The sequence below is a fragment of the Strongylocentrotus purpuratus genome, unplaced genomic scaffold (genome assembly GCF_000002235.5).
Source record: "Strongylocentrotus purpuratus isolate Spur 01 unplaced genomic scaffold, Spur_5.0 spur5_scaffold_5, whole genome shotgun sequence".
Taxonomy (NCBI): Eukaryota; Metazoa; Echinodermata; class Echinoidea; order Camarodonta; family Strongylocentrotidae; genus Strongylocentrotus; species Strongylocentrotus purpuratus.
The window spans coordinates 12,958,819-13,022,306 of NW_022145611.1; the positions used below are offsets into that span (position 1 = coordinate 12,958,819).

A 63,488-nucleotide genomic window follows, 5' to 3' on the forward strand; every position below is an offset into this window, starting at 1 on the left:
TGATAAAAAATTTGCCGGGAAACCGCCTACTAATTCATATATTTGGTAAATTTGTTTCTCTCATGGTCTGTGAGAGATATAGGGTAGTCCCATATACATCTTTCTGTGTATAGTGCTTGTAACTTTACGAAGAATGGGCCAAATTTCTTATCATTTTGATGATTCCAGAACCTTGCAGATGCTATATGCTGGATGATCAACCTTTTCTGATCGATTCCACAACGTTTCTTTCACAATGCAATCGCATGACCATTACTGGTCTTTACCTTTAATGCATGACTGTGCACATTGTAGCATTTCATCAGTATCTGAAATGATGATTTTGTTTGCCTGTTTGTGTTTAAATGCAACCTTTGACTACAGTTGACCAGTTTGCGATACTATTGTTGGAAAAATGCACTTATTGCTAAATATTGCATGATTTTGTTACATTGTTTTGAATAAAACTATTAAAATGCCAACTTACAACATGAAATTCCGTGTAATTGCTTGATTGTATTTCATTGATACTTTGTTTGTCTAATCCAAAAGATAACATTTTCCTATGTCGTTAAATGGTTTTCTAGCTTTTCTCTTAAATCGATTTTGTCTTTACAACCATAGATGACAAAATTAATCGATATCTGTTTATTTCCCTTTTCTTTCCCCCTTATCCTTTACATTTCGGCACCTTTCGCCTTTTAATAAAAGAGCACATGCATATGCCAAATATCAAGGCTTTCGGATATTGTGACGTGACTCAGTGATCAAAGCTTCAATCGTAATGTACGAGTGAATTGAATTATATTAGGTGTATGTGGGTGGATGATATGTGAGTGTGCATGTGTGTGATGGTGTATGGATGTATGCATCTCCACCCAATCAAGTACCGTAGTGTGTGTAATACGTAGTACAAAAGTAATTTGCGTGTTCTGCGCTTACGAATCTGATCGACCATTCACAATGATCGCAATACTGTATCAATTAACAAGTCTGATATAATTACGACACCACTTTACAAATTGTGTTCATGGCAACAAAACACCCCCACATAATATGAATGCAAACCATTTATAAACACATCATAAATTATATAAATGTGTGAGTGTGTATATATATATATATATATATATAAATTATCTAAATGTGTAAGTTTATATATATTTATATATATAAATTATCTAAATGGGTGAGGGTGTATATATATATATATATATATATATATATAAATTATCTAAATGTGTGAGTGTATTATACACTCACACATTTAGATAATGTATATATATATTTACACTCACACATTAAGGTAATTTATATATATATATATATATATATATATACACTGTGTATATATATTTATATATATAAATTATCTAAATGGGTAAGTGTACATATATATACATTATCTAAATGTGTGAGTGTATATATATATATATATATATAAACTATCTAAATGTGTGAGTGTATATATATATATATATATGTATTTTTATATATATAATGCGAGAGGAAATGAGAGAATAATGATTAAGTAGCTTATATCAGTGTTCCCCAGTCAACTATCCTGATACTATTTGAATACATACTACATATTTACTAAATAGTTATACAAATATGTGTTCACTTTTCAACAATTATCCCCACTTGTAATGTCAAACAATTAATTCTGAAGATATCGAAATAATTAATATCTCAATGATATTATGCTATTAAAAATATGTTGATCATCAGTCGGGCATTCTTATCTTATTCTATCCTTTAATAAATCATATGATATAAAGATGAGAAAACCCCAAATAATATATCTTAAAAGTGCATAGAAACTAGTCATTCCAACACATTTCATGTTGCTTTTCTATATCGTTGTTTAATCTCATCTGAACATAGAAAATAATAGCAGTCTCTATAGTCTCATTAGTGAGGTTAAATATAATCATATCACGGTTAAGAGAAGAGTGGACAGGTTTCTATTTTGATCACTTGCCGGGATCTAAATTTATCAGTCCATCCCACGCTGTGATTGCATACATTCATCATAATGCAGAACGAAGGACTATCAGTAATATGAAAAGAAGCAATTCTGCCACAAATAATCAAGGAAAGCATTCTCTCTGAATTATATTTGGATTATGCTGAAAAATATACCCGACAGTCAAGGGGAAATATGATTAAAAGGCTAGACTCGGGAGTACTTAACCCAGCACATAGCGGATTGTATATGTCTTGTTACCTTATCTTCCTGATGAAACTGGAGGTTACTTTTTTATAATTGCACTGACAAGTCTGAAGGTCATACAGAATCTCTTAGAATCTTCTGGTTAAATTTATGAGTAATCCATTGGAGTATTACATAAAGGTAAGAAATACGATTTAAAGTTTACAATACAGTTGCTGCTGTTAGAGAACTCTAGAAGCTTCTGAAAATTGGTCATGATATGACCACGCAATAGGATAGCATCGTAAACAATCTTCACTTTCTGCGTTTGATAACTTTGATTATAAGATAATTGTAAAAATTATATGGATAGCTGAGACTTCTAGAGAATATTATTTAATGCGAGATATATTCTCTTTTTCTTTCCCTTCGTACATTTGTACTCTCATTCTTTTTCATTTTTTGTTGTATAGTTATTATGTATATATACATTGAAGAATAGCAACGATCGAGTAAATCGCAAGAATTAATTAAAAGCCAAAATCGGAAATTTAATACAGAAGCGTTATACAAACACACACACAAACACACCCACACAATGATATACATATAATATATATATATATATATATATATATATACATAATTATACAATAAAGTCATTTCTATATATATATATATATATAAAGAAGTGAGGAAATAACATTAACAACAGCTTTGACAATATATATGTGAGTGAATGCGTGCGTGACTGTGAATGTGTGTGTGTATATGTGAGTGTGTGTGTGATGAACAGACTGGAGAAAAGATGGAATGAGTGTTGTGCAGGCATACCGAGCAGAAGAGGAGAAGAGCAGGGAAACTTGACACCAAACGATGATTTATAATGGTTCATGTTAACCTGGACAGCTTCCGAGCGAGAGGAATATTATCATATTTGCACAATTGTCATGTATGTAGTTTTTCAATAGGCAACACACGTACTGCACTTTTGTACCCTACTGATGTGTGAATTCGTTGCTTTATTTATTCGGTTTATAGTTCAGTCGCATACATCATGTAACAGCTAATTATGGCTCAGATGGTTCCCTGGGGCGTGTAAGTGTGTCAAATGCTTCGTTTAGTGATACAATTCTAACGCAAAATGTAGTAATGATGTTGTCGCTCTTTTTATAAGGGGGAGCATCTGTGGCATCTGAGAAACTTGGTCAGCAAGCTAACCATCACTGGTGAAAAATCGAGAGAACTATTTTTTTCTCTAAATTGCACTTTGTTAGGATTCGTGAAATTCATCTCCTGGTACATGTTAGCGAACCCACCACAAACTAACAGTATAGAGGAGGTATTTTCTTTCCTCTTGATACTATACTCTTGCCTGAAACATTCCAATTCGTCAACCAAGTAAAATTATAGCACAATTTATACATTTCCTATCCCTCTAACTTTTAAACACTGACTTTAAACCTTTAATATCAGAACGCTTTCTGAAATTATCTGTCAGATTAAAAAAAAGATTGTTTTGTGATTCTTCTGATAATTGTGGATTGTTGCGGGGTTTGTACTTTTAGTTGTGGCACATTTTTCATATTTGGTGCAACATCAGTGCATGGGCAAAAAGATTAGATTTACGAAATCATATATTGTTAATGCACGTAATAAGAGTAAAAATAAGATGATGATACTTCTACCTCTATGATTAGATGCACTTACCCCCCCCCCCCCCTCCAACCATACCAACTACTTGTAAACGAGATCATGACACAAATATACAAAACTAGGAATACATAATAATTATGTGATAATGAAAACGGGAATAATGAATATTGAGAATGGGAGACTTCAAGACGAGCATAATCTTGATTCATGATGGTTTCTTTTTGCGGGGGTTGAGGCTTTCACCGTGAATGAAAGACCGCAATATGTCCTAATTGTCTCTCTCCAACTATAGTTTTTATTCACGCCATATTTTCCTCGTTATCTTTGCCACACACTGCCGACGCTGTACTGTAGACGCATGAATTGTTTATGACGAAAAGTCGTAAAAATTCAAAATAGGCGCCGCCAGATCAGAGCGTGCCCAAAACGCATTTGGAAGAATTGCTATCCATGAACTGTCGATTAGGCACAACATTAATGGTCTCAGATGGTATCAAATCACACTGTTCATATGAAAAACCGTGCCAAGGATGAGGCCAATGATACATAGTTAGAAATACGAATAAGTCTTAAAATCACCTTATACCAAAATGTGTGTGAAAACTAGTTTTCTTGTGTTAAAAACTTTAGCCAAATAGCTGAAAGGGAATAAAACCTTATAGAATAAATGAAATTCATTATTTATTTATTTATTCATTTATTTATTTATTTATTTATTTACCACTTGTGGGATGGAACTCCATGAACAGAGTGCTGTTTTTCATAGGGATTTACTCTTCTTTACAATATCATTTCCATTTTTACATAACGTAATTTATGTACAATATTATGTTTATAGATATTTACGTTTTGTTTATTGATATTGATATCTATGTTTACATAATTATATATATATTTATATACAGGGTGAGTCAGAAAAAATGTCCCACTTTTTAAAAGTTGTATTGTTTGAAGTATGAATATCTAATTATGGGTTTCATGATATGTCTTGATAGAGTTATCCTCCAAGTACATTTAGGTACCATTTTCATTTGAATCCCTTCATGCATGACTGAACATCAGACAATCTTTACAAGACTGCCATATTTCACTTGCGCCAACTTACTGGGTGAGGAATAAAACAGTGCATTGAACAAAGACAGTCAGAGAGACAGACACACGCACACCCACGCACACACACATACACATACACGCGCGAACACACACACACACGCACACGCGCACGTGCACACACACGCACACGCACATAGGCACACACTCACACACAAATACCGCAAACGTCGGTGAATGAAAACACAAATAATTTTCGTATTTGTTGAGGTATTTTATTGTGGTACAACAATGAATCGTTTCCCCAAAGTTCTCCATCCTCGATCCATACTCAATCCTCGACGTGGCCGCCATTCCTCCTGATGCACAGTTGTGCACGGTGAAGCATTCCTTGAAAAGCTCGCCGGATCATGTCCCCATCTTGGCGTACCACGTCTGTCTCGTCAAAGATTCTCCTCTGAGCTGCTGAAGATCCTTGACTTCAAGTGCCCCCACAAGAAGAAGTCGAGAGGATTCATGTGCACTTCATGATGTGATGATGATGATGATGATGATGATGATGATTACAATTAAGATGATGACAATGATGACGATATGATGGTGGTAGTGAATGTGTACTAAAGGGAAAGATTGTCCGGGAAATGCCACTTAAATATTCAGGGATCTTTATAAAAATCAATGCTTAATCAGAAAAGAAAACATTATCAGCCAATTTAACCCTGTGCGTGTGTGGCTGTGTGTTTGGTGTGTTTGTTTGCGTGTGTATTTGTGTATGTGTGGGTGTTTGTGTATGTGTATGTGTATGTGTGTGTGTGTGTGTCTGTCTGACTGTCTTCGTTCAATGCACTGTTTTATTCCTCACCCAGTAAGTTGGCGCACGTGAAATATGGCAGTCTTGTAAAGATTGTCTAATGTTTAGTCATGCGTGAAGGGATTCAAATGAAAATGGTACCTAAATATACTTGGATGAAAACTCTATCAAGACATATCATGAAACCCATATTGCATAATTAAATATTCATACTTCAAACAATACAACTTTTAAAAATTGGAACATTTTTTCTGACTCACCCTGTATATTGTGTGTAGATATTTGTATTTGCAAATTTTTCTTTTAAATAGAATAATGTAAAGGACGGTTTTGACGACAACGGTCAAGATATTTTTTTGTATCAGCCCCGCAACAAAAATATCGTTAGTTTAGAGGAATAACAGAAAGTCTACATTCCAAACAATTGATTATGAATCGTATTTATATTTGCTTGCCATCTCTAGGGAAGAGTAATTCTCTCCCTTTCGTATACTAAGAGGATGACAGTGAAGGCCACGGGCGTCGCTCTGGGGATTGTCGGAATAGGTCTCCTCGAAACGTCTTTGGATTAATCAATGATGTTTGCTGGTAAATTTGAAATTGGGTCACCTTAATCATCCCTGTTAATTACTTTTTATATTTGGTGACCTTTATTAATGACTATGATCATAATTATCATGATCCTTATGTTGTAGTAAGCGACGAAAGCGTTCATGCGCATTCCACCAGTACCACTATCACTGGGTCTACGATTCTGTATTTCATAGTGCACATTCTCCACTCCACCAGGGAGCATTCTAACCAAACACCGGGGTAACCATTTAACAGCAATGGAGGAGAGAGGTAATGTTAAAAACATGTCTACCCTGCCTGTCGCTCAGTGCATCTTTTCCTCTTCTGTCGGCTAACATAATTACAATTATAGAGGTCAGTATATACCGCCCCCTGCCCCCTTTTGAAAATGTTCCCGAGATACCGTAATGCGGTAAACTGCTTCGCTGCATTGCTATTTTATTTTATCAAATCCATTGGGACATCAACTACTTTTTATCATGCCTGGCTGAACGGCCCCTTGATTAATCAACGGTATTATTTGAGTGCTTCTCTGCGAACCTAGCTACTGAAAGACCTACCGAGAGACCTGGAGAGATGTAATGAAATCATTCATACATCCATTTACAGACGCAACAAGACACATTAATCAGCAGAGTAATGCATGTCTATTCGATCCATTCATTTCACAGGCGCATCTTTACCTCTCCACCCTTCCAATCTTACTGTAACCTAATTTTTTTTTTTGCTCCCGTCAACTACAATTTTCGAGATCTTTTAGATGATACAGAGGAACTTTCGCTTACGAGAGCTTGTATATAAAACTGGTTTACAAAGCTTTTTTTTTTTATAAGAATCATACTCATACACATGCATCATCAGCCTATTTCTCTCGCATGTTTAAAATCTGTAGGCCTGTATATTTCATTTCATTTTTATTTCATTTCATTTCGTTTATTTCCATTTCCAACAAAATAAATAAAGTACATGGGATTGCATTGTACATAGTAAAACAATGAAACTTAAAAATATATTTGTAATTGGTCCACAGTGTACAATAGGCATATAAAACAGGTTGGTCATGGAGGGGACTGCTGAAAAGCTGGGCTTGTAGATTGCAGCCCCCTATAACTTATAGTTGCAAAAATAGTATATCAATAATAAAGGAACGTACAAATACATAAACCAATTAAACATAACATAGGAGTGAAAGGGACAGGGAAAGAAGGGAGACAACGAGAGAGGGCTGAAACACACTTTCCGCATTAACTGAGAGTGTAAATCTATGATTTTCATCTCATGTTTATTCATTCATATTTTGAGAGGTAATAACTATATTTTTATATTCTCTTGCTATTATTTTGAAGAAATTTCCACGAAATTCAAGTTGTTTGTATTTACTAGACAAGGGCAATGACGCTGTATATACCTGCAATCGTGAAATGACTCGAATTTTTTTGCGAAGGGTCAACAAAAGTATGATATCAACTCGTACGATGGAACTGTAACAAAGTTGTTTGCGAAAGAAAGTCTGGCGGACTGAATAATTTAGAATGGATTAATACAAAATAAGAGTTAAATCAGCAAAACTTCAATGAAGTCTCTTATTTTAGATGGCAGATGGCTATGCCCATGTATAATTTCAATTTCCAGGCCCTTTGTGTTATTGATTGCTTTCTATTATCATGCTTTTTATAAACCGGTTCCCCTTTTTCTAAATGTCATTGCAGCCCCGAAGTAAATGGTACTACTGTAGTCACCGAGGCCAATAGTTTTAACCAGTACCTCGAAAAGAAGGCATGGTATTTTTTAACATTTTTTTTTAATAATGTATAACATTTTCCCATTTTTACAATCTTGATAAAATTTTGAAGGTAAAACAAAAATTATCATACAAATTTCAAATCCAAAATAGTTCTCCCAAATAGTACTTTTTCAGAGCAACCTTAACATTTTTTAAATATTTCTAGTTGCGTGAAGAGCTCTCAACCAATCAAAATACAATATATTTTTGATGCAGGATATAATATACTTTATGGTTGTGTCTGTTGCGCGCACTCGATTCTTATTTATAAGTAAAAAAAAGCGGCTAATTTTGAAAGCGGTTTACCGCACTTTTCTTAACCGCCCTTTTTTAGTATGTTATGCAATGGTCTCGTTTCAGAGACATAACAATTAATTTCTCACCTGCCAATGTATTTCAACGCATTTGTGGCTTACTTTACTTTGAGTTTGTGACTCAGTTTCGGATAGTAACTGTGAACTACACAGAATTGTGTGCGTTAAGTAGAGAATTCCCCGAGACTGGGCTATATAAGGAACTAACAATGGCTTTAAAATAGCATTTTCAAACTGTTATGTTTTGTAAAAATACATCTTCTATTAAAGCATACACCAAATCTAGTGTTTCATTTGAAAAGTGACGGCCATTTCGACGTGTTGTACAACTTGTATCTTTTAAAAGGCAATCAATCACGCTCACAGTTTCATTTTTCACCGTCTGACTCTTTCATCGGGTAACTTTTCCATCCCCATGGTGTTTCGAGGGTTTCTCTTACCGTTCTCTCACAAAACTCCCACCTCTAATTTAGTGATAAACAGGTAGATAAACAGGTGCAAACATCACTTCTTGATTTCCTTCAATTCTGCCAGGACGCGGTGTTGATTCTTGAACCGCTGTGGCAGGTGCAAAGCTATGGTTGCTATGGTAACAGCATCATCGCGACGAGGCAGCCAAGGGGTTCTCTATTCTCCGACTCCTACATTTCTTTGGTATTGGTTGCATAGAATTGTGAAATGAGTTTTTATATTTCCTCTCTTTCTCCCCCTAACGATGGTGTATGTCAGATAAAGGAGCTGCTGCACATAATTATATATGGCCAGGAGATATTAAGTACATGCTTTAGCTATATAATGTCTGGGTTCTTTCCAACAAAACTATATATTTAATTGTAGATACCCAAGGATAAACAACTGATAAATCTAAAGATATTTAGAGAAATGCTAGAGAATTTGGTCAAAAGAGGGACCGAATTATTCCCCCCACCCCATTTTTTCATTTTCCTTGACCTCAAATTTGAATACAGTAAACTAAACTCAATATTTTTTAGGAGACGATATTTTACTTCTGGATGATTGGCTGTGTAATGAGAAACATTAGAGAGTTGTGTTAAAAGCCCCTGTAAAGTGTTGGGAGCCCCCAATTCGCCAAAAGATTTGATGACGAAATTTCGCCTAAATTGTATCCGAAATAGTATGTCATTTTAGTCACACCCCTGCAAAGATTTCCCCCTTAAATGTGAAGACAAATATTGATAACAGAATACAAAATTTGGGTTTTCTGTTGTACGCAGAAAACCTAAATTTAGCATTCTTTCATCAATATTCGACTACAAACACATTTGTTTTGAAAATTTGTGCAGAAGTATGATTGAAATGACATTCTCTTTTACATTATGATACAGTTTAAGTAAAATTTTGCCATCAAATTATTAGGGCTCCAAACGCTCTTTAGAGGGGGCTTTAAGGGTATACAGTTGGAAACCAGCAAGAATAATGATTGAAATAGGGGATGAACAGCGTTGTCAAACACATAAATAAAGTTCTTCTTTATGAATGAAAGTCTACTGAGGGTAAACATCATAGACTCGGGTAGGGAGAAGGGGGGGGGCAATTTGATATGTTTGTATATCACAGGGGCGTACAATATAATTATTATTTGTAATATTTTGTACTTTATTTATACATGTTTATGTTTATATCATATTTTTGTGGTATTTCCATGGAAGTCTAATTGTTTTGTTCTTTTCTTTTCTCTTTAATAATTTCCTTTCTTTCATGTTTGACGTCTGGGAAGTACAGAGCCATCACATTAATGACTCTTAACTAATTAGAGCAATCCAGCCGCAGTAGAATCCTCTTTTAAAAAGTGTAATTCAACCGCTACTATAGAAAAGATTCAAATCCTAATGAAGTGATCCCTAATTAATTTGACTCATTGAAAAAAAAAGATTTCCTCTCATATACATTAAGAGGCAGATGGCAGTGATGTCTTTTGGCAAGACATTGATATGCATTTGCCACACTCCACCCAGGTGAGGTAACTGGGTACCCGGTATATATATATATATATATATATAGGAAGAAATTCCTTGAATACTTGACCGCCTTTTCATGGCAGCTCGGCTAAAGGCGAGGTAATACTTTAATTGCAGGGCCCTCGAGGAATACAGTATTAATACTGATGAGGCTACCCTGGGTATACAGGTAAACGAGAAATTTCACTTCTGGATGGTTATCAGTTAACACTGGGGGAGCGTTACCAACCATTATTTATTGTCCTTGTTGGTTGTTTTCAATCAAATTAGCACTTAAGGTGACCCTCGTTTTAATTGCTTTGGGTTCTATGGATCGGTTTTAATCCCAAATCATATAGTGTTTACGTTGTGACCTTAGTTACACATTCAAACCGACTTCATACTAGTCCAAACCGACCGTTTCTTGGCCATTTGAGGTAATGTTATTGTTTAAGCCCTCTGCAAAAGGTCAAGGGTCATTCTCGTTGGTGTGATTGGGTTATAAGAAAAGATGCAATATTCATATTGGTTTGGTTTGGTTTTATTTTCCGTATAAAAATTCAAATACATACAAGATTACAGTTTACAAATATAATACAAATCAAGAATTAAAAACGGCTGGAATGCTCTATTCAGAGCCATTATTATAATGGCTATGTTCTTCCTAGAGGTTCTGAGATATGGGAACTAATGGAATTTCTATTTAATGGGAGACTCGAGTAAACCTCAATGCACAAATCAACTTTAATATTAGAAGTTTTTTAGTTGAAGATACATGGTTTAGAATAAATTGCAGAGATGAAGCAGCGGCGTATATAACCAAGACTTCCATCTTCTGTATTTTATTTCCAAACCTCGATGACCTTTATAGATGCAAAGAAATATATTAATAAAATGATGTTCTTATGGTAACTTGCACAACGTTCTTAGCGTCCCCAAGACAACTTTTCTATTGCAGGCGTTCGCTTCATTTTATTTTATAAACTTTTATTGTATTCGGTTTTTTCGGGGGAGGGTAGGTGGCATAATGGGTCATCGCTTTACTTTTCTTGAAAACCTTGGAAGTTCAAAATGCAAAATGAGCACGATCAAATGCCCCGAGTAATTGCTTTACATAATACTCTCAGCTGCTTTTGTGCCGCCATTTTAATGAGGAAATATTGTTCCCTAGGACACACTGTCCTGACTCAAACAGCACGAATAAGCCATAAAAGCCGGTCGAAAAAGGGGGCAATCCATCGGACAAACGCGCCGAGATTTTTCTTAATGCATCCACTGTCAAGTTTTATTAACTGTATCTTCATTTGTTTGTCATTGATCTATAGTGCAACATTACCGGGCGATAAACATGAAAGGAAACGAGCCATTTGATTAATATTAATGATAGATAAGACATAATTATATGAAGCTCTTAAAATATTAACAGGAGGCGCTATTATATAGTGTTGTGACATTGAATAGCCATTATCATATATTATGGGATAATGATGATGATGGTGATGATGGCGATGGCTGTGATGATTATGATGATGATTGTAATAAAAGTATGGTACCGTTTATTATGCTCGTTGTAACTATTTTTGCTGTCGATGTTTTCTTACATTTCCCTTATTGGTAGCATTTCAAATGGAATAAGTCCATTTGACGCTCATTTTGTTTGGTCATTATTACGTTTTTGCATTATGAACACGATTGCTAGTTCTGTTACGTCTACGTCTTCTAGTAATGATCGGTTTATTACGATGTTTCTTGTACATTTAGTTGTTTTTTGTACTTCTGTTTTCTAGAAAACATTTCATATTACATAGCATATTGGTAACATGTTATAGATGCAAAGATGCCTTAATATTTGGGAATATAGAAGAGTCCACTTCCCCCCTCTCGAATTCGTGGATGCCTATAACATGTAAAAGCAAACTTATTTGATGTTTAATGTACAGAATGTAAAAGACCTACCAAAGAAAAGCGATAAACATAAATCAATATATTATGAGGAGGCTTACAAGTAAGCATCAGTGCGAAGTGATTGTGCGTGTGTGTGTGTGTGTGTGTGTGTGCGCGTGCGTGCGAGTGTAAAAAGAAACCTGATCTAGGGACCATCCGGAAAACGCGACTAAGTTTTGATCCGGGGTTCTTTAGTATCGGTTTTGTAGGCGGAGATAGAGAGCTGGCCACTCGACCAACCCATTTCCCCGTGTGGTGGAATATTCTTTTATATAGATGACGAAAAGGGAAAAAATAAGGTACCCTGCATCATCCTAATAAATCCGCCAATTTTGGTGTGATTTACAAGAGCTGTTAACCGAGCCTTCGTTTCGGCCCCTGGCTATTTTGCCTGTGCTACAAACATTTCCATTAGCTTTTTTTAGAGCCATGATTAAAATATACTACCCCTTCAAATCATTCTCTAAGCAGCTGTAATTTATTTATTGCGATCAACTTTGTGTGAACTGTCAGCTCAGACGTTTCGTTTCTTATAAAGAGAAGAAAATGGCTGGACAAGTCATAAATATTCCTAACGATTTATTATGTAGTCTAAAAATTTAATTATTTGAGCCGCTCTAATTTAATCGGATCTATATCCGTTGCTGATGCACGAACACTGATAAAACGTGGTTTGGTTTTAAATAAGAATAAGAGGGTTAACAATCATCATGACTGATTTTCTTTGGTGAAATACACAACGACTAAGTATGTCGGTTGCTGACGATTTGCAAATGACAATCAACTGAAAAACGTCTGTAATGATTCTGAACCAATGTCAAATATCCATGTAGATAATTATGTTTTGTTTGCATGGATTTATGAAAAGACATGGAAATGAGATTCACATATACAAATTATAATTTTGGTAACATATCATATACTGCATTGTAAATGTATAGAGATAATTTTTCGTCTGTATGCAATGCAATTTACATTATTATTATTTCATTTCGGACAAAAATTATTTAGATTAAAATCATTCTAACAGTATATCTATCAATCGCAAAATATACATTTTGGAGTAGGAAAATGTTGGAAAAGCCTGTCTATTGATGACATTGAATAACAAATTGATTGTTACAGTTTGTATCTAGTAGAGCTACTGCATTTTCGAAAGAAAATGAGCGAAATATTTTTAGGAAGTTTGGAATCAGCATCGTTTTTATTACAATATTAAAAACTTATGCTAAATTCCAGATGTACTTTTACGAGCATTTTACACAAATGTGATAATATTGGGTTTAAGTAGGAAAAGCGTGTTGAAAGCCTGACCCTTCACCATCTTCATGACATCGATAACACAATTATTAATTGTTATCAGCATCGTTTTATTACAACATTAAAAATTCCAACTGAATTCCAGAAGTACTTAAGAGCACTAAACACATATGTGATAATATTGGGCTTATATTACAGAGAAGTGGAAAAAGTACTCGGTCCAAGAAGGACTAACGTGTTATTTAATGTACAATTGCAAACTTTCTCATGTTCCTCGTTTTAAATTAAAAAAAGAAAGAAGGAATGCTAAAGAAAGGAATTAAAGAGATTGATATATCCCCCTATTGATAAAGGTATACATGCACAGAACTTAAACAAACCGTTTTGAAAACAGTAAGAATAAGAATAGAAGGGCTCAATTTTGGGTAAATAGAATACATAATACGGATCGACTCGCTTTAATCTTCTATTCAGGATCTTTTTCCTTACCCAATGTTTTCTTTCTTGATAACAGTGCAACTATACAGTGCGTCACAGAAAAAACGAAACCGAGAAGTATCGATGTTCTATCATAAAATAATCACAACTATAATTAATGAATGATACATATTTGGAAAGCTTAGAGTCTCCTCTTTCATTTGATGCTACTCAGATGATGCTTATGTCACGCATGAGTGATTAAAAGCAATTTGAAGAGAGGAAACCAAAAAGACATTTGGCGGGCGGTATCTGAATTTCGAAGAAAAATTCACATTTCTAGAAAGTTGAGTTTCTGCCCTTTCATATGACACCTCAATCAGGAAAAATGAGCAAGGAAAGTGCTTGCATTTCCATAATTTTATAAAACGAATTCGTTTTCAATGGCTGCCTGCCGTATCAATAAAAGAAATTAACGAAAGACTTAACTCCGTTTCGTTGACAATCAGCCGTAGACGAGAGTCTTCATGCTACGGCAGGCACCCAGTGAAAACGAATTCGTTTGTTAAAATTATGAAAATGTAAGGGCTACTTTAAACAAACAGAACTTTGTTATTCCTGGCTCATTTTTCTTGATTGAGGTGTCATATGAAAGGGCACAAAATGAACTTTCTAGAAATATGAATTTTTCTTTGAAATTCAGATACCGCCCGCTAAATTACTTTTTGGTTTCCTTCCTTCAAATTGCTTTTAATCACTTATGCGTGAAGAATGCATCACGTGAGTAGCATCAACTGAAAGAGGAGACTCTAACCTTTCCAAATATGTATCATTCATTAATTATGGTTGTGATTAAGTTATGATAAAACATCGATACTTCTCGGTTTCGTTTTTTCTGGGACGCACTGTAGTGTACCGATTTTCTTTTGTTTTTCTACCCGAAGGCATTTTAACATTGATCTATATTTGTCATGCGATACGGCGCTGAACCATATTTAGCTTTATTCATTATCTATCCTCCTCATAAAGTACTATACCCCGGGTGATAAAATGTTTGGTTTGAGATTATAGAGGCGATATTAAATTTCAGGGCGCAATATTTACACGTTGCGACTTATCTCATAAAGAATGGAGAAAGGGAGGGAGAAAATTGGAGAGCGATGCAAGGATCTAGCACGCCGCAGCAGTTGAATAAATAGAAAATAAATTTCGATTTCTCTCAGCACTGTTTTATTTTCATAATAAAATTCCAGTATATATACCTAACGATAACTTTGATTTCCAATTCGTCTAATTTGATTATTTTGTAGGCCTGTATATAAAGCGCTTTGTTCTTGATAGTTATTGTACAAAACCCTTAATAATATAAAACGCTTTAAAAAGTCCAGTTGAGGCACTAACATAAATCCATGTTCTCTAACAAAATAATTAGGCCGTGACACGCTTTATTTTTGTTAAAGGCCCACTGCACTACTTGTAGCTACTTGCGCCCTCTATATAACAAACAATGCCTAATCGGTGACCATTGGTCCCCCATGATCCTCTTTTCCTTATGTTAACTGAGAGCTGAGTTGATGAGATAACCACCTGTCCAGTGACCTTGCAGGGCGGTCTAATCCCTCCTGTAAACTATGGCAGATTAGCAAATCGTCCCAATTCGCAAGTATAGTGAATTTAGATCATGTAATTAATAAGGGCTGTTCTCTTCTGATGTGATACACTACTCATGTAAGTTTATAGAAGTCAGTGCACGGTAGGGCAATTCGCATTTCCTCGATTGCAGTAGATTGCTTTCAGTATATATTATAGAGAGTTGACTATTTTAGTTTTAAAAAATGCCCTCAGACTCCCCATTTTTTGGTGGGTGTGGATATACATGTATAATATAGTCAAAGATTGTAAACTATTTCTAGCCATATAAAATATAAGAACATTTCAAAAGCAAGATCCTTTTCATAACAAATTCTACTGTGATATTTTTCAAAATTTGGAATGACAGAAAGGTTTGTAAGCTCAATTTTTCACTTTTACCATAAGTCAACTTTCTCTTTAAAAAAAAAGAAGAAAGGAAACTTATTCTATCATACGTATGTAATGAAGAACTACTTTGCCTCCATGCGTGTACAAGCAGTGTCAGTGCCTTTTTGTAACATCATGACATCAACTTTCACCTACAATGCTGCTCTCCGTGGTGAAATGATTTCTTTTTTTTTAAAGGGGGGGGGGGGAGAGCAAAGTAGGAAAAAGATGATACAGAAAACAGGAGTGGACGAAAGCTAAGCCCACAAAATTCAAGGTTGATGGAAGCTTCAAAATGACATTATAGGAAAAGGATATTTCATCAAAAAGCCCCATTGAATGCACTCTCTTGTTGCCTGGTATCATAACAACCACTTCGTATGATTTCCGTGCACCTGTCTCCTACATCCCGATGTGATACCTTAGATACGTGACGCTTAGACCATAGCAACAGGCTCCGGATGGGTTGCGTTCGTAACTGCTTGTACCGACTGGTTTTTGTTCTTATAATAGCCAATGATATAATATCAACCTGCCATTGCTTTGTATAGTGTATATGACCCCATGGTTATTCTAGTGTACAGTGCAGAGAAAGTAAGTCAGTTTTTGACCCGGTAGTCGTAAATTCTGGCGTGATAATTAACGTTACTGTTGCAATAACTATTGATATTTCATCATAAAGATATACACCAATGATGAAAATAGATAGCTGCCATGCGTTAAGAAAAGTGCATGTATCAAGTTGCTATAAACTCCACAGACTTGATGGAAACCATCGTGAAGATAAAAAAGCAGTCCATCCTACATATAAAAAGTATTATATATATAAATAGGCCTATCCTTCACCGAATTATGTTTTAGAATGACCCTCTTTTTGTGCAATGCTATCATTGGTATAATCACAGTTCCGAGGTTTCCGAATCCTAAAAGGACAGAAAAATCATCAGGGCTCATATCATTAAAACTCATGATATTATTTGATTGCCATTGAAGAGAGAGAGAGAGAGAGAGAGAGAGAGAGAGAGAGAGAGAGGAGAGAGAGAAAAGAAGGAAAGAGGAGGGGAGCGGTGAATGACAGACAGAAAGAAAGAGAGAGATAGATAGAGAGAGAGAGAGAGAGAGAGAGAGAGAAGGGGGAATGGAAAATAATTCGTTTGCTGCTGCTCAAATGATTTTTTAAAGTTATTAACAAAGAAGAGAAATTGTTAGTATAGTATAAGAATCACAATTCATGCATGCCCCCAAGGGTATTAGTAAAACTCGCCAAATAGGAACTATTACAGCTTCACTTTCATCGGAGAAAGGCCCGTTCTCCTCCTAACCATGCTAAGAAAACCAGTTGCGAACCTACTATACCTGTTAGCTTATTATGATCTGCTTTCAGTCACAGACCATCATCGAAGATCCAAATTAAAACCATTTTCAATTAAAACATCACTTGGTTTGATCTCGAATGTGCGGAAAGGAGCTAGAGACACTCCTCAAAATGAAACCCTATCCCCAGACACACTTCAACCGTTGGCCCGAGCAACTAAGCATCGCACCCTACATACAGGTTTGCTCATTCTGGCAGTGATTTGAAGAAATCGATAAACTGTTTTCAAAACACACTAGCATGCGTGTGTTATTAACTTTGATTCTGAGCCACTGGATTTCCGTTTGTTTGATTTAATTATGCCAATGCTAATCAATAAGTGAATTTGGCTACTGAATTAATTCTGTTTGCCTTTTCAACTGCAAGATAAGTCACAGTACATACTCGTTTCTAAAGATAGCTTTCGTCTCTTCAAGTGATCAGGACAAAACTTTGCGAACTATCCAATGACCTTTGAGGTGTGATACCGCTTACTAATTAATGACTTGTCTACCCGATAGTTCTCTTACAACCGTGCCTGGGAGATTGTGACTATCATGTTCGCCTTTAAGTATTTTATCATAATATATGGCTCATGTCTTCAAAAGGTTAGTGCTCGAGTCCCACCTCGGCTCTTATATCTGTTGACAAGGCATTCATCTAGATTTGCCACTCTCCATCCAGGTGCTGTAAATGGGTTTCTGGTAGGAATTTATTCCTTTAATGCTTCCAGCGCCTGAGGGCAGCGGGGCTAAAGCCAGGGTAATGATTAGTCCTTTGTAGGCCCCTTGAGCATCCCATGGGAAGGATTATGTTCGCAATATAAATCTAGCTATTATATTATTGTTATCATCGTTATTATTATTGTTATTATAATCATTATTATTATTATCGTATTATTATCATATTTATTATTATTATCATTATCATTAATGTAAGTAGTGGTGAGTGTAGCAGCAGCAGCAGCAGCAGCAGCAGCAGCAGCAGCAGTAGTAGTAGTAGTAGTAGTAGTAGTAGTAGTAGTAGTAGTAGTAGTAGTAGTAGTAGTAGTATAATTATAAACATAATGATAATCATCACCATCGTCAATAAAATCTATCCCGCATTTCGCCGTGATAGGTGCATTTGATGTTGTGACATACAAGTATATTACATGTGAGGAACTGAGAGCAGCTAAAGTAAATATGCTGACATAATAAACATTAATAATAGTATAGGCTCATATTTGCCGAGAGTATGAGGTAACAATTTAATTTAATTTTCCTTTTTATGGTGTGCGTTTTCATTATCTTTGGTTCGTTCTGACAATCTTTGTTTTCCAGGGGTGTTCTTCTCCGTCCCTTACTCCCTAGCTCCAGGTCTTCTAAATATTTTACCTCCATTTTGCTTCGTGGTGATATTTTGTATTGGATTGTCCTATTCTGAGTTTGTAATTTACTTTCTCTGCAGAATCATTATAAGAACCTTATTTTGGACCGCTGTGTATTTGAATGTGCGAGTTCAAATGATTCTCGGAGATGTCTTTAAAACATCAAATATCTAATAGACAATAACAGTTGGCAATCTGTACTCGAGATGCGCGTGAAAACCTAATTGGCATACCGACGTACAGGTCAAGTTTCTTCAATGCATACAGGACCTCTACGCTAACTAGATTTAGCAATCAGGTAACAAAGTAAGCTAGCAATTCTTTTAAAAATTAGATATCGTAAGAGATGAGGAGTATTAAAGAGATGGATAAAATGAGAAAGGGGTTGAGAGAGAGAGAGAGAGAGAGAGAGAGATAGAGAGATATAAAGAAAAAGAATGAAGATAGAGAGAGAGAGCCTGATGGGACGACAACATAGAGAGATATAGTTAAAAATATATAGGTAGCTAGAGTGAAATAGAGAGGGAGAGAGAGAGAGAGAGAGGGAGGGAGGGAGGGAGAGAGAGAGAGAGAGAGGGGGGCACAGTCATGCTTGTATCCATTGGTCACGCAGAGCAACAAACTTTCTTGTTAACTCGAGCCTTTCAACAGTTTTGGCTTAGTGCCACGTACATATTTATTCGAATTAAATCAAAATAAATAACAATCCACAGGCTTACTTTAAATTCTGAATATTTATAGGCCTAGAGAATAAATTCAAGATGACGTCTCATCCAGAATTGAATTAATGTCAGAGGAAAGAACTCAATCGTTACAAATAAAATCAAGTATAAAATCAAATATAATATATATTTCATATACATGCCCATGATTGTTCTGATGACGTAACAGAGATGTCGCCCCACAAAAGCCAGTTCTCGCGGCAGTTGCATCTACATCATTTGTCTCTCTTTTTTTGGGGGGGGGGGGTGGAATAAAATATAACAAATAACAAAACAATATTGAATAAAAAGGAAGAAAAAAAAACTAATCAGATTTTAAAAGTTGTTAACAGTGGATGAAAACAATTCCCATCACAGATATAAATTGATTGCCGACAGAAAAAACAAAATAGAGTCAAAATGGGGCGTCACACCCCTAATATTATTATCTTCTTGTTATATCTAAAGCCCACCGCCGACGACACGATCCACCTGCTATTCGATTTTCGAAGAAATGGCAAATTTATTAGATTTATTTTTTTATCATCTTCCCGATATAGGTTCTAAATAACAATAAGAATACTATACAACCGGAATTTTAGTGCACCTAAGTCTTCTCATCAGAAAAACAGCCGATTCGGTGTCAAATCGTAGGTGAGAATGATATTATAGCAACCAATTCCATTTCGTGATCATTTGAATAGTCAACGCATTATCCGTCACAAGAGTGCACTGGGTGATAAGAGTAATCTATTATTCATTTTTTTTTTTATTTGTTGTTCAATAATTGCTTTTTATTATTAATGCTTTTGAAAGGGCGTTACCATTAGCAACATTTATCAATTATACGTGATAGCAGATCTACGACTCATTTATTATACATACAGGTTTTATAGCATTTCTAAAAACTAATACTCTATCACCCTGGTTTTAGCTTCTTTTTTTTTAATACGGATAGTACCATTACTTTCTATTCTATTCTATTATATTAAAAAAAAAATATATTGGCAATGATGTTATTGCTGCCGCTGCTATGATTAGTACTATAGTTCTACTACTATCATGTCTTTATCAGATTGACCGGATAAATAAACGAATCGAGTATGTTTTCCGTAATACAAGGCAACAAGAATTACATCAAAACTCAAGAAAAATAAAAAATAAACAGATCGCAAAGACTTCCATTAAAATCAACTCCAAACAATTGGTAATACTGGAAAATTCCGGTACCATATTGTATATTCCATAGAACATGAAATCATGTTCTGATTACAAAATAAGTCAATGTAGTGTTCGCACATTTCATTATAGGTGATCATGTTTATTGTATATGTTGCAATTTTCTAGCAAGTTTGACGCCCACACCCACAAAGAAACCTTCCCTGTTTCGCCGACTATCAAAATCTCGTTTATGTCTCTGGTACTCTTTATCCGAAATCAGCGGTCTGAAATTGTACAGATCTTTCCTTAACTTTCCAAAAGATCAACCCTACATCATGGCTCAAAATTTCAAATATTACTTTCTAATCCAAATTGCTATGTCTTTCCAGGATCAGCCATTCGGGGAGTGACGCACATCTCAAACATTACGAACGAATATCTGCCGTATATACACATGTACATAATTCATAGTTGAGGCGCTTGGAGATGGGAAATTTCGTCCCTGCATGCATGGTAACTTATGATGCAGACGATTACACAGATGCATCATAAATTATTGTTTGAAATCTTTCCCGAGGGACCAAGCTATTAAGCTCACATATCAGTCACCTAGCAAGGGTGTCACCATAGCACTATATGAAATATTCACAGAGCATCTCCATGCAGAGGAAAATACAATGCAAATGAATGACGTAAAGTATTCATTCGAAAGAGGAATTAACCCTCCACTGAAGGTTAGCTTAAATGGAAGTAGATTATCTGAGAAATAGAAAAGTGAAAGTTTCAAAAAATATCAGACAAGTAAAAAGGTATAATCAATTTGATTTTGATACACACGGCATAAAAAACAATAGATTTCGCAAAGGAACCAAGAGGGATCGTTTCTCTAGATTATAATAAACATTGTACATTCATTTACATTTTTGTGAACCCCCCCCCCCCCTTCCAAATTTATCTGTACCGCCCCCAAGCAACGCTAATTCGGCAGAAAAACCTGCCATTGTACGTTAATTCCATCCTGTTTTCATTGCAAAGTTATCCTAACAACCACTGTATAACAGGGTTTGTTTGTTATTAATAATTCAAAAAGTCTATCTGCTGCTGGCTCGAGGAGAGTTGCAAATTAATGAGTAAACCACAAAACCATGTGTCTTTGTTATTTATAAGAAGAGAGAAAAGAGGCTCGCGTCAACCATCTCCACCTGATGTTTGTATTCTAATTTAAAGAATTTAATTTGATTAATTCAGGTAGATTGAATGAATCGTTTTCTCTTCGACTCTTTTCGTCTCATTGATTGTTGCAATATACGCATAATTATGATGCCGGTGTCATAATATTGGCCTGACAAGCTCATAGTTACTGCATGCATAGCTTAGGTGGATGTGGATAGGGAGGCGGCCGGGAGGTCCCTCACATGACTTAATTTTTCAAGATTTGTTGGCACTTGAACATCACTCTATCAACGAAATATAAGCTGGAGCTTATTATTCACTGTAAGTGTTCAATGTTTGGCATTATTCGCCCCCCTCCCCACCCGAGCATGAAAAAGAGGGGTTATTTTTTATTCGCAGCGAACACCCTAAAATCAGTGGGGCGTCCAAAAAAGCGGCCCTTTTGACGAAAAATAGTAATTTGTCAATGATATTTCAAGGAACCCCTGACCCACCTTGAGTATGGTTTCAATTATGAAAGAAAATTAACCCTATCTACATTTTTATACCAATTTTGATGGAATTGGGAGTAATTAACATCGCAATTTGGGTAAAAACACGATTTGTTGTGATTTGTTTTCTCTTCCATGGAAAAACATGGAAATAGTAATTGAGGCGAAGAGATAACATTTAAATTTCATAATTTTGGCGGATTTCGGGTAAGGATAAACAGAGAGCTGTTTCTTTCTATATGCTGACACAGTGACACTTCCGAAATACAAATTCCAATTCATCAAATTTAGGGAAACAAATTTTAGATTTGGTGGTTCGCCATCCAAGTTGCACGAAGTTAAATGCATGTTCACCAAAATAAACAAGGGGCCTACAATATATCAAGAAAACAAAAAGTGCCGTCATGTTTTAGATGAGTGCTGTCCACTAATTTTTAAAAAAAAATAGATTTGTGTATTTTTTCAGCAAAATTGCTTCTCTATGACAACTGGAAAATATAATGATCACCTCGCTGTACCATTCTTATGACGTGGTAATATTGACAACGTGTATTGTTGTCATGACCATTCAGGTTTTCACTCGATCAAATTGGTTATGACGCCTTTCCGTTTATCATAGCTATGTTCGAGTTGACTGATCACAGAAAACAATTTGTGTGATTGGATGTAAATTAACGCATGCACGGACCGGTGAGCAACCGTGCGCATGATCAGAAAAGTGTGGAGTACATTTGTGTCTGAAAATTTTATTTTAGAAAGCTATGTATTAAAGCTGAAAAAAAATCATGATCCTTGAATCCTCAGGCCTGATAAAAACCCGATTTAAATCGGTTTCCCGATTTTTTTGATTTTTCCCGATTTTTTCCCGATTTTTTTTTTCTTCCCGATTTAAATTTTTTTTTTTTTTTTTTTTTTTTTTTTTTTTTTTTTTTTTTTTTTTTACCAGATTTTTTTTTCTTCCCTTTTTTATCCTGATTTTCCTGATTCCCCCCTTATTTTCTCTATTCTTCCCTATTTTGCCCCATTTTTTTCTCCCAATTTTCTTACTCGAAAGGGGGGAATGTTGTTAGAAGCCGTTTTTTCCCCGCGAATCGCCTTTTTTTTTTTTTACTCAAGGGGGGCGTGGTTGAGGGGAAAACAAAAAACCTATTTTTTTTTTAGTGCTCACTATCACCCCTGAATCCTGCATTTAGTGATTAATTGTTTAGAAAGATCACTGTATTTTTGTTGTTTCCTTGACCCGTATAGCCATAAGCCGCCTGTCTATAGTAACATTTTATAAATCTGATTTTATACGTCAGTTCTAACTGTACAATATTAACTTGTAGGTAGGATATTCTTAAAAATAATTCTTCGTATACAAAACAGTCATCCGAAATGCTGCATGCGTTTGAAATCATAGAACTGCCCATTTTGTGTTCGATCGCCCAGTGACAACTTATCAAATTCATTTTACTAATTCATTCCTTGTTTTCATAATTGCATAGAAACCAAATTTATATCAAAATGGACCGTAGACCTTCAATAGACCGTGAATACAGCGTCACTTTTTTGAGCAGCCATGCGATTTTTGCGCCATGAACCGTGACAAGGGCTACTTTGTTGACGTCAGGAAATATTCAGACTTCCATAATAATTCATTTCGACTAATGGACGCCCATTGTATTTTCCGTAATGAAAACTGCCTAGCGGGCAGTCAAATTCCATTTCTTAATTATACACATCAATGCGCTTAAGGCTTTTTATGATAATCTTCTGGTGTTTTTGTATTGAGACGGTAATATGATTTTAGTCTCATCAGACATTTGTAATGTTGTTCCTCGATATCATATAGAAATAGAAGAGAATCGAATGACTTGAAAGACCTCAGGCCCCGTTTCATAAAACATCTAATCACTAGCTAACAAATACTGAAACTCTATGACAAAATTCCTCTGTCAATCAATTGCAACGATTTCAGTAGCTTATAACAATGGTCGTATCTTGTTATTGAAAACAAGTTTTATGGAACAGCTCGGACTCTGTTAACCGTTAGCTGTCATTTTGCATCTAGGAACCGTTTGCTCTGCTTTCTTAATCCTCACACCACTCCCCCCGCCCCTTCTCCTGTTTCAAATGATTGTTTTCCTCGGTCTCTCTCTCTCTCTCTCTCTACCCCTCTCTCTTTCTGTCTCTGTCTTGGAAAACTTGAGTACCGGGAGAGGGGGGTATATGGAATGACAGAGCATATAGCAGTTACTAGATGAATTATTCATTTGGGTCAATTGCTTATTTGAATTCATTTATTATGTCTGAAGCCACTGCTTATTTATAGCTTATTTTCACATCTCTTATGTTCGATTTAGTTTGCCTTGTGATATTATGTGTTTGCCGAGACCACTAGAGTTGTGATACAGGTGAAAAAGTGCATTTGTTAGCTTATTCGCTCATTTTAAGTCAGTTTGGTAGATTATCACAAAGGTAATGTTTCCTGTAAAAAATTGCTTTATTATTATTATTATCGTTGTTATTATTATTATTAATATTATCGTCTTTAATATTTATGTTGCTTTTGTTATATTATCCCATTATCATCATCATTACAAATTTTATTTTATTATTATGATAATGGCAGTGGTTGTACAAATGATTTTAACGTACAAACATGAAAAACTTGATCCCAGTGAAAACATGTAACATGGGGGCGCTGTGGAAGAATTCGTTTCTAACAAAACTTGATTTGAACAACCGAGGATTTAGTGCATACTCGTCATTTATGCATTCTAGTCACAGAGATAGCCTATAAGCGATTCAGCGGTGACGTCACACGTCGGTCATGTCATGAATTTGATTCCCTTCTGTCTTTAACAGTATGTGTCCAAGTCTCCCCCCCCCCCCCACTCTCACTAAAAAGGAAGGAATAATGATAGTGAAATTAAAAAGTAAATGTAGCAAAAGTAGGACGGAACAAAATTTCAGTAGCATTTCCTCTCGTGGCAAAATTGAAACGAAATGGAAACAAAAATTTGTTTAACAAATTGTACATGGGAAAAAAAAAGACCATACAAACACAAGATTGACAACCTTTCTGTTGCTATAGCCGAGTATTTCTGCGACGGAACAGATATTTTTGTCTAGTTGAACTAGCAAATGTTATCATCTCTGGTTTTGTTCTTTGTTGTGGCATCGTTCTTTGATATAAAATCAATACAAATTTGAAGAAAAAAATAATCATAGAGCATGTACCACTTCTTATTTTTATCACAAGAAATAAAATCCCGATTGATAAAAGGGACATACGGTTGGCTATAAAATGTACACTGTAATAGAAAAAAAGATAGACTCAGAGAACTGCTAAGAACATTTGTCTCATTTTCTGGTTCTTTCTCATTTAATCATGAAATATGCCATATCATAATTCTATTTACAAAATGTAATGTTTTTCACCTATAAATGGTATGTTTGAATATAGAGAACTGCACCACTTTTCTTTTGTTTATGCGATGACAGATGTTAATGTATAAATAATACATCAAATGACATTCTTTGCCAATTCTTATGTAATATTTGAACAAATGATACCCAAATATGTGATGAAAAAGTGAATTTCTTTCTTAATCAAGCATGATCATTTTCTAAAAATCTTGCACAGGTTTCCAAGCATCAAATATGTTAACAATACTTGAAAATTATATTTACTCTACAAATCTACAGCCTATCTTGAATAACTGTGCAGATAACTTTGTTTCAAATCTTGATTATAGACTAGTAATAATGTGGATGCCCTGCACACAAAAACCATTAACTGCAAAAAGCTGTTTCATACAGTGTCACTTTTGATTTAAAATTCAAAAATCAAACCTAATAATCTAATACATGTAGACTGCATTATGATTTTTGTTTAAAGTGTTAAAACAAGTATTCCATGCATTGCCTACATATAATGCTAGCACAACTTACTCTTTTCTTAGTCCTAAACAAGAAAAAAAGATGAAAGCATAGCAATATGTACAACATTGACTTGTCAAGTACCTTGATAGTGCAAAATTGTACAATAAAGCATACAACCCATAATAGGCTATAAGAAAAGCGATCATGGAAACAAGCATATCTGTACATGTTTTTTGTATTTTACACTGTACATGTACCAGAGAAAATCTTTCCTGTATCGTAGATTATTTGTCAAATTTCAAGCTAAGCATATCTATTTCTTTACAACTTTTTTGACTTTTGTCTCATGACAAATCAAATCGAAATAGTTTGCTACATACACGCAGTAATGAATGGTACTAGACTATTATATACAATGTTCATTCATAAAAACATTGATAAAAAACAAACATTAAAAGCAAATCAAGCAAATCAATTGTAAAAGAAGCAAAATACAACCTCCGATACCTGAATCTCCTGACCAATCTTCTGATCAGGGATCACAATTCCTACGTAGGAATTTTGTTGGCCTACTTCACTTGTATTTTGGTTGATCAAAAAATAAGAGTACCAGTATACATACCATGTGTAGTCACATTTTTGTTATACATGGTTACTGGTACAGTCAACATATTATAAATCATCAATTCCATACAGACTGATTGTCACTTGTTTATATATTGAAATTGAAAATCTAAATCTGTAGTGATTTTAATTCATGGCTTGACAATGTTGAATGACGTGTAGAAGGAACAAAACTGCTGACCAAAACTAATATACCACTCTTTCCCCGAAAAAATACTAGGAGTAACAAAAGTTACATTTATATAGTGCATATATCTATCCCAGGAGATGCTCAAAGTGCCTACAAAGTACTCTTAATACCTTAGCTTTGGCCCAGCTGCCCTAGGGCACTAAAAGTGTACAAGGAATCTATTTTTACCACATACTCATTTGCTTCACCTGGGAGGAGTGGCAAATATAGATCAATGTCTTGCCAAAGGATATTAGTGCTGCAACAGGACTCGGACCTTAAACCACATGATCCACAGTCTGGTGATGTATTCACTATGTGTGTAGACTAAGACACCTCTTAAAAGTCTGTAAATTCCATGTTCCTTGTTTAAACCAAAGTTTAACCAACTTTGTGCTTTCAACACCACACAATCACAGTTCAAAAATCTGAAGCAAATGGACGTATGTTATACTTTTACAAAAGAACCATACTTCAACATTGAAGTACCACATTTCTTTTAAAGTTATTAAATTTAACATCCAAGAGTCAAATGTTCATAGTCATATCTACTCCTCTTATGTGATATACCATCTTAATTATCACTTGAATTGTGAAGCTCATTGCTCACTACCATAAAAAAAAATCTGCCCACCTTTTTTGGGCAGAAGGAGATTAAATTGAACATCCACGTGACGAATGTATTTTAATAATCATTTCTAATCCTCTTTTGTGGTATACCATCTTAATAATCCCTTGATTTGTGAAGCTCATTGCCTACTACCATAACAAAATTCTGCCCACCTTTTTGGGGCAGAAGGAGATTAAATTAAACATTGATGTGACAATGTATGTTAATAATCATGTCTACTCCTCTATTGTGATATACATGTACAATCATAATAATCACTTGATTTGTGATGCTTATTGTTCACTTCCATATCTGCCCATCTTCTTTGGGCAAAAGAAGTAGATTCAATTAAACACCCATGTGACAAATGAAGGTTAAAAATAATTTGTACTCCTCTTTTGTGATATACCATCTTAATAATCACTTGATGTGTGAGGCTCATTGCTCACTACCATAAACAAATCTGCCCATCTTCTTTGGGCATAAGAAGGAGATCGAATTAAACATCCATGTGACAAATGTATGTTAATACTCATTTTTACGATATACAATCTTAATTATCACTTGATTTGTGATGCACATTGCTCAATACCATTACAAAATCTGCCCCTCTTTTTGGGGTAGAAGGAGATAAAATTGAACATCCATGTAACAAATATATTTTTCTAATCATTTTTACTCCTCTTTTGTGATATACAATCTTGATAAACACTTGATTTGTGATGCTCATAGCTTACTACCATAAACCATAACAAATATCTGCCCACATTTTTAGGGCAAAAGAAGGAGATTGAATTAAACATCAAGCATTTTTACTCCTCTTTTCTGATATACAATCTTAATTATCACTCCATTTGTGATGCTCATTGAGTCCATACCATAAAAAATATCTGCCCACCTTTTTGGGCAAAAGAATTACAAATTAATCTTACTCTCCAGCCAATCTTGCTAGACCCAGGCTCGATCAATCTGAACTAAATTGGTAACTACACACATGGACAAATAATACTACTTAGGTGGATAGTGTTTAATTTCATAGCATGCATGATAATCATTCAGTAAAATAATGAAGATCTATATTTACATATATACACTTAGCAAAAACTACATTATGTGATTTCTTTGCCATCCCCTATTTCCTTTCAGGTTATGCAAGACTGGCACCATTACCAACATAATACACCTACAATGTACACCATATTATTATATGTATAAAAGCATTAGCAAAAAAAGAAAACAAATGTTCAATGCAGTTTTTCAAATCTGTTCCTTTTCACATACAATACTGCTACAACAGATGTTTTAACATCTCATATAATAATGCCAATGCATCGGATGACGCTACATTTTAAGGAACTCAGAATGTGTCATCATTCATGAATATTCCAAATCACAGTACAGCTTGTGCTGTGTACTCAGTCAATGTCCCCGTTCACACTGCAGTTTCCAATGTTCATCCCTTTCACACATAAAAAGAGGACTGCTTATATCACATCACATATAACTGTACTGTGTAAGCGAACACAGCTGATAACTGTTTAGAAAGGAAAGTTCTCACGTCACCTGACATGGATCACATTAGACATTTAGTTACTGTAGATGGTTTCATGCACAGTCATTCCACCGTCAGCTCGAACATATCAATATCGTCAAACTCTGTGCTCATTTTCATGGTCCAGGCATCTTCTTCCTTCTGCAAAATGAAAAGAAAAACATTTTTCTTTTTAAAATCATATTACACAGGCAAAGAGATGGGTTAAAGCCTGTCTGTACAAGTTTGGGCAGGGGGGGGGGGGATAAGACCACCCTGCAAGGGAACTGGCAGGTGGCTGTCTCATCAACTCAGCTCTCAATTTTCATAAGAAAAACTAGATGGAATTTTGACTGCGCGCAGTCGAAAATGATGCCTCCGCCATAGAGCAATTTAAACAAGTTTGGAGTTTAAATCTCCAGTGGTTCTTGAGATATCATGATAACAATCTCAATGTATGGAATTTCATAAGTTGACCTCTGTGACCCTTGACCTTTGACCTACGTGCCCCAAAATCTAATCAGATTGTCTTCCTATGGTGATACACACTATCATTAAGTTTGAAGTTTAAATCTCCAGTGGTTCTTGAGATATTATGATATGGTGATACATACTATCATTAAGTTTGAAGTGAAAATTCTCCAGTGGTTCTTGAGATATCGCGATAACGATCTCAATGTATGGAATTTCATAAGTTGACCTCTGTGACCCTTGACCTTTGACCTACGTGCTCCAAAATCTAATCAGATTGTCTTCCTATGGTGATACACACTATCATTAAGTTTGAAGTTTAAATCTCCAGTGGTTCTTGAGATATTATGATAACAATCTCAATGTATGGAATTTCATAACTTGACCTCTGTGACCCTTGACCTTTGACCTACGTGCTCCAAAATCTAATCAGATCGTCTTCCTATGGTGATACATACTATCCTTAAGTTTGAAGTTTTTACATCTCCAGTGGTTCTTGAGATATCATGATAACAATCTCAATGTATGGAATTTCATAAGTTGACCTCTATGACCCTTGACCTTTGACCTACGTGCTCCAAAATGTAATCAGACTGTTTTCCTATAGTGATACACACTATCACTAAGTTTGAAGTTTAAATCTCCAGTGGTTCTTGAGATATCAAGATAACAATCTCAATGTATGGAATTTCATAAGTTGACCTCTGTGACCCTTGACCTTTGACATACGTGCTCCAAAATCTAATCAGATCGTCTTCCTATGGTGATACATACTATCCTTAAGTTTGAAGTTTAAATCTCAAATGGTTCTTGAGATATCGCGCTAACAAACTCCATACAAGGAATTTCATAAGTTGACCTCTGTGACCTGTGACCTTTGACCTACGTACTCCAAAATCTAATCAGATCGTCTTTCTATGGTGATAAATACTATTCCCGAGTCTTAAGTTTAAATCTTAAATGGTTCTTGAGATATTGTGATAACGGTCAAACGGGACGGACGTACTGTACGGACGGACAACCCGAAAACATGATGCCTCCGGCACCACCTTCGGTGGCGGAGGCATAAAAAGAGGATCATGGGGGACCAACAGGCACCGCTTAGGCATTGTTTTCTATATAGAGGGAGCAAGTAGCTACAAGTAGTACAGTGGGGCTTTAAATAAGAATGCAAAGTAACATTATGAGCTTTTTATGGGACAGAAATGGATCATGGATTCTTAGCAGCATAACTTTTCAAATAGAGTGTACAAATGTTACCTGAATGATCTCATTAGTAAGAACTATCACTCATAGTATTCAGTACTTTTGGATAATCAATGTACAATGTTGGTATCAGGAGTAAAACAAGATTTAAAATTTGCTGATTGCCTGTTTCACCAACAAAAAGGGATGAGGGTTGAACACAACTGTTAAAAGATTACCCTGGGATATCTGCATTCCCCCATTGAATGTTAAGTGTTGAAATAGGGATGAAATCGTTTCTGAATTTCTTTTGTCAAGTCTCTCTCTCTATCGGGCACAACACGATTATATGTGTTCACATTTAACATACAGTGTAGAAGCATCAAAACTGAAAGGTAAAGACCAGTATTGGAAATGCCCCAATTTCAAAAAATGAAATGGAAGCTCTTATTACCAATCATGTGAAAGAATATGTTTTGACTAATATATGATGATAACAATTTTGCCGGGAAACCGCCTACTAATTGATATATTTGGTAAATTAGTTTATCTACATGGTCTGTGAGAGATAAACGCATGTGTCGCGCACCTGTGCGTATAGTCCCATATACATCTTTCTATGTACAGTGCTTGTAACTTTACGAAGACTGGGCCAAATTTCTTATCATTTTGATGATTCCAGAACCTTGCAGTATACACACCAATACTTGTATGCTAGATGATCAACCTTTTCTGATCGATTCCACATTTCTTTCACAATGCAATCACATGACCATAACTGGTCTTTACCTTTAAGTAATGTATGGTGACTTCATTAGAAAAAAAAGCTATATCCTTAATTACCTTCTTCTGTGTTTTTCTTCTTTTCACTGTTTTCTTTGGAGGAGCTTTCTCGTCTTCTTTGTGGATAAGACCCATGAGCTTGACATCCACCTTCCTCTTCTGACTGCCCCTTGATGTTGTGTATGACTTAGAGTCCATAGAGGAGTACATTGATGATGACTCTGGTACGGCACGCTGGGGTGACGGAGACAACCTCAAGACCAGATTGTCCGATGGTGATGGGGAAGGGGGTGTGTCCTGTACATCCTCCTCCTCCTCCACCTCTTTCCGATGGCCCCCTAAGGGAGGAGACGAGGCAAGACTGTCCGCCACGTAGGACAGGGACTCAGGAAGGACGGGTGAGATTGGCAACTGCTGGGGTGGTGAAAGGAGTACCTCAAACCCAAAGCAAGAATCGTTTGCTTCGCTCTTGGAGTCGACCCCGCCCGACAGTGGGGTTGAACTGTCCGACCCGTTGGGGAGGGAGAACATCATCTCAGGGGACTTCAGCAGGGAGGAGGAGGCCATGGAGCTGTACCGTGATGGTCCGCCGGAGGAGTCTGTGCTGCGCGTTTTCCTTCTGCTCTGCCTTCTTCCTTGTGTTTGTATGCTCTGCTGACTTTGGGAGGATCTGCTAGACCTGATGCTATTCCGCGTCGGTGCCTGTCGACTCTGTCTCATAACCACTTGCTTCTGCAGACTCCCTGAGATGACAGAAAAATAAACTTAGAGATAAACCATCTAATAATCAAAGATTTAAACAAATTTGTTAACAAAATTGATATTAGTAAACTATGCATTTTCACTACACCCCAGCCCAACTAAGACTTAGTATTCAAAATGTTCATGTGTTCCCACATAGATTCCTAGATTCCCCTGAGGAAGTGACTTATTTTGAGCATGATGCTTCTTGCATTAAACTGAGCAACAAAATCCAAACTGACAAGATATTATTTGCACTTTACAATTTTACTACACAGCACAATGAATGAAGTACATGTATTGCAGATTTCATAATGAAAACAACTCTATTCCAACCTTATCAAACAGAGTAGTTTAACCATTCTTGAGATATCCCCAAAATGGGGGCAATGAGACCTATGACTTAGTTAACCTGAAATATAATCACTTTATCTCCTTATGCGATACATACCCTACATGAAATGATTCTGGAGAGAATGTTATGCTAACAAAAGAGTACAAAAAAAGGTTTGGGTGGATTGATGTTCAAACAAGGCCAAAACATATTGTCTGGCAAAAACTTCTCTCTCTGGGGGGGGGGGGGGGGGGGGGGGGCATAAATATTCTTTAATTCTTCATTATTGAGCACTAAATTTTTACCTTGAATGTTCCCCTTCCGTTTGCCTGATGATCCCTGGCTGGGTGATAGTACACCTCTGAAGGAATCGGAAGGTTTGCTGGGTTGGGTCTGGCAATCCATATCACTTCCTGCTGATGTGGTGTCAAACTCACTGGTCTCAAAATCAGCATCGTAGCCATCTCCTCCCTGTGACCAAGCGGGCATTTATAAATACAGTCAAACCTGCTTTAGTGACCACCAGTCTACAAATACCAAATTTTTAATTTCCCTTGAAAATGGTTTCTCATTGAAACATGTACTAAAGGAACCTGTCAGCAAAGACTACTTGTCTACAAAAGCCACTTTTTGTGTTTCCCTTGGACGGTCGCTACAGACAGGTCAGACTGTTCATGTGTACAGAAAGTGCCCCTGGTAATTTTTTTAAATTCTTTTTCTGAATCTCCCACATGTGTTATTAGCACTTAAAGTGTTATATACACTAGTTAAAACCCTACTCAGTACACATAGTAATGTGCATTAAATGTCAAGCTACCCCTGTACAGCTAATCCTAGACTAATTCGATTTTTGAGAAATGAATTCAAGGCATGTCCAAGCTATTTTGTCCCCTACAATATATAACCAACTTCATGTACATTTAAAATTTTAGTATACCTGATTACCATATCAAGCCAATTCCCCTTCTCAAGCTTAATCATGTCCATGATTCTATACATGTAATTTGATTCCTCGATACTTGGTAACACTAACATGGGACATATACCGGAATGTTAGACTTGCCCTGAAATGAAAACATGTCAATTAGTTTTTTGTCTCACCAGTCTTTTGCCATGGTTCTCCTTCTCGACTTCTGTGTCTGTACTGGATTTCTACATAGTCAAACGCAAAGAAAGACAAATGTATTATAGTCATAATGTCTCTATATTCTATGCACATGGTAGAAAAACTAGCACATCTTCCTAAAACATGTTGTTTTAACAATGTGAATCTTATTTGATAGTAACATTTCTTTCTGTCTTTTTTAAAGCAATAATGCAATATAAACATACGTCACCAAGAGCAGATAATAATCCTTCATAACTTTATTGGCTACAATGTCTGATTCTGAAGGCTTTTCCTCTTGAATGTTAGAGCCTTCAATCAGCAAGGAAATCTAACCTTTCCATAATATGATCAATTAGATGACTCAATAACAATAATTAAGCACTGGAAGCATAAAAATAACAATACTTCCCACTATTTAAATGTACATGTATTGTCTCTATAGGCAATAGAAAAAACATGCTACATCATGTATATGTAACTTTTTGTTATATAAGTGTTCATGTGGATTTTAAATGTAAAGGAAGAACAATTTTGAAATTGACTTACCAGTTGCTTCTTGGCCAACCTGTTTGTAATTTCATTTAATTGGTCCTGTGAATCCATATCTTCTGATGACAAGTCTAGAAATCAAAGGGAAAACATTTGCAAATGATTACTCTAAGAAGCTCAGAAGAATAGAAAAATAATCAGTCAACCTAATCCAGGATGTTATTTTGAAAAAAATATTATCTTTTGTTAGTAAAACAATTTCATCATCATCTAATGGAGGCGAGTTGGCTCAGTTGGTAAAGCGTCTGCCTTTCGAACCAAAGATCCCGGGTTCGACTCCCACCCAGGCGGATGACTGAAGCCTGCGTTGTGTGTTAACGTGCCCCTTCCCTTGGTCATAGATGCAGGTTTTGTCAATCGGAAAACACTCTGTCCCTCCGATAGGACATTAAATGGAAGCCTCGTGTACAGGAGAGTCACCAACCTTGCACGTTAAGAACCCATTGCACTATTTATATAAGAGTAGGGAGAAATCCCTGTGTAATGGTCCACCTCCATACCCCAACCAGGCCGAGTATACGGCATCTGCAAGAATCTTCAGTATTGAAGGAGGCAGATTTTCTTAAAGAAGAAGAAGATCATGTATGATGTAACCTACATGTAAGGCTTAATCAGTTAATGTGATGCAAAAGAGACTGCTTGAATAAAGTTAAAGGAGATTCCTGTGCAGACACTAGGTCTGATGGCCATAATATTGAGTTAATTTCATATTATTTCAGTTTGTAATGACAATTAACTTTGTTTTCCTAACACACTGTGGTACATGTAATCATTGTAGTGTAATCATTGTAATAATAAGAGTGTATTTTTCATTGTATTAATTTATGCTCTGACTTGACTCTTGGCGCTACACAATTAACATACAACATGTAGTTTTCAGAATACTGCCCCAGTTCTTCAATTATGCTGAATATGCAAGAGGTTGAGAAGGGCTTTGTCTCTTCGCTTCAAGGATATTCAGCAATTTTGAGTGAACGGCCCTCTATCATCTCTATGATATGAATATTCATATTTTCTGCGCCGCTACTGCGCATGCGTACTGTCTCTTCATCATGTTAAATCGATGATAAAATGGATGAATTATCGGGTTAGGTCGAAGAATCACCCTTTTCCCCATCAAAAACTTCTTCAAATTATAATTTCAAGTGGGTGGAAAGATGCCCAGAGGAGTCGACAAACATTGCAAGTCAAATTAGTAATTATTACCTCTTTACATTGCAAAAAAAAATGTGACCCAACCAGCTGTTTGAACAAAATGTCTTGCCATCTACAGTTCTCCAACACATGATGAGAGTCGACTTTCAATTTTTAGGCGTCAAGCCTCAAGGCCAAATCATTAATTGTTCATTGACTTTGTAAAACAAAATGATTTTAAAAAAACAAAATGTTAATGTTATTCATCTGTTCATTATTTATTTGTTTACATGCAGTAAAACAGCCAAAGAATAATACTGTATGATGTATCATTATGATTCGATAATATATTCTTAGTGTGTCGTAAACCCGGACTCATTCAGCTACTGCCAACATGCCATGAATCTATCCAACTCAGCTCACCTTTGGCACGGGTGCCCTTCGCCCGCACCTTATTACCCCGCTGTCGCCGTTTGGCTGGCATTGCATTGTTCGCTGCAAGCCTGCAGTGAAGAAATGCAGTTCAGAACTAATCCAACTCACTGTTCAGCCACTCAAAGTCGATATTCTAACCGTTAAATAAAACAAACGTTCCTCGATGATACAGCGAGCCACACAGATCGCCTTATTATTATTTACGTGTATTTATCAAGGCAGTGGCTTCGTTCAAGATCGATCGTCGATAGAGAAAATACACGAGTTTTTGAATACTGGATCCATTGCGAAAATGCATTTTGCATTCAATTTGCATTGCATTTGCTACCGGTATTATAGTATTGCGATTTTCAACACTGCCGCGCTTTGTGCTACGTGCAATTCATCTATTCACCGCAGAGGGCAGCAATCGACAGACGGAACAGAGTGAGACTCATCGATATAAATCACATGTGGTCTATTGTGATATGAATTAGTTGACAGAAGTTTATTTGAAAATAATAATATTAACCGCAATATATTTGAAAAACCTGTCTATCCGAACATGGAAACATTGTTCACAATTTGTGACAACTGGTCACAGTTCGTGTCTACTTTAGAATTGAGATGAAATGATTTTTAATTTGTAGGCCTATATCTTTATTTACAATAAAATTGCGTTTAAATGCTAATCATTATTGTACGTAATACGTCTGTCATGTTTATTGACATTTGAAACAGTGCTGTGACAACAATGCTTATTTTAATCTGGTACTTATAAACAGACATTTAGAGGAATTATAGTATTCCTCATAATCAAAACCTGCAGTGCTACTTTCACGGTGCTACTGATTTCCAAACTTATTTAGGGGACCGTACTGAAATGCAAGGTAATGAAAAACTTCTGTTTAAGTTAGGTTTGACTATATATAGCCCCTAAATCTTGACTGGACTAAGAATGGTATCCCCTTGCATGATTATATGGAGTCATGAAAAACATGGGCACGTTACATCGCAAGAACATTTAGAAATGAAGGTGGGGGCCGGAGAGGGGCGCGGAACCAGATACCTTTATGACAATTTTCTTGAGAGGAACACGAAATTTGCCAACGAGTAAGAAAAGGGGTTTCCGTATTAAAAAAAAAAAGAACAATCTATACGTTTGAATTTGCTTTCATAAACTTTGAACGAAAGTCCTAATCATATAGACCTATATTTTTAACGTTATTTCTATCCTCAAAACATAAGACGTGGATAGAGATTGTAGGCCTACCAGAATTTGATGAAAGTAGAATGTCTTAAAACATTTCCACACTAGCCCTCTGACATTTTCGCAGATGTAGACTGAATTCAGAGAATACCAGCGGCGCATTCAGGTTTATCTAGGTTGACAACCCCTCTTATATTCCCCTCCACTCACCGCATACTGACACATGGCAGGCGCGGGTCCATGGGCCGATTTTAGCGGTCCGGGCCCGCCCCTAGACCCCCCAAACGGTAATTTAAAAAATAAGATAGTAACGTAAATTTTACCTTTTTTAAATACAAAAAAACAAAAGCGGCCCCCTGATCCCCCCTAAAAATATGTGTATATATATGTATAGGCGAACGGGCCCCTTTATATTTGGCAACCCAGTGTCATTGTCCCCCCCCTCATCTCATTAAGTCCGGCGCGTGTCAGGAAAATTACCTTCTAGACAATTACCCTTCCGGAAAAGTACGCCCCAAGAACAATTATCTCCCTGACGATTACCCCAGGGAAATTTACCCCTAGGACAATTAACCCCTTAGAACAATTACCCCTCCCCCCAGGACAACCAAGAACAATCAACCCCGGGGAAATTACCCCCAGAAAATTACTCCCCCAGGACAATTACCCCCCCCCCCCCCCCGTGGACAAATACCCCGACCCCTAAAATTAACCCCCTAGAACAATGACCCCCCCCCCCCCTCCCCCCTTCCCCGAAAATATCACCTCTGGTAATGAAAGGGATCGATGTCCACCCTGATAATAAGTTGGTTTTAATCAAAGCATTCTTTTTTCGGGGGGTTATTGTCCACGGGGGATTGTCCTCGGTTTTTTTTCTCCGGGGGATTGTCCTCAGAGGGGGGGGGGGGGGGGGGGGGGCTATTGTCCCGCTGGCAGTTTGTCTTGAACCGAGTCCGACGATATTCCACCCAAGTTTTAAAAGAAGATTCTAGATACGCCACTAACCCCTAACACGTCAGTCTCTTAAAAAGCCCCTGTGAAATACAGTTTCATACAGTTTCCTAGCTGAATACTATGATCCCCCAAAATGCAGTTTTTCACCCCCCCCCCCCCCCCCCCCCCGCGACACGCCGGACTCCTTCGGACCCAAAGTCTATAGGGTAGGGAAGGCACAGTAAATCTTTGATGAAACGCGACGAGCAGGAGAACGTGCAAAAAGTCACTGCTAAATATAAACTTAAGGGTCGTTATATCACGCACAAATAAAGTTGTTAACTGCAAGGAGTGACGAGTTAATATCGAGAGCGAGCATGTTATGTTGGCGCTATTGTTTGCTTTGATTGTTTGAATTACGTATCGCACTCAACTACTAGAGATCCGTTTGCGATTAACAGCCAGCTTGTACAACACTGTCGAACTTTGGAGCATGACATTCTGTTAGGGTGATCAAGACAGAGAGCCTGTTTCGAGAGCGTCAAGTGAGCAGTGGAATGTGAAATTGATAAAAACGTCACTCCAGGTTGTAAATATTATTATTGTATGGACCGAAAATGGCGCGATTTACTGAGATAGTCTGCCGGACGAGTGTCATACTTTTCAGCCTTATATCGCTCGGTTTAACACTCCCAATTATTGAAAGAAAAATGCGAGGACATGGATCTACAGACGCGTTTTACCAGCAGGTTCAAACCGCTGGAAAAACAGTGAGAGAACATGTACCGGTTGAACATCTAATCCACCACAAACAAGACCATCTGAATTTTACGGCTTCGTCGTTCCAGGATGACATTTATAAAAAGCTCAGCGACTTGCAAGCGAAGTTTGAAGAACTCTCTGACCAAAATGAGGCGTTGAGACGGAGATTGGATAAGAAGGTTAACCTGAATCAGAATATAGATGCACTTGTCGGAAAGCTGGGGAGAATACTGGGAGAGAAGTATGTTGGGGATGCCTTAGGCAAGCTTGCCGACGGTGCTCGTGAAGAATTCGGTGGTGATGATGGTCGAATGGAGGAGCAGATCAACAAGGTGTCTGAATACCTCGGTAACAGGTGAGATATAATTAAATAGCATATATTTTGGTAATTTGTCGATTTAGCATTTCCTTTTGAAAACTGGTTAATACACTAAGGCGTACTAAAGGCATAATATAGACAACAATAAATGTGTCCATATAAAACAAAGGCGTCATTTTTTGGGGGGAGGGACTTTTGGCCCCACTGGTTACAAAATAAATCAGCTGTGTATCATATTAGTGTGTGCCCCCCTCTCCCCTCAAGATTGTTTACTAACCACACCATTACAAATACAAAATATGTATGGTAACCTAGATTTTCCCCAAGTATTATCTCGCATGATATTTCAACGAAACAACACGACTTTATGTAAAACTTCAGTCAAGAAAAAGGATGACGTGATAACATGACTATTAAAAAGAGAATTCTATCAAAATTGAAGGAAAATGGGTTTTTCATGGCTCACAAACCGTCATGAATGATGTTAATCTCTGCCCCTGGTTTTGCCACAATGGTTGCTTGACATCCTTTCAAAACGACGTGGTCGTGCGGGACGTAGGGCATAGTAAATGTGAAAAATACACAAAAATCTTAACAAAGAACGGATTTATATTTAGAAAGGCACAGAAGCTGATTTTGTATGGAATCGGCAGTATTTGAGGAAAGAGTTTATATTCTGAATGAAGCGAATTTACATGGAATAAGTTAACCTTTGCAACAATTCGAAAGAAAAATTGTAAAAATTACATATCAGTAATTGTGCCCTGCCATTTGTCGTTAGTCTCGATTCTTTGATATATAGTGTACGAATAGGTTTAAATTACACGTGGTGTACACTTAACACAAATAAATAAATTGATATTCATACATTTGCAGCTGTGAAACAATCTGGGATCATCAGTAATAATAGGGTACTGTCCTAGTGACTGCCAAAAGAAGAAAAGAAGAAGAAGCAGAAGAAGGAAAAGAAGAATATGGGTAAAAGTTGCCTTAAATGATTGTAATTATGTTTCCGACCATGCGTTTGCCACTCGATCGCGTGATTTTTCCTCAATTTTGGTCAATAAGGAGTTCATGATTTGGCAAAATAAGTCGGGCAAATGTTACCTTAGTTAGGCAAACATTAACGCAAACAGGAAACAGATTTGCTCAAATATGGTAAGACACACAATTGCCCTCATGTTGGGTATCACTGATGCGAATATCTGTGCCAGGAATGGTTCGTTGAGTCACAATGTAGTCAACCTTGATCATGAATCTAAAAGTATATTGCTAAATATTCTTACACCCGCATCTTTATAATTTATGCAAGTACTTGATGATTAATTTCACAGGGAGGCGGAATTGGCTAGCTACGTCCGTAACCGATCGCCGTCTTCAAGTATTCCGTTCTTAGTAAATCAACTTCGGCAGGATCCTGCATCAAATGACACTAGAGCTGTGATTGACTTCATTGCCAAATATCTAATTCAGCTCGGCAACTTTGCAGAATCAAACACCGACGATTCAAAGAATCAGGTAAAGACAATAGGAAGAGACATGACAGGAAGAGAGGGGATGGGGAGAGGAGGGGTTAGGAGAAGGAGGAGAAGAAAAAGAGGAAGAAGAAAGAAAAAAGACGAAGAAGGAGAAGAGTAGAATGATAATGTGAAGAATAAGGAAGGAGATGAAGCAATAGAATGATGAAAGTAAGAAGAAACAGAAGATGTACGGAAGAAGCAGACAAAGTATAGATCAAGAAGAAGCAAAAACAGTAGTAGCGATTCATCAGGAGACAACACAAATACCAAAAGAATGAAAGAAGTGAAAGAAAGATGAAGAGGCTGAAAAAGAACCGGAAGAAGGAGGAAAAATGGAAAACGAAGTAGGTGGAGAAGGAAATCGTTGATCATTAAATCATTAAAGACGCGTCATCTTCATTTCAAACGATACTACATAACACTTCTGGGTCAAGTTCGTTGGGGGGGGGGGAGGATGAGGTTAGGGTAATCACATGATTAATAATTTTTCTTTTCTTTATAATGTTAAGTGAATAATTGCTAACGCTACCTGATATCATACTGGTACCATGGTAATAGGTTCATTACTGAAACGAAAGTGCGGTTGCTTACACGGATATGATTTTTCCCTGAATTTTGGTTCAAGTTAAGCAAATTTACTGGCAGTTTTCTGAAAATATACTTACTGAATGCCTTTATCTTCCTCATTACACTACACTTGTGTAATAATTACTGTTTTTTTTTTCTTCTCTATTTAAAAAAATAGACATTGCATATCTTGAGCTTAGAGATACGCTGTAGATGGGAAAGGGGATACATCTCCCAATTTTGAATAATTGAATAAATATTTTGTTCCCACACTGTGACCACAAATTTAGTTAGGCTTCATACCCAAGACGCCCCCCCCCCCCCCCCACGCCCCTTCCGAGAGAAAGCTGTTTTCACCGACGCATGATATCACAGTTTCCAAGTATGTGATGAGAATAGAAATATGGGCATTCCATAACAAGATATTTTTGTCAGCAAACGACATATTCTGCACGTTTTCATGGCCTTACCCCTCAAGCCACTGATCAGCTATTAAATTCCATGCCCTTTCCTCCTTCTATCCTGCCTCCTTGCTTCTACCAATACCACCATCACGCAGGTCTCACCAGGTGCCTCAAAGAAGGAAGAATTCCTCAACGGATCAGCGAATGTCATCAGAGAAACTGAACTTCAGCCAGTCAGGGTATCCCGCGCAGAATTGGCTTCACATTCGCCAAACACCGACAGAGGTGATTATTTCTCCATAATTTCTTTCATTTAAGTTCCTCTAAAGCGGTTTAACAACCATTCTTTGTTAAGCTTGAACCCGGCCTATTAAAGGTCATGATGATAAACCCAACGCATTTCGATCAGTACACAGAGCAATAAAAGAAGGAGAGTGAGCTCAGTGTCACGTCCGATGCCATATCTTTCCCGATGGCAAAGTAATGACGCATAGAGCTGTAAAAGCATTCTTCTACTTTAAAGGAACAGTAGCGTACGAAACAGGGAGTAGGGGCACGTAGCTCCCGATAATTTTGGCAAACAAAAAAGGCGAACAGACATCAAGAAAGGAGAGAAAATATAATAGAGTTGTCAAGGACGAGAAAGGAAAAAAAATAAGGAATACCTTCCGCACCTTCCTCCTAATCGGTACCCCCCCCCCCCCAATCCCCCATAATGGCACTGCCCATAAATAGCTCCCAGGCTACAGGTCCTTTGTTGTTGAGTATTATGAGCTATTTTATCAAGGAGAATACTTAGTATCAAAGTATCATTGTGCTACATGTCTTTTTTCATGTATAGTGCAAGCTCGATAGGCATATCAAGGGAGAAAAAAAAGGAGGGGGGGGGGGGCGGGGTGCAATGGCCCCCTTAAAAAGATTTTCAGAGGAGTTAAAACCGCATACATTGACAACTTCCCTCTCCTCCTAATGCATAGGCCTAAGCTAGGGTGGAGTGGTCTGACAAGATATCCAAATCACAATCCAGGCAAAAAAAAATTAGTCATGTCAGAAAATTGGTCTGTAGCTGATTTTTCTTCTTCCTTTTTTATGCCTCCCCCCCCCCCCACCCACATTTTCTGAAAAGTCCGAGATAGATATACCGTCAAAGCTCTTTTACAATTATGTAATTATTTCGCTGTTATTCAAAATAATTTATGTAACAAAAAAAAAAAGAGAAGGTTATTGTATGTCCAATGGAATTTTATTAACGTTCGGTTGCGTGGGGGGGGGGGGGGGTCATGCCCCAAATCGAACGAATGACGAAAAAAAAAGATGAAAGGTAAAAAGGTGACAGGACGATGATATGAATCCTTACCACACCTTAATTTGTAGATTTGTCCATTCACATCCTTCTTGTGAGACTGCTTCCCCACTGCTGTATTCAGTGGGTTTAAAAATAACAATCTATTACGTTTATACCATTCTCATCGCATTATCTTGTAAACCGATTACAGGAATCCACCTAGAGTCCACCTGCAATAGGCCTTTGGTGTAAGGAACATGGATTTATAACAAGGAAACAGTACCTGGCTGGAAATTTGTTGAAACACGGGCTTAATCATGACTGAGGGATGGGGTAGGAAGGGGGATCTCCCCTATATTTTAAAGGCGATGGAAATAATATCAAATGCTTCTCCCCTCGCGTTTTATCAAGCAGTGAAATGACTTTTTTTTGCGCTGACGTAATGCCAGAGGACTTTTTAATTTCCTTTTTCTCTCGGATTGAGAAGAGGAAGTAGGGGAACAAAAGGAACCTTACCATCCCCACCAGGGTCTACAGGAGGCCTGTGGACTTTTCGAAAATGATATTCCGGATAGAGAATAAAATCCCCCCTAAAAAAAATCCGTCGTTGCGCCCCCTTTCTCATAAACTTGGATCCACCCCTTTATTCCCATTCCACACCCTCTCCATTGTATCGCTGCCAATGTAATTGATTGAGTAGACATGCTACGAATCTTGACAGCAGAAGCTTTCGCCAGCATATTGGGAAAATATATACAGTGTACTCTTGTAATGTCATCTCGTATTTCAGTGATTACTCTCCGACTAACCAAATTATGCACCAATCTCACATTCTATGACCGTCTAATACGTAAATCTGTTCTGTGTTTTGAGGGCGTTTGCGAGAAGAAAAAAAGTTGGATCGTTTTAAAAAAAAGTACAACAATATATATATTACCTTTATGTTGAAAAGATATTAAGAGGGCTGCATAAACGTGGACATTATGTCAATGAATATCTGCTATACTGATATATTTTTTGATATAAATGGAGACGCTCTGTGTAACGCATTTTAGAAAGCAGATTTTTTTCAAACAAGTATAGTTGTATAAATCTATCCATTTAATATGTCCATTGGTATGAGATATGTTAAAACGTTAATGCATGCAATGATCGTATACTTAGCTGCATATAAGTTATACCTTACACGCTGAAGATTTTTAATCTAGTTAATAAACAAACTAAAGTGACAAAGAGAATACAAGGAGCTATTAAAAAAACAACCTTAATGTTCGCAAAATGACTTTTTCCTCTAAATGCCCCCTAAGCGGTTCTTTTTACGAAAGAGCATACAAACAGCCCTTTTCACTATTAAAGGCTGCCATATGCACATGGTGTTACAGAAAGCCCCAATAGTGAATAATCACCGTGGAAACGTATACAGAGAACATACACCTTTGATATTGAAATGCATTTAGGGCACACTTTTTGTTTAAAAACAACATTTATTTACTTTCATTTAGTGGATGCATCGAGAAAGATTGCGTTCTCAGCTGCAGCAATTGAGCCACAGTATGGAGAAGAAGGTGTTGCCCAGGCCGTCCAGTTTCAAGATGTCATAGAAAACATTGGAGAAGACTTCCTGGTCTCCAATTACACGTTCGTCTGCAGTGTACCGGGATGGTATTACTTCACGTACAGGTGAATATTAAAAAAAGAATGTTAATGAATTAGTTTCTGAGACAGGGGTAACTGTAACTTGCATAGGAAATCATATAATTGCCAATTTATGTTGAGGTTTTCAGAACTCACAAGAATCACTTTGCTTAATAAATTTGTTCTAATTAGCTTTGATATATGTTTTCTTTAAACATCAAAATCATCAAACTATTGCCGTGTAAGAAATACAAACATAATTATGTACGAAGTATCAAACATTTGCTTTAGAATGCTATGACATTATCAATACTTGCGATGTTACTTTATCATACATGCTGTGTGAGTGACGTACACCCCCCTGTTTTAAAATTTCTGAATACGCCATTGCAAACAACTCAAACCTTGCGGTGAATTAGAGTAGTAGTATTAGTTGAACGCACACAATTTGTGTTGATCCTCGACTTCCAATCATTGAATTATTCAATCATTCAATTTTCTCTGAACTTTTTGTCTCAGCTTACGGACAGCAGATGGCAAATACCTCGGCGTGCTGCTGATGAAGAATGACGATTATGTGGTGGGCATTTACACAGACGAAGACGACCGGAATACGATGGAGACCCAGAGTACAGTCATATCCCTCCTAGCAGGGGATGCAGTATGGCTGCGTCTAGCACCTTCCTCAGAGTTTGGGCTTTTTAGCGATAAGTACAGATATTCCACTTTTACTGGATTCTTACTCTTCAAGGAATAATGTCGACAGTGGTGGATTCAGTGAAAGGACAATGGGTTTAGAGCATTATTCCGTATGATAAGGCTCAGTCTCTTCAAGTATTTATCTTTTCCCCGAATATATATATATATATATTATGCGAAAGGAATAAGAGAATAATCTTTGCGTAGCTTAAAACAAAGTGAACCATTCCTCACTTTTTATTTTTATTTGATAAATATATAAGTCTGTAGAGATCTATGTTTTTATAAAGACTAGGGATTCATCAGATATTATCTTTTTAAGAATATATCTGAAAATTATGTCTCAGCAGCAGCAAACTTCTCGGCAACTTTGTTTGGTTAGCCTTTCTCACATCAATCTGAAAATTGTTGTAGCTATGCATCATTGCGTAGAGTATTCCATAATTGCTAGCGTCATGACAATTCAATGTATATGCTGAGTACCATTTTGGGTTGATATGTAGCGCGTTCTAAAGTCTCCATCAGTGGTAATGGTGGAGGAAACTCTTCACGGGGACACGCCGGGTCACCAGGAAAGGACTTTATTATGCCATCCTATATCAATATAGCCATTATAATATCTGTTAAGCGCCTAGATGAATCGACGATGCACAAAGTGCTATATGAATCCAAGATATTATTAAATTTATTATAGCTAGTTTTCTCGAAATCTACGTTTGCAATATTATAGCCTATTGTCTACCAATAGGGAACGCATTTATCTAATCATGTACATTTTAGTAACCTTCAACAGCAGTACATTTTACTACAAAGAAGAAGGTATAGATGAAAAGAAGTGCCTTGTTTGCTATACACACATGAAGTGGCACGATATAGTGGTAAAGTGATCAAAAAATGTAGTAATAATTTATCAAATTTGTTTGTCTAAGTCTATATTTACTCTTTGATTCACGACAAGAAAGTTGAAATTGTTAAACTTTTGCTCATTTGATTGTTAGAGCTATTAAAAAAGTCCAAATCCTAGGACTACGTATTCCATATACTCTACGTAGTTCGAGGATTTTTGCATTGTCCGATCAACCGTTGGAGAGTTTTATGCCCAACTGTTTAATGACGATCACATTTTACTAATAATTTAGCCAAACTCACTCGAGTTGGAGATGTTATTGTCTGAGCGTCACTTTAGCATATACTTATCTATTATGTACAGCATATTTCCCCAATATTTTTTCTGCTGAAATGCTGTCTCCATGCTGCCTAGTGCCTTTGTAGATAATTTTGACCAACCACCAAAGAGTAACATTTTAAAATTAGGAAAAAGGTATATGTAATGTATCCATGTCTGCCGGATCTCAATATAATAACAATAATGACATCAATACTGATGATCATGATGATCATTATCATCTTCTTCGTCTTCATCATCAGAAACAAATAACGAATATACAATAAATAAACAACTAAATAAAATAGATAAAATGATATGGTTTTATCAACCCAGGAAAGCCTCATCAGTAGTCATGCTGTTCATAATGGGGGCACTGTGATCATTTGTTATTAGAATATTTATGATTGTGTAACTATAATCGCACTGTAAATGTGGATCGACCGAAGAAGAAGAACTTTGCTTCAACTCAAAATTTGTCTTAACTTTCCTTATTCGAAGGTCACACCAAATTAAATGTTATAATCTCGAATAAGTTATCATATTTTAGACGTGGTAACTTGTGCAGTTCCTAATAAGTCTAATATACTTCCGAACTAATCGTCTGTTATTCAAGTTGTGAATTTAAATCATTATTGTCGGGAGATTTTTATAAATTTGTAAGGTGCATAACGATAACTTTAATAAATAAATCCTTCTCAAATGTCATGCTCACTATTCGTTCATTATTTCTTTATTCAGGGCGTTGTTTTGGGGACAATTTAAAATTTCATTGAAGTCAAATCGGAGACGAGTTCGCATGAGGACTAATCATATTTCCCTCCAAAAATAAGGGGCTCTTTTTAAAGAAGTGGGCACAGGCACTATGCCTCATCTCGCCTGCTCTGTCACCCTTGATCCCAATGACATCAATAAATCTGGGTAATTTTGTTTCCCAAATAAGGACAATGTTCTGATATCCCTATTACATACATTTAATCTACGCGCTTTTCGTTGTAACATTTCCATCTTACCCCACCCCTGATTTCCCATTATAATGTAGAAGACAAGTAGAAAGTGGACATCCGGTTGCACGAAAAGCTCTGGCACTTCATTAGGTTTAAAATAATGTCTAGTAGATGGTCAACATAAGGAGATTTTGGCGAGCAATTTTACATCACTTCTATTTACAAAAAGAGAAAAAAACCTGTGCTTGGCGGAGAGCGACCCCTACTCAAAGATAATGTTCTATGTCATTATCCATTCAATTGGATGAAGTGATAGTAGCTAGTTAGTTACAGTTACCCTAGTCCCCTCCATAAGCCCGTTAATTAGCTCTGATATTAAGGTCAACGTCACTGCGACTATAATCTTCCTCGATCTTTATTCCGGAGACAAATCAATATCGTTCTCTCACGAGTACTCCCTCGCCTAACCAACATTTATTCAAATCGAATATAAACCACTTAAGACTCTGAAGACAGTTGTGACGTCATCTCAGCGTATCGATCGAACTGCTCCCAATGGTGGGGCTCTTTTATGTCGTCTGTGATGAAGGGGAAATCGTCAAAATCCATTCACCCTTTGGCGCTCTCTGTGTATACCTGACGATGCACTCATACACACTCGCATCTTCCCCGCACACACACCACACACGCACACGCGACTATAGAAAGCACCAGAGGAGATGAAATGTACAGTACCGTATGTGGGTGTGCGTGGGTACTACGTGTATGTGCGGAGGCATTGGGTAAGAAGCTGTGTGGCGTACATCCGATCAAATAGGCTTTCATCGGGTGCGGCAGTGACTAGATTCAAAGAACAATCAGATGCTTAGTCTAAGGAAAAACATGGCTACGCCTTCGATGGAATTCAGGATGTATCTTGCTATCACACTGACTCTATTCTTATTTGGTAAGTCACGTGAACTACTAAACAATGCTCTGAATGATTGATATGCGATGATGCCTCCGTCTTGATTTAAAGTGACATGACAATAATGTTCCTCTAGCCATACGGTGACCGAAGGAATGCTATCTAATGGTATACGTCTATTAACAAGAGCTGGGAAGATTATGAGAGCATCCCTAGCATAAGGGTGCAGACTAGATCTATTTGATATACTTTAAGTTAAAAACTAGTGCATCACACATGATGTTGTTTACAATCATGATGATACCACAATCAAGTAAGAATAACTTTATGTTACGAAGAAAATATATTAGAAGGAAAATCTTATAAAGTGTTGCTTCCATTGTAAATAATGCTGTCTTCATGATTCTGATCGTATAGCCTTTTAGCTTTTCCGATCATTTTATTATAATAATACTAATTAATACGGATTAATATAGCGTTTAATACAGAATACCGTCTCTAAGATATTATTAACACGGTCATCGGACTTATTCACGTATAGTATGCACCATCGCAACTCCCTGGGGAGATTATTTTTAGATGTTCTCTACAATAATTTGAAGTTTTTGTGGAATGGGGGGGGGGGGGGGTAAAAATTTACAAAAAACAACTCATAGATTAGCTGTCTAAAATATACGTCTAAAATAAACATATATATGTCATCAGACTGTCTTCATTTTTGCATTCAATGTATTTGCAGTTGTTAAATAATACATGTATGATGAAACGCTTACATACTAGAAATGTATGGTTTAGTATGAAAAGAATACACATGTAATTTCTTATATAAAATACATTGGAATTGACAAAAGACTTAACACCGTTTCGTTGAAAATCAACCATGCATGAAGTTTTTCGTCTATGTCTGATCGTCAACGAAACGGAGTGAAGTCTCTTGTCAATTCCGTTTGTTGCTACGACAGGCAGCCAGTGAAAACGAACTTTCAAATCAAATTATAGAAATGCAAGCATCTCTTTAAAAAACAAAACTTTGCTATTCCTTGCTCATTTTTCCTGATTGAGGTGTCATAATTATGAAAGAGCAGAAACTGAACTTTTTAAAAATGTGATTGTCTCCTTGAAATTCAGATACCGTCCGCCAAATGACTTTTGAGTTTCCTCTCTTCAAATTGATTTTAATCACTCATGCGTGAAATGAGTTTTTAGAAATGTGATTTTCTCTTTGAAATTCAAATACCGTCCGCCAAATGACTTTTGGGTTTCCTCTCTTCAATTGATATATCAATCACTCATGCGTAAAATGAGTTGCATTAAATGAAAGAGGATGATCTAAGCTTTACAAATATGTGTCATTTATTAATTTTCATTGTGATTAAGCTATGATAAAACATCGATGATTCTCGGTTTCGTTTTTTTCTGGGAAGCACTGTAAAATGTCCTAATGAATCTCAAACTGCATGTTCTGCCACTGAATGCCTGAACACATTATCTCATACTCATAAAAATTCCAAATCACGTTTTTATGAGTAAGAAATCACGTCCTTCAATTTTCTAAAAACTGAAATATATCATTAGTAATTTATTATTAGGGGGTAGGAAATGACACCTTTGAAAGGCATTTGTCTGTATATGGCTATATATCTCTATATCAATTGGTCTAAAATTTGAGTTATATTAGGGGCCTATTCGTGCCGAAAACAAAGGGAAAATATTGCAATGCAATTAATTAGCCACTATATCAAAATAAAAACACACTATGTTTCATTTCGTTTACCTCTCTAGAAAATTATAATTTCCGCGGCTTTAAATTTATCCCAATCCCATTCATATCAGCCAGCGAAGCTTAGTCTATTTGTGTCCATACCTCAATATTTTATTTGCGCAAATTTGTAGGTCGCCTTTTTATCGGTGAATATAATCTGAATCGCTGGTGGATGTGCCTGCCGTATGTAGCATTTGTAAAGGTCACTATATATTCAGTTATATTGAGCTTGAGCATTATGTGTGGCCTCACAGGCTATTCATACCATCCATAATTGTGTTTTTTTATTTCGTGTGTGATAAGTCCCCTCCCCCACTATGTCTGTCTATCCGTCTCTGTCTCGGTCTCTCTTTCTCTATTTCTCACTCTCTCTCTCTTTCTCCATTCTTTCTCTCTCCTTTCCTCTGTCCGAGGTATCCATGAGCGATGTAGCTTATAGATGGTAGAATATGGTTGAATAAATAATGAATAATATGAATAATCGATGAATATTCATCATGTACTAGTAACTAAGTTTACGGTTATGGTAATCAAGAATTAACATAATTGTGTAATTCTGATTAATAATTTGATCGACGAACTGACCAACTCTGGAGTCAATGTAAAAATATGTTTGTTTATCCGGTAAATGTTACGTAAATAATAAAGCACCATCAACCTTTTATTTAAAGTATCAGCAAATGAATTGTTTCTATGAATATCTTGGAATGAAAGTTAGTTACACATATACTATAATTCAACTCATTTGCGAACGAAAATCGTATATTTCTATATCTGAATTCAGAGTGCCTTTCAGGCGTGTCTCTGAAAACAAACAACATTAATGAAAACAAATTGATATCAATAACAACTATCACAGATGTAATGACAAAATATACTCATAGCTAATCCAATATACGGATTTCAGTAGCTTATGTTAATAATCGTATCTTGTTACTGATAACAAATTTTATGAAACAGGGCCTAGAACTCAGAGTTGCCATTAATATTAGTCCTTATTATTCCTCAAACAAGCCTCGGTGAACTGCCAGACGCCATCCACGGATGATGAGAGCTCTTTCGTATCACCCTATCAAGATAAAGATCTGGATGAACAATCTTCAAATACAAAGGTACATGATTATGCTCCTCTTTCTGGTAATGATTATGATGGTGACGATGACGACGACGATGATGATGTAGATGATGATTGAGGTGATGACGATGATGATAATGATGAAGATAATGATGATGATGATGACGATGATGATGGATGATGATGATGATAATTGCGATGACTGCAAGTGACAAAGTAGGTGCCCTTATCTCTTGTTAATAGGCAGCAAGTGGACCTATAAATTAAATCCCTATCGGGGGGATTTAATGAGATGAAGAGTACTTCTAGACCGCCAGGCACTTGGTCTTGAACCCTAGGTAAGCTGCTAGTAGTAGTGATCTCCGTACCACGCTACTACCATGCAATCAGGCCATTTTCGCATGGACATGTATTTTCCAAGTGCCTAAGTAACGAAATACAACATGCACGTGTGGTGCAGGAGCGGTTCCAGGGGTCTATTAATTTAGGTCCAACCCCTTTTGTATACTCAATAACATTATTTTCCCCTTTGCTTGTCAGAATTTTTAGGAACCGGGCCGATTCAACAAATACCGGACCCGCCCCTATCAAGTGTCATTGTACAGTATTTCAATAGTAAGAGTGAAGAATTGTGAGCCCAATCAGAACAACGGGACTAATACCAGACCTCCAACAGACCGAACAAAGGAGAAGAACATTGCCAAGAATTTGGAGTCAATCATGAGGTTGGACTGACCAGCCATGTTTGTGAAATACAATAACTCGTGATAGGTCACGAAGCAAATTGCCTCCATTTTTAGTGCAGCACCTGATAACAAATGATGCATGTTCAGTTTAATTCACTTTATTATAATTAACTTAGAATACAGATGATCTTTCTTTATCTGGAGGACTTAACCGAAACCCCATCAATAAGAATCCAATCTAGATTGAACAGAAGGCGGCGCCTGGGTATATGGTGTTCATTATTGTCTTTGTTTTTCATTTCAAACTTGTTAGGCGCCAACTTCTGCAGATGAAACAACGCAGGCAGCACAAGAGCTGACAACCTCGTCACCTGCTGATCGCGCCGATTTCACTATCCGTGACGACAATGGCAAAGCATGTATCCGTGCCTGTTTCTCTGCAGTCTTTAATGTATTCTACACGAAGAAACAGGTTAGGCAAAATAATTCATTTTATCTTATAGTTTACCATAATTTTGGCACAACATGTTAATGTTGCTTGTTTTGTTTTTTGTTTCCGATTTTTTTTTTTTTTTTTTCTTTTTTTTTCTTCATACTAATGGTAATTATAACGTACACATGGTACTACGGTATAATTTAATCCACATTGATTCATTTTTTCCCATACATTACCGAGCACATAAGTTTTTCATGTATTTAATGATTATAAAGGGTTGTAAGCCCTTCTAGAACTTTGATTAGATCAAATATAAAGTGAATTGAAACTTCCGATGTCAGTTTTCTTCATTTCACTATAATGATACAATGTATGGGACACCACGAAATACCTCGGATTTGCCCTTTGTTTTTCTGTGCACAGGCGAAAGAAGTAAGGGTTTATGTCTTATCCAGATACTTTGCCCAAACATGAACAACGCCTACTCTTTTATTTTTTCAGACACTTGCACGTATTTCAACATGTGTATTAACGTTTTTATGAGGTTTTGATTTATATCATTGATAGCAAAATGTTGTACTTTTCTCTTCTTTTGTAAAAAGAGATTCTTTGTAGTTCTTAACGTGTGTTCTAACTCCCCATTCGTGTAATGTTGTTGAATCTTATATAAAATCTTTTTTTCCCTTCTAAAGGTACAGGCCTAGAAATCATAATAATTATGATAATCCTTATATATTTAGAACGCTTGGTTCATGCTCTAAGCAGTGATTTGAATTGACAAAAACTTTCGATGGAGCGATGTGTGTGTGCGTGTGAGTGGGATCGCGCGTGTGTCCATATATATTATATATCTTATGATTATAATTGATAACTTATATCATAAGATGTAATGTTATGTTATACCATATGACGTGTACATTCGTCATGAACTTTATATAAGAGAACAAGTGGACACTTCACCAAAACGAGAAAAAATCTGGAGAAATGTTATTGACATCAATTTTTCTTTTTTTATATTGACAGAACAAAAATGCTCAAGTTAAAGTCCCTCTCCCGTCGAAGGCTACTGCTATAGGAACATGTGGTTCTGTGAATGACCATGCTTTACTGACCATCCAATGGAATGAAGGAAAGTTCAACCTCAAATTCGCCTTTGAGAATGTAAGTACAGCATTTTGTATCCTTGATCTGTTGCACCTGAACTCCAAAGTATGTAAATTGTTTATATATCTTGTGAATGAATACATTAATTTAAAAACAAAAGTTTATTTGGGTCGTGTACCGCTTACTAAACTCCCAAAATGCAAAGTTGAACAATTTTCTCTTGTAACATATACATAGAAATTGTAGTATAACAACATCCATTCCATTATTAAATCTGCGAACCACTTACCCACGTGTTGGTGTCAATCGAAACAAATAAAAAGCCTATTGTACAATGCATTATACTATTTAGACAAAATTACTTGTTTTGTTTCATTTTCTTAATAAATAATCTATACAAACTTAATTTTACTATGTACTTTTCAGAAACAAATCACGTAGAAAATAAACGAAATTGAATTTGAACGTAAAATCTTTACATATAAATATATATACATATATTTATGTAACTTTAACCTGTATCCATGCAGCTCGTTTATTTTGTTCGATCATGATTACCCGTTAACTATTTTTTTAATAGTATACTGATCGTTAAGTTTTCGTAATATTCGGCCATTGACTGCGATGAAATTAACTCATTTCAAATCAGTGCAATACAAGTTTCATGTACAGTCTTTGAAAAAGTGTGCTTAAATAGACAAAATGATTATATTTCTCAGCACAGGTTAAAAACAACTGCCATAATAATACTTTTGCTGAAATGTGAAGTTACTGACAGCCTTGCACTATAATAATTGCATGATATTCTATTATTTGAATTACAATTTCGTTGTATTATTGTTCATAAAATTGGCTTTTAATTCACTCATATTCATTTTTTTAAAGACATTTACATCTTTGTAATTATAATTATGAATAACATTTTCAAGATGTTTTGGGAACTATTTCTATAATTTGTTTAATCTAACAATATTGGGTTCTCTTTGTATGTTCATTTCAACAGAAAACAGAAAACGGTAAAGAAAGCTGGAAGGTTAAAAAACTTCAATTTTCATACAATACAAGCGATGATACATATTTCGAGGATGCTGCCGGAGGTATGTTAAAGAGAAAGGAATTAGAGATGAACAAAAAGAGAGGATGAAGGAGAGACAAATCGCCATAGAGGAATAGTTATGGAAATAATTCGAATAATGACAAGGACCGATGCGTTGATAGAAGCAAAAGAACCAGAGAGAGCTAGAGGGAGAGAGAGAGAGAGAGAGAGAGAGCGGGGGAGGTGAAATAATAACAGATAGGAAAATAGAAAAATAGGAGAAAATATCCTAGTTTAGGTCTAGTTTGCAATCTCAGATACCTTGCAGATATACACGGGTGCTTTTAGGTGGTTTTATTCACAAATTCATGCGCCACCAAACTATCAAGACGATCTAATGTAACCCATTTTGAAATAATTATTTTGCTGCATATTAATTGACATTCATATCATCCCTATATTTATGTCGTTATTCTATCCATTATGGGAGCCTTCCCACAGAGTTTTCGAAATTCTTTTAGGCAATCCTCAGGCTCTGGCTGGCGTTTTTATTTTGTTTATCGTTTATGCCTTTTCTTCTGTTTATTCACAAATAGCTAATCCGTATTTCCATTGTATGTATACCTTGATTATTAACCAAATACATGAATCCAATCATTGCAGGTGGGATGAAAACCGTGCAGAGCGAAGACGACGATGATGACATGTTCAAGACACCAGCTGAGAAGTCGAGGAAGTGCGAAACGGAGGACGACATCGAGCTCGTGGGCATAGGGAACAGTACAGACAAGGCAATACTAGAACTAAGACAGTTGCAGTTACAACCATACCATCTTTTAAATGATTCATTTAGTAAAGGTAAGACATAACAGTGGCATATTATGTTGGTAAACGGAAGGAGGGAGGGGTTGATATAATGTACGGGGGCTACCTGTGATAGGAGGTCTGTTGGCACGCTTTATAAAAAAGTGTTCGGGTGCAATCCCCGAACCCAAGGCACCTGCAATTTCTGGAAATGTATAAGTGTAATAATAATAATTATAACAATAATATTAATAATAACAACAGCAATGATAATGATGATAATAATAATGATAATAACAATTATAATGATAATAATAATGATAATAATAATAATAATAATGATATACAAGCTTTGTAAGGCGCCAAATCCATAAATCCACTAAAACGAACAAAAAAAAAGAGTACATACAATTTATGAATATATCTAACATATTTAATAATAAATAACAATGTACTAATTAAACAATAGATTCTGTTTACCCAGCATCACATTACAGTCACATTAACATCAAAGGAAAGACAGCAGTTACCCATCAATTCCTTATATTTCCAAGTTATTTTCCATCTCTCACACCATTAAGTAAAACTGACTTAGCGCCATATTACGCACATAAAATGATGTATACATGCAATTTGATATTTGCAAAGCTTTATTCTGTAAAATATGACTTAAACATTGTTAAGAAGTTGATTACCTGATATACGATCGAAAAGACTTAAAAAATTAAACTTAGGTAATTCCAGTAGTCTTTTGAAGTGTGCAAACATTATAGTAACATAATTATTGCATAACCCGAACTTGATTTCTGCAGGCAGTACAATATATGGTATTGGTAAAGTCATTAAGTTGGTTTCTTGAAAGTCTTAAGATCATGTTATCCACGAATTGACTGGAAAATAATTATTGTTTGTGTTGGTATTTATGCGAACGATCTTCCATTGAAATTGCTTGCGTCTTTCTCTTTCTAGCGCAACTGTGTAAAAACGACAAGGAGGCTCTAGGAACTAACATCGCATCAATAGCCGTGGGCGCCACTTTGGCTCTCGTCATTCTAGTAGTGATTACTGGATATGCAATAGGTCGTAGGATGGGTGCCATCACCGACAGAACCTCGTACAGTTCTATGGAGTAATAATATACAGCGTGTGGCTGATTGCTCCAACTGTCTCAGCATATAAAGTTAATTTGGGTAATGTAACCAGTGATAGACTCCACCCCCCCCCCCCTGCTCCCCATTTGTTTAGATCACTTGATGAGGTAGTGTAAGATTCATAGTTGATGGAGCTGAGTAATGAAAGGAGAGGGGAAATGAAATGATTAAACACGACGGTGCAATGCAAATACTTCCACGATTATTCTAACGTTATCCCGGACGTTATTAGCCAGTAGAATCCGTCTAAATCCATACATTCAATTTCATATCAAAGTTGATCCCTACTGGCAGACTCATTAATGTCTGGATCCATTTGTTGTTGAATTGATGAATGTTCCGCTGTATTGTGTATGTGGCGCCACAATACGATATAGCTTTCTATAGACACAATAGATTTCAACTACTTTACATTCGCCAGTCAGACAGCTCATTCATTTTAACTAGTACCTTTATGAACGATAAAGGTACTAGTTAAAATGAATGAGCTGTCTTTCACTTTGGATTAGAGAGAAAAATACCCAGAAAATTTAAAGAAAACTAATCTTCATCACAAAGGCAGAAATGAATGTTCATTTTTGATAAGGCGAATACGAATTCTATTCATACCTCGGTACAAAGTTCTCTAAAATCATAAACATCATCCTCACTTGGGATGCAAATTCAAAGGCATTTTTATACCGTCGTTTGAATTTTCATACCGTTTCCAGAAGAATTACATAATGTTGTGTACAATCTTGATTCATCCTCAGTTGGGCCTGATTTTCAACTTGCAATATCAAAAGTTTAACAGGATCGAACCGCACAGTAGATCATGTGGAAACATTTAAGGTTGGTATGTTAGGTTTCCTTTCCTTATGCCACAGCACAATGATGCAATGTTGAATTTGATCATTCCTGATCTGTTTATTTATTCAATCATTTATTATTTATTTATTTGAAATAATTAATCAATGGATTAATTAAGTATATATTTTTTTTATTTGTAGTGTGTGTGTATATTTCAAGCGTGCCGATGATCTATGACATATGTGTGAAAATGTGCATATCATAAATTAGAGAGTAGAAAATGTTCGAATTATTTTTCAAACAGTTCACTTCATCATCTTCTCTTCGCTTGTTGAATTGTAAAACGTGAGTTACGTTTAAAACATATAAATATGTCATTTTCCGAGCGGATCTATATACGTCATAGCGATAATCGTACTAAAATAAGTTATATCAATTTTAGATAAAAACTTCTATAATATATATAGTGATTAAATTAAGTCTTTGTCAAATGCAACGGAATGTGAAGAAAAATAATGATCTGTTTTTGCCTATCCTTCTTAAGATGAACTAGAAACTAGGAAGGTATGCTTATTTGATAGTAAATTATATGTGTTTTATCATCTATTTTTAGTTTATATTTGATTTCATATTGATCATATATTCAGTCTGAATATTTGATCTCCCAGTGCTGTAAATTAAGACTGTTAAACACACATTCCTTGTTATATAGTATGGTAAACATGTACAAGTTTGTTTTGTAGCCGTCCAGAAATGTACATGTAAATCACCTGTTTTATGAAATGTATTTAGTGTATATTATTATAGAAGACATTTATATTTTAGATCTTGACAATAAACATCTCATTATATAGAACATTGATAGTTAATGGTAAAAATTACTGTAATCATTGTGAAGTGTTTGATGTAAATTGTGTAATGTTCGTAGTAAATTGACCTGAACTTTATTTTGTGCAAATACTAGTGAAACGGATTTTCAGATTCATTAACCTTTCTGTATTTACGAATGCAGACTTGACTTTCAAAACATTCAAGCCTTACGCGTATAGAATCATGGATTGTGATCGTTGAAAGTTGTACATTTCTCTTTAGACATCGTCTCAACTTGATCACTCCAAAATAATAACATGAAGTTCGCATCCACTTTAGTCAGTGTTTTCATATATTATATAGTCCTAGTCAGAACTTATATTGTCTTCATTAGTAGGTGTTTATCAAAGAAAAGACAAAGCAGATTTCCTTTCCAACCTCATTTAAGTAGAGCAGAAGGCAGGTGGGTTATTGTAAACATAAAGCATTATCATTTGATGCAATACTTCATTTGTTACTTTTACTAGAGATATCATAGTTATAGATCTTAAATGGATCTGTGTTCGACGAAATCATTTGAGGCTACCCTCATAAAGATTAACCATGATAGTAGTGAATCTCCCTCTCCCCCAAAAAAACAACACATCAACAACAATGCAAAAACCAATAATGCAATAGTGTATTATTTTGTTCGAACTAATGAGTCAGGAAATTCATATCGCTAAAATATAGATTCCTTTTCTTTAATTTGCAACTCCTTTTGCATTCACGAAATGTCCAAGAATTCGTCAATGTACATGTATATATGCATTTGAAAAGCATCTTAATTTTTAAATGAACATATCTGTCCGAGGGACTCAAATTTAAATAAGGAAGACTTTATCTTTATCTTATAATGTAACTATTTGTTTGTTAATTTGAGGTTGCCTGCATCCCTTCTAGAGATATTTCTGTGATACATCTTTTCAGATTCAGGTACAATATTCTTTCAATTTGAATTTCTGTCACCATTTATTAATTCAACTACCTTACTGTCAAATCATTTAGTGCTTGTGTACAGTGTATAGGAAAGTTATATTGATTTCTTTGTATATCTAGGCGTTTATTTATTTTTGTATGTAAAGTGCAATATTTAAAATCATTCTTTTCTGTTTTTTTCTCATAATTTGTTCTCTTTCCCAAACACCTCCTTTTTATGACTTTTCGCGAATTTATTAACTTGAAGTATAATGTGTTTATTTTATTTTCCTTATTATACAAATTTGTGCGACATGCCATTATGAAACAAGAATTACTTTGTGATAAAAATGAGAATTTGTTCTCTAAGTGTAAATACCCATTTTATATAAACTTCATGCCAGATATGATTTTAAACATCGAATCGTGACAAAGGTTTTTACATTTATTAATGGCCAAAAGATAAATGCAATAGTTCGTTTTCCCCAAATAAACCGTTTCATCATCCAAACTTTTTTCTGCTATTCTAGAAAATAGATATGGATATTTCACAAAAAGTATGTATCTAAGCTAACGTACAGAATGTGTTAAAGGTCACAGAAGTATGAAAACGGTCTATTGGAGTAAATTTTTATTTGGTATTTATGACATAGACATTGGGCAATGAACATGTCATGCTATTTATCATCTGATTATAGACAAGAGGAATGTGATTGTACTCAATAGAAAAAATGTAAAGCTACAGCGATTATTTTCACAGGATATAATCTTTCCGCTTTCTTTGGATATTCTTTTTTGTAAATCACTTTGTGGCAACGTCATGATGAAAATACAAAGAACTAATTATATTTTAACGCGATGTTATAGCTTAATATTTTATGACAAACAATAACACTTAAAAAAAAAAGGATGCTGGGTTTGTTTATGCTACGTGGGTGACATGCTACATTACGTAATTATAACAAGATGCAGACAGGTTATAATAGGCCAAATTGTTTTTAATTTTTAGTAGACTTAATTTCATTGTATACTTTTGTCAAATATAGATATATAAATGTTATAAATAAAAACATTTACAGATTAGGTTTATGTAAACATCATTTTTGCTCATATATTTGTTATTTTAAGTTTTTTCTCATTATTCTCCTTCGTGCAACATGTAGATACATATACCCATAGAAGAGAGGAATAAAGAGAGCGAGAGAGAGAGAGAAATCAAAGTGGATAGTAAGAGGAAGATATATGTATACATGTATATATAACCCTACATGGTACATTAAGTGGACATCATAAAAATCCTAACCCTAACCCTAACCCTAACCCTAAAACCTAACCCTAACCCTAACCCTAACCCTAAACCTAACCCTAAACCTAACCCTAACCCTAATGTCTACTTAATGACTCATTTTTTCACTCCCAATGTCCTTCCAATGACGCCTTTAGTAAAATTACATATATAGAGAGAGATATATAACAAAATTGGGCCTTCCATACTTATCGAGAAAAATAATCATTTTATAAATCGACCAAAAAGCAATCGTCATTATCAAATCAATTTCGGTTTGCGAATTCATTTTGAGTAATAAAACAATATCTATCTCTATTTTAAGATTGAAAGCACGTAAAACTAAGTCCTTTAAATATTCAAAGAAGGTTTCATTTGCCTTACACGAAATGAAAGCATGAAGCACATCTTCAGTCTTTTTGCATTTTAAACAAAGGACATCGTATGAGAGACCCCACTTGAACAGATTTTTACGAACTGGTAGCATATTATATAAGAGCTTGAAATTAAATTCACGTAGACGAAATTCTTTAATCCCAATCAAATTCCTATTAAAAACAGAGGACCATTTAACGTCCTTCTGCAAGACATCTTCCCAATACAAACAACATTTATTTATTTTAATTTGTTCAAAACTTATCATATTATACCACTGTTTACCACTCAAAAGACTAACAGACTTAACTGATTTTCCAAATACAAAGTGAGGAATAGAGAAATTATGATCTTTGAAACCCAAAGGTACCCTATGCTTATCATTTATCCAAATTTTTGGAATTGATTTTTGTTGCTTTGTATAGTCAAAAATCAAAAATTGTTTACTTCTTCGAGTTTTAAGGCGGATAAATAATTAATTTACTGAAACAAAAGTACCATTTTTAAAGATATCATTTAAGTATATAATACCACTTTTATACCAGTCTTCATAAAATAACATTTTCTTTTCAAAAACAAAAATCTTGATTATACCATAAAATATTTTCGTCGACATGTTTTTGTGTCTGACATTCAGCTGATGTGTATTTTCTTATAAGGTACCATGCATTTACAATTATGTTGATTCATCCACGTATTGACAGTTTTCTACAGTATACAGATTACACTTTCAAGAAATGCATTTTATGATAACTATGTGTAAGTTTATTTCTAAATCTTTTCTAAAGGGATGACTATGCTTGTGGGCGATTAGAATATTTGCAATACTATTGAGTATAGCGCTCGCCATATGGGTATTACCAAAACAATTTAAGTTTCTAGTAGATGCAGTGTTTTACTCGTTTGGAGGTAAAACCATGCTTCTCTCGTGTGATTTCTAAATGATGTTGTGTGTGTGTGTATTTATATATTCTTTTTTTCAAAGATAGTTTCCAATGTTGTTTTTAGATTATCTCCTACACGAATAATATTCATTGTGCTCATCCCGACCGTTTTATAATGATATAAACAGTCGCGATCAACACAATGAGGAAAACCCAGGTGAGACAATGCATTTTTGCAAAATTTCACTTTAGACAAATTAAACGCGATAATATTTAATCTGTCAGATAGCTCTGAAAATGTGACATTAATTTCAACAAGCATAATATGCAAATTCCGATGAAGTGTTTTATTTCATGGTCTTGAAGTTAACTACAATTATATTGTAGACATTTTAGTCAACTAATTTTCTCTGTCGGATAACAGCAAACACGACTAATCTATGGTTAGAACCATTAAGCGGGGCTACTTTACAAAATGGGGAAAAATATCGTGACTCACCGTCTCTCCCTAATGAGTTTTTTAATTGAAACACACATTAATCCACGCTCGAGCAGAGGACCCAATTCTATTAATCCCGCTTTTTAATGATGGTAGATTCGATTTCACAAGCTGTTACCATGGTGAACCATTATGGAGACAAACGTAGATGTATTTACATTGGCGTCGCCTGTCGCGACCTTCCTATTCTCTGTTTCAACAAAGACACTCTATGACATCGCTTCTATCATCTATCCCATAAAGACCAAACGACCGGAGTTGAATATTACAATTTTATAGTTCATACCTTGCTTTTACATTATGGACTATTAGGCGTATACTTTTTGAAAGGATTTGTCTTACTTTTTTGTTTACTCTGCCCCGTTTGACCGTTTTAAATGTGGATTTGAGAACTATGCAAATACATATATGAACTAATCGGAATAACCCGATGAAAGTGTTATAGGGCAAGTAGAATGAGCGTTTTGTTTCTGTTCATAAACTGAGAGATGGGGTAAGAGAGGGGGTGACAGGGGGAGAGAAAGAGAGGAATAGAGAAGGTGATAGAGATGAAGAGGAGAAGGAGGAGGAGGAGACAGTGATAGGAAGTGAGAGGAGAATAAGACAGGAGAGAGACTGGATAGAGAAGGGAATAGATGGAAATAAATTTGAATAAAGAGAATTTGAGATGGATGGAGTGAACAGAAAATAAAAGATATCAAAATAAATACGAGTAGATAGCGGGAGAAAGAAATAGAGAGAGAGGGGGGGAGAGCGAGAGAGAGAGAGAGAGAGAGGGGGGAGGCAGGGATGTGCAAATACAGAAGTGTTGCATATTTTAAAATGATCATTAGTATGCTTTAAATGAAAGCTTCAACGATCATAATGGACTTTGAAAGCAAACCCACTTGGATTGCTGCAAACTAACTCAGTCATTATTATCTCAACCTCCTAGGGTATTTTGTTTCGATAGTGGAGTACCATGGTGACGGGATGAATTTTGATGAAGCAATCTTTGAGAATTTTTCCGCACGGTGTTGTTGATACCAGACGGAATATAATTAATGGAATAATTAGATAGTACGCCTTGATAGCCGTAGCTACTCCCGCTCACTCGAATTTATACTCCATCCTCTCTCTCTCTCTCTCTCTCTCTCTCTCTCTTGTAAGCGCTCGCTCTCTCTCTCTATGATATCCCTCGCCCCTCCAACGTCAATCTCTCCCTCCCTCTCTCTCCCAATCTCTCTCTTCTCTCTCTCTCTCTCTCTCTTTCTCTCTCTCTCTCTCTCTCTCTCCATATTAGTCTCCCTTTTTGGTCCAGTTCCCCCTCTCCTTACGTCTTCTATTTTTATTTTTATTTTATCTTTATCTTTCTCACATATTCTGTTTTTCTCCACCTCCAAAACAACTTTCATCTCCTCCTCCCCCTCTCTCTCTTTCTCTCTCTTTATATATCTCTCTCCCTCCCTCCCTCTCTCTCTCTAGTTGCGCTCTCCATAATTCATTTAATCTCCGTTCAATAAAGCATCGATGCTTTCACCGAGCCCATCTCGTATCCATGGTACCCACCAATAAACAAAGAAACAAACTCGCAACCATCGGGCATTGCCGCTTCCATTACTCAAAATGTGTTTGTTGTATGCTTTCCATGACACGGGTATCAGATTAGCTTAAAATCTCTTAGTGGCCGTTTCCATCACATGCTGTACCAATGTCAATCAGTCCATTTTCTGTTTTAGCATAATGCTCTTTCCTCTTCAACAAATAATGGTCATTGTATAGTGGTGGAATGGTGCTTGAGTTTTTAAAAGC

At 36.0% G+C, this 63,488-nt stretch overlaps 3 protein-coding genes across 3 annotated transcripts; 2 read left to right on the forward strand and 1 right to left on the reverse strand.

The window, feature by feature from the left end:
• Nucleotides 1-25,514: 25,514 nt before the first annotated feature.
• Nucleotides 25,515-36,048, reverse strand: LOC580082. The gene is made up of 6 exons (XM_794978.5): nt 35,701-36,048; nt 34,141-34,214; nt 33,588-33,638; nt 32,792-32,957; nt 31,472-32,154; nt 25,515-29,134 (listed from the first exon to the last, which is right to left on the reverse strand). The coding sequence occupies exons 1-6, from the start codon at nt 35,759-35,761 to the stop codon at nt 29,057-29,059; spliced, it is 1,113 nt and encodes a 370-aa protein (XP_800071.2). The 5' UTR covers nt 35,762-36,048; the 3' UTR covers nt 25,515-29,056.
• Nucleotides 36,049-38,094: 2,046 nt separating this feature from the next.
• Nucleotides 38,095-46,904, forward strand: LOC100887920. The gene is made up of 5 exons (XM_003723545.3): nt 38,095-38,951; nt 40,250-40,433; nt 41,562-41,691; nt 44,194-44,371; nt 44,846-46,904. Exons 1-5 carry the CDS (start codon nt 38,452-38,454, stop codon nt 45,081-45,083), a joined length of 1,230 nt encoding a protein of 409 aa, XP_003723593.2. The 5' UTR covers nt 38,095-38,451; the 3' UTR covers nt 45,084-46,904.
• Nucleotides 46,905-47,810: 906 nt separating this feature from the next.
• On the forward strand, nt 47,811-59,754 carry LOC579960 (lysosome-associated membrane glycoprotein 5). The gene is made up of 7 exons (XM_780048.4): nt 47,811-48,083; nt 50,821-50,918; nt 51,881-52,039; nt 53,027-53,164; nt 54,111-54,204; nt 54,807-55,001; nt 55,917-59,754. The coding sequence occupies exons 1-7, from the start codon at nt 47,999-48,001 to the stop codon at nt 56,078-56,080; spliced, it is 933 nt and encodes a 310-aa protein (XP_785141.3). The 5' UTR covers nt 47,811-47,998; the 3' UTR covers nt 56,081-59,754.
• The last annotated feature ends 3,734 nt before the right edge of the window (nt 59,755-63,488 follow it).

Excerpts from the sequence above, each read along its gene's own strand:
- LOC580082 (XM_794978.5), bottom strand. The coding sequence starts at position 35,761 with ATGCCAGCCAAACGGCGACAGCGGGGTAATAAGGTGCGGGCGAAGGGC. Across the intron at positions 34,215-35,700 it reads GAAGGGCACCCGTGCCAAAG|ACTTGTCATCAGAAGATATG; the intron begins GTGAGCTGAGTT and ends TTTGATTTCTAG. Across the intron at positions 32,155-32,791 it reads ACGGAAGGGGAACATTCAAG|GGAGTCTGCAGAAGCAAGTG; the intron begins GTAAAAATTTAG and ends CTGTCATCTCAG.
- LOC100887920 (XM_003723545.3), top strand. The coding sequence starts at position 38,452 with ATGGCGCGATTTACTGAGATAGTCTGCCGGACGAGTGTCATACTTTTC. Across the intron at positions 40,434-41,561 it reads CCGACGATTCAAAGAATCAG|GTCTCACCAGGTGCCTCAAA; the intron begins GTAAAGACAATA and ends ACCATCACGCAG. Across the intron at positions 41,692-44,193 it reads TTCGCCAAACACCGACAGAG|TGGATGCATCGAGAAAGATT; the intron begins GTGATTATTTCT and ends ACTTTCATTTAG.
- LOC579960 (XM_780048.4), top strand. The coding sequence starts at position 47,999 with ATGCTTAGTCTAAGGAAAAACATGGCTACGCCTTCGATGGAATTCAGG. Across the intron at positions 48,084-50,820 it reads ACTGACTCTATTCTTATTTG|CCTCGGTGAACTGCCAGACG; the intron begins GTAAGTCACGTG and ends TCCTCAAACAAG. Across the intron at positions 53,165-54,110 it reads TCAAATTCGCCTTTGAGAAT|AAAACAGAAAACGGTAAAGA; the intron begins GTAAGTACAGCA and ends TCATTTCAACAG.